We start from the raw sequence: 61,514 nt of genomic DNA, 5'->3' as shown, positions 1-61,514 counted from the left end.
GTTCTGGAGTGGGCGACTTCCTTCGTAAGGTCTCCAATGTGAATGTGAAGTGGATGTCTACCTCGTCACCCGGCACTCGCTGTGATGTCATGTCCTGTGGCACCACAAGCTGCTCCCTTTCAGGTCCTGCACATGCCCCTCTGAGCCATCTCACAGCCGTTATGGCTGATCCAAGCCAAGGTGATAGTGGTGGTTTTAAGGTGTTTTGGATGTGTGTGTATTGGCTTGTTCCTGGAAGAGTTGGTGACAAGAGATTTCTGTAAGGAAGAGCTGGGTTTGAGGCCTCATTTGCCTTGCTGAGGATGTTCCAAGGCAAGTCGGAGGCCAAAGGGACTGTATAGACTTGGGTGTGTTTGCAGGATCCCATCCAAGACCATGGTGGGGGAGGAAGGTGGGGACATGGCAGGAGACCCTCTCGTGCATTTCCGTCCCTCGATTGTCTCCCAACGCACTTGCTGCTCCCATTAGTGTAGACCTTTCTCTTCTGTCCTCGATGTCGAATGTTTTTTACTCCAGCAGCAAGGCGTGGACGTGTGCAATATATTTTTTCTGATTACCACTAGAGGGAATCACTTCCCTCCTGACTCTTTTGGAAGCATGAGGGTGGGACGCTGGTGGAACAACCTAAAATGGGGCAGGGGGAGGGAGAGAGGTGGGAAAAATCCCTTCCAGATTAGTTTGATCCACTATCGACAGGCAAAGCCAGGACTCAGGCTGACTCTACAGGGTTGGTTGGGGCACTGGGATATATTTGGGGAGGGGGGAATTCATCTCTTATTAGGTAGCAGTCGGTGTCTCAGTTCTGTTTCCACCTTAGCCTGAAGGGAGGGACAGAAGACTCTATAACCACTAGGGAGCAAAACTGAAATGTGAAACATATATACTATTTAAAAAAATTAAGGAAGCAATATCTATCTAGCAACTTGCACTGATTTCACAGAGTGAGGAGAGCTGCTGCAGCCAGCATATTATCCATAGAAGGCTTCCCAGGAAGTGAAAAGGGGGGGAAAGAAAAGAATTGCCAGTGAGGAAGGCCTCAGTTTACACTGGCTGAGATTCTGGGCCTCCTGGTTTTTACAAGGAACAAACATTGCTGCTGTTTTGCCAGTGTGTTGCATATCAAGCTTCACCGGGGTGGTGAGAAAGAGCAAAAGGAAATGTGTTGTGCCAAACTTTTAGTCTGCGTCTTTTTAAACAGTGTGGATGTATAAGGTGAGGAGGGAGAGTTGCCCTCCTCATCCGAATCGCTCAGACATTTGGGCCATTCATTCTAAGGCTGCAAGATCTGCACCTTCCTCTAGTTTAACCTCTTCCTCTTTGCGAGCTTATAACCACAGCTGTATGCACTTAAATGTCAAATGCCTATGCCAAGGTAATCTACATCCTGTGAAAGAAACCTGCATAAATTATGATGATCTGATTTTGCTTATTTTGCTTCATTTATTCCACCTTTGCTAAACTTGTGGCGAAAGGCAGTGAAGTCCTGCCCCCTTAAAAATTGAAATCTCAGCCAGTTATGCCATTGCCCTTCCTGCATCAAAAATATTTTTGAAACCAAAAGGACTGGATTTTGTTTTAAGAAAGAAAATTGCAATTCTTCAGGAGCAGAATTTTGCACATGGCACTGAGTTCTGCAGCACTTATTTGTGCTTCTGCAAAATTGCAGCTAGTAGCCACTCCTCCAAGAATTTCTGGATTGCTCTTTGTAAGGATTTCCTGAATCTACTTTCCCCCTCTTCTTCCTGTCTGCCATTCTGGAGATGGGAAGAGAAGCTGAAGAAAATGATCTGCTGGGTATCCCCCTGTGCAAGTCCCATTGAAAAGAAAGAGAACTCTTCCTGGCTCTGTTGGTCTCTAAGGTGCTACTGGAGTCAAACAAGATTTTTGGGGTATGAGCTTTCGTGAGTCAGCTCCCTTCGTTTGATACTGGCTCTGTTTCATTTCTGTGGGGCTTGCACGGGAGAATATCCCGACACATTGTGCTTCTTGGCATCATCTAGCGCAGCCTTTCTTTCATGAAACTCCCTCCCTCCCCCAAATCCACAACATTCTTTTCCTGTCTCTTTTTACAAAACTAAATTAAAAGTGTGTGTGTGGGGGGGCGTTTTCCTTGGCCCTGGAATGATCTCAATTTTCCCTACAGAATGTCTTCTGTATAGAAACATTTGGGAACATGAGGGACACACATCCTGTTTAAAAAGACGCACTCTCTTTGGGTTTGTTTGTTTGTTTTTTCGTTTTCGAAGTGCCAAACCATTATTTATAGAAAACATGCAGCTATTTAAGAAATTTTTTAAAAGGGAGAGTTGTTGGGGGAAAGGGGGGAGGGGTGGGCAGTGTTTTGATATTTAAAAACAAAAGTTTAAAAAAAACCAGTGAAGTGTAGAACTTGTTAGTGGACCTGAAATCAGGGTCCTTAGTTGCTTTTTAAAAAATGACATTTTTAAAAAAACAATGAGACCTCCAGGGGGTCTTTTTGCAGCATTTATGAATCTCAGTAGAATAGCTGTTGTAGGGGGAGGCATGAGATCTAAATCTTTTGCACCAGTAACTAGGGGGACCCCTGTTATATAGTGACTCCATCCAAGATAGGGATCTGTTCAACAAAATAATGTCCCATTTAGTTTTGTTGGGGTTTTCCCCCTTTCATCTAACAAAAAATGCTCTTTAAGAGCAAGGGGTGGGGGTCTTACAGCTGCTGTTCCTGGCCTTGCTTTGAGAGAAATATCTACCACTTGGTGCATATCCTGGTTTTGGAGAAATGTTGTGAGAGAATTGAGGACTGGCCAGGGCAGGAAGACCTTTCTGTGCTGTGGATTCACGGCCAGCACTTTCAGAGCACTGGCTCATGTCTGTAATCCTTCAACCAGCCGTGTGGTGGGGAAAATTTGCCTCCTTGGACATCCGACAGGGATGGCACTGCAAAAGTTAGTTGAAATCCACGTTGTAATGAAGTCCTCTTCCCATTGCCATCCGGTGGAGTTGCATGCCAAGCCAAAATCTGTCTCCTCAGACCTAGGCCTCATTCATTTCAGCGAGGCTTACTTCTCTGGTTTTGCTTGATGGCATCCAGTATCTTTTGTTGTTTTCCATGCTGGGGTGTCAGGGACACCTTTTCAGTTAGTTTGAAAAGCAGACTGTCTTGAGAATCCCTGCTCAAATTATGATCCCGCCATAGTTCTGGGTCATGGCTCTGATGGCCTGGATATAGCCACAGTGCCCAGGTAGAAGGTCGCAGTGACAATATACCACACTAGGCTGTGAGGCATGGTGGATTGTGGAGATCGCATGTACGCCTCTGAAGTTTTGCTAATTTTGTGACTGCCTCCTCTCTCTCTTCACCAGATTCCACTACCAGAATTTACCTGTCCCCCCAGTCCATTTGCAGTTAATTTTAAAAGCAGTCATTTGTTCCTGGGTGTTTGGGTTGCCCGAACCCTTCACCCCACCCTACCCCACCCTCAGTGCCTGAGGGGAATGGGTGATGAAACCTGCCATGGTGAGAGCTAGGACCTGCAAGCTTTCTATGTGCCAAATATGAGCTAGATTTTTATGAATTAAAATAATTTTAAGAAGCTCTTGAAAGGGAGGTAGCCAGGCTAGATTTGACTGGGTGTCCACCCCCTGGCCTGAAGAGAAACTCCAGCCTCTTCTGCCCTTTGGGGGCATTGCTCTCTGAATGACTCCTGGCACTGCCTCATGCCAAACTGGTATGTGTGCGTGTGCAGGGGCACGTGGCCTCCTTCCCAATTCAAAGGAACAAGGCTGTGCCCTAGAGAAAAAGTGGGGTGGAGCTTCCTCTCTAAAGATGTGTGTTCCAAGTCCTGACAAGCCAGTATGTATATGTATATCTCATAATTTCTATATCCACTCACCTTTCAACAGAATCATATGCAGCAGTGGGGGTCGGGGAGGGAGAGCTGTCTTGTTATCATTTACTCTCCACTTACTGTCCCCCCCAACATTTATCATATCACTGTTGGTTTCTTTTTTTCTTTCTTGTTTTAATTTCCAGGCAGTTCCGTTCAAAGAAGGGGTGTGGTGATGGCAAGTTTAAAAAAAGAAAAGAAAAAGGCAATCGATAAGGTTGAATGGGAATGTTGCAGGTGAAACTCCTTCTCTTCCACTTGTCTGTGCATCCCAGTTTTGAGTGCCAAGCTGTCATCCTTCCCTACCGCTCCCCTTCCTCAAAAACTGTTTTAATTTTGTGTCAGGGCACCTCATTTTCTGGAGCATCCTTCCATCCAGCATTTTGACAAGTTCGCACACCACAAAGTTCTATCTATAAATATATATATACGTATATATATATATTATTTAAAAAAAACTTACCTAAAGCAGCGTGGGACTCTTTATACAGTGGTTGGCTACCTCTGGACTGCTTTTCCAAATCCACCTTCATCCTTCTTCTCAGCATCAAGAACATTTCTAGCGTGTTGTTTTTCCGGGGGACACAACCTCTCACCTTTCAAATGTGGTTTTTAAAATAATAATAATAATAATAATAATTTTAAAATGAAGTCAACTTTTGCTTCATCCGAATTGGGGATTCCATCTCGAATTCTCTTGCTGCCAGGAACAGTCATCTCGTTTCAACCCGTCTTCTGAACTTATGGGCTTCACCCTTTTCCATCATTTCGAACTTTAAAACCTCCCTCCTTCTGTGTTCATCAAACCTTGTGTTTTTTGGATTTTTTCCTCATCTTCCATATTACAAAACAAACAAAAATTATATATATAAATATATAAATATTAGGAAATGAAAAAAATGCAACAGACTGTCAAATTCTTACAGTTTAGACTACTGAATGGGACGATTTGATGTCACTTTTTTCCCTTTAACTGTGAACAAAAAAGTTTTCTCCTCCATCGCTTCATTGTAAATACTCTGTTTCTGTTTTAACATGTTGATGGGGGGGTGACAAAGAGAAGGGGAGAGGGAGGCCCATTAATTTTGTGTTCTCAAACATCAGAGACAAATAGATGTATAAAAGTGTCAGAGGTTTGCTGGGATAGAGTAGAGAATAGATTGACTTTTTTGAATTACAACTGAAGGTTGGGTGGGGAGAAGGGAGGGGAGGTGCTTGTCTTCCTTGAACCAATTTATACTGTGAGCAGAATCAATGCTAAAATAAATTCCTGGATTGCACCACCCGAAGATTTGTCTGTGGGTGTGTGCATGAGAGAGAGAGGATGTTATAGAATAGAACGTTTCCCCCCTAGTAAAATCTCTCCCAGTAAAACAGTATAATCAGAGAGAAGGGATCAGTTTAGGGAACACACTCTTTTAATACGTGCAGAAGGAGATAGTTCAAATATGAGAGAGACTTCACAGTCCTTTGCAGAAGTAGAGGTCACCAGAATTGGATTACATTCCACAGAAGTGGATGGTATGGGGGTCATCTGGATTCCATCACCCCCTGCATCCAGTGTAGTAAAGATCAACTGGGTTATAGAGAAGGAGAAGTGGACTATAGCAATTCCCAGGAAATGTTGGCTTGCAGATAAAAGTGAGTAGGTGAACATTTGCAGGGCTGGGCAGTTGCTACTTGGGAAAGCTTTGGGGATTTGAAGATTTAGGGCATCTTCATGACATCAAATCCCACTGCTAACACCATGCCATGATTGTGAGTGAAGCATCCTCAAATGGATGAGAAAAGAAACTTATAAATTTTCAGCTCCTTATTCCTTAAGTTGATAGCAGGTTTGGCTGGGAGGGGGGATCTTACCTTTGGAGCAGGAGACCATAGCAGGAAGTTATACAGTGTGTGTATTGCAAGTATAAAGTCCCACATTCAATCCCCAGCATCTCCACCTGAAGGATCCACTACCTGGGACCCTATAGGAGCATGACTAGCCCAAGTAGACAGTGCCACTATGACTCAGTAGAATGCAGCTTCACACGATGGTTTTATATCTGTGCAAACCTCCGATACCTTTTATGCAATGGTCTCCAATCATACTGGATTTTTGTTCTCCATCCAAACCTCGCCTTTAACTGCAATCTGATTTATTCTCTTATTCTCGTGGGGTGGTGCCAAAGGGGGAGGTGATACTGAGGAGGGTTATGATTGAAAAAAAATGTTTTTATTGTTAAAAAAAAAGCAGCAACCAAGTAACCAACTCCATTGCCATGGCTACATAGCAAAAACAAAAAAAAATCTGAATGTCTTGGTAGGTTTGTGTGTTTAGTGTAAAGTTGTGTATTGATTTTGTGCTCAGTGGAGTCAGCGTTTTTTTTTTAGTGCTAATACTATTAACTCATTTCTGTCATGATAAATGTCCATTCACGACATCACTTTCGTCTTCCGTTGTCGTTTTTTCTTTACATTTCACGACAATCTTAACCCATTTTTACTAATGGCGCTGGATCGTGTCACAGGGAAAGCTACATCTTGGCCTCATCATTTCCTCTCCCTTCACTCCTTCCTTGTCCCATTACCGGGCACAGGGTGAATTTTTGTGGGTGAATCACAAATTGCAAACCTCTATTTACTGAGGATAGGCTGGCCATTTCCAAGCGGTGTGCCGTAAGAGGGCGTGTTGTGAGAAATCCTAGTTGGAGGTCAAAGTGCCCATCCTCCCTTCTGTCATGTCTCTGCACGATGCTCCAAACTTGGTGCTTTCCATCCAGTCTCCACTGGAGGTAGGCAATCCTGCTGTGTCTCTGCAATGGATCACTCGATCACCCCCAATGCTTAGATGCAGCAGAATGCTCTCTGAGTCTATCTGTTGCATCTCTTCATGAGTCATTGCTCTGGGCTGACCTCTTTCCAGTCAGACTAGTACCTCATGCAGGGTTGCTTTCTCCACCTGCAGAATGTTCTTTCTCTTCACACATCAAAAGTAAATTGGTATGGCTTTGAGTGAAATATGCCCCCAAGTTTAATTCAGGCAAAACAAATAAGTATTCTTTAGCAAACATGTTTGGGAAACACAGGGTTAAATATTCTGGAGGGGTGGGTTAATTGAAAGGCCTCCTCTTGTTGCAATGGGGTTTTGTTTCTTCCCCTATATTTCCCCCAGAATGGGAATTTAAAAGGAGGGGAGCAACAGCAACTCAAATTCTGAGCAGATCAGATTTGGAGGTGGATTTATGGTCAGTCTGTGAGTTAGAATATCTGGATTAGGGGTTGGATTTCTGGTTGAAATTTACACCTTTCCTGGATTTTAGTATCTTTTTAAATGTTGTAAACATCTTTTTGATGTTGTAAAGCCTGTGTTCTGTCACTAGGGGTCAGTATGATGCTGTAGACTTCAGTGCTAACTTCCAGCAGCGCTACAGCCCCATCTTGTGACTGAGGATTGCATTGCACCAAAACACAACAAAAGCATGAATTGAGGATAAACTTTTAGAGTTCCATGAGAACAGACTTCAAACAGCCACAGGGGCAACGGGTGCTCAGCCACATGACTGGAACTTCAGGAAAATGGTCTATTCTAAACTTTGTTGGGAAGCGTTCACCCCCTCACATGTCTTTGTAAAAGAAATGTCCCAAGGTCCATCGAGAATACATACAGAGCACAAATCTATTTGGGCCTTTCATCTTACACATTTGCTTCTTTTTCACACACAAAAAATATGAGAAAGTAAAATATTTCAATCTGAACCAGCTAGTTTGAATTCCCCGATGTTGAATGTAAGAAGTGACACAGGGTTCTTTCACATGTTCAAGGCCCATGGGGGATCACCTCCAACTGTATTCACTATGTTGGTGGTTGTCACACAACCATATCTATGGGGTTGTCACCAGAACAGAATTCTATAAAGCCCTCCCCTCCACAGCTCAAGTATTTTTTCCTGGAAGAAAAGGAGGGGCTATTGCCCTCAGAACAGAACAGATTAACTTGGCCAGCAATGGCTGCCTGGGTCCTCAGCTGAGAAGAATATGTCCTAACTCCTGTGTCTTGAGATCCCTGAACTGGAGGTGCTGGGGATTGAACCGGGGACCTTCCATACGCACAGCAGATGCATTGCCCCTCAGCCACGCTCCCACTAGCCAGCATAGATGACCAAGAATGTTTTGGTTGCAATGTTTGGTCACATCATGAGACCAATGAATCTGTTCCAAAGGTAAAGGTAGTCCAGTGTGCAAGCACCAGGACATTACTGACCTACAGGGTGACGTCATATGACATTTACTAGGCAGACGATGTTTACGGGGTGGTTTGCCATTGCCTTCCCCAGTCGTCTACACTTTACCCCCAGCGAGCTGGGTTCTCATTTCACCGGCCTCAAAAGGATGGAAGGCTGAGTCAACCTTGAGCCAGCTAACTGAAACTGACCTGTCGGGATCGAACTCAGGTCGTGAGCAGAGCTTTGACTGTAGCACGGCAGCTTACCACTCTGCTGTTCTACTGGATTTAAAAGTTGCTCTATCCCATCCCACCCTACCATTAACCAAGCAGCCAACCTTTAAAAATAATGTTAATTGTCCATTAATACAAACACCAAAATGGCAAGTGGCTACCTTTTAAGATGGCGGCACACACTCAGCCTCGAAACCAAGACTCCGTGTGTTTAGAGCTTCTGGTTTATCCGGATTCAATCAAGCGATTGATTAGAACTTTTGCGACTGACTCGCTCAATCCTTTGCACTCTTAGAAGAGGCAAACAGAGCAAGTCCTAGTCGGGACTGCTTCCGAGTACATATACTCTGCTTGGGGCTGTGAGATTGCTTAACTTAGAAGAAACCCCCCCCCCCCCTGTAAATGAGGATAACAATTGATATTGTGCTTTCCTTAGGCGTTTAGAGCATGCCATGTGTGTATTTTGGGGGGAATGCTTACATACCATCCTATCAATTGCATTGATTTGCATTCTGAAATCTGCCCCAAGTTTCAGTGAGAAAGGCAGGTTATATTTAACATAAAAAAATAAAATAAACAACCCCCAAATAGTAGGCCAGAAAGGTTATCACTGTCCATTTTTGCATGGTCAATTTTGATGCTCGCTCAAAGCTCTTTTTTAAAATGCGACTTTAAAAATGCCTATTCACGGTCCTGACGCAAAAGGAGAAATTCCACCCCCCACTCGCCTGCTCCTTTGTTCCTGTTTGCATAGCCATTAGCATGTGCATAGCTAACTCGCCTCTGTTGTTTTGCATAGTTCCTTAAGGGGGATTCTTAGGCAAACACCAAAGGTCGTGTTAAATGGGCTCTTTACTAATGCGAAGCCAGTGATGGTTCAGCGTGCAAAATTCAAAAAAATATGCGGGGCAACTCAGCCTGGAACACGCTGCTAATTACCATGCAAAAATGCCCACTGTATCATTTGTGGAATGGGGAACTACTTAGCTTGTGGTCATCCGGTGGTCTGTAAGATTGGATCCAGCAGTTTCTATGTCATCAGTCTGGGCTCTTCCCTGCTGCCAGCCACTGGGATACCCTGATAAACTTGTCTTATCAAACACTATCTCAGCGTGTGGCCATCAGCTCATGTTGTGGCGATGAGTTCCATAAGAAGATCATGCATTCTGTGAAGAAGTGTTTCCTTTTGCCCGTCCCCAATTCTCTTCACCTCTTTGGGTGGTCAGCGGGGGAGGGGGGAACTCTTGGGGGCATCACCTTGTAGAGTCAGACTACCAAAAGCTCTCATATTTTCCGTCCAGAGTGACAGGTCTTACAAGTATTTTCAACTTGGGTCCGTTCTGCTAGTTGATTTGTGTCCTGTTCCACAGGACAGCGTATGCAATTGCGGGCGTTCTGCTGCTGCATGGGAGGATCTGTGAACCGGGACACTTGCTAGCATTGGAAGCAAGGCCTCTTCCCCAAATGTCTCCTCCCATGGAGATTTAGCTTCACGATCTGTCCATAGATGGGTTTGAATGGAGCTGCTACTGAAAAGGGAACTGTATAAATGACCGAACAAAGGCAGAAGGGCCTTCTTAACTCTTCCCTCTGATGTGCTCTCCTGCTGGTACGTTTTCTGCAGTGGTGGGGAAGAGGTAAAGGTCACATGGGCAGTGGAGATCTTGTGGTGGGAAGCCCCTTCCTCATTCACTGGTCCTTCTTTGTGGCCTCAGCTCCAGGGGCCACATCAGATTGGATTTCTAACGACTGTCAAAAGAACTGCAGAACTGCATGTAGTGCGGGAGGTAATTGGAGCAGGATCTGCCTGTGTTTCAACCATCCCAAATCAGCATGGAAACATGGGGCGCAAAGAACTGGGATTGCCTCCTTCCCCTCAAAATTGAGAGCCAGAGTGGTGTGGTGGTTAAGAGTGGCGGACTCTAATCTGGAGAACCGGGTTCGATTCCCCGCTCCTCCATATGAAGCCTGCTGGGTGACCTTGGGCTAGTCACAGTTCTCTCCGAACTCTCTCAGCCCATGTGGATGCAGGCAATGGCAAACCACTTCTGAACGTCTCTTGCCTTAAAAACCCTATGGGTGTCGCCCTAAGTCACCTGTCACTTGATGGTGCTTTCCACCTTCACCCTCCACAATTGAGGGTTTTCTGGTAGGTGGTTACTCAGCTTAACCAGACTTGGAGAACAAAGCCATCGCCTGCCTTACGACCTGAGGTTTTGGGGGTATTTTGTACCCACTCTTCAGGTATCCCAAGCCCTCCCCTTGGGGAGTGTTCCCCCAGATTGGAAACCATTGGCTGAAGAGGGCAGAGGGAGGACAGAGGGAGCCATGTTTGGGTTGCTAGGAACACCCCCATCTCTGCCTGCAACCCAGTTCTATACCCCGAGAGCAACCACACAGACTTAGGTACTATATGTTACTGTTGGGTTTTAAACTGATGTTACCCACCCTGAGCCAGCTTGCAGGGGAGGGCAGGCTACAAATGCGAAAATAAATAAATAAAAAAATGTATATGCATGTTAAAGCTATCAGTCCCTTTGCTGCGGTTCACCATGGCAGAGATGAAGGGTGGCCCCCCTCCCCTTCCTGGAGGAGAAGAGGTCACCCCGGGTCTCCTGCACTTTTCCTGAGCAGAAAAGCCAGGAGACGAGATGGGTTATGACAAACCCCATCCAGGCAGCAGACGCCGGAGTGTGTCAGAAGCAACCAAAGCCCTGAATTATTCACCAGGCTGTCCCAGAGAGGGTGGCATGTGCCACAGGGCCAGGGGGAGAGAACTTGCTCTCGTCTGAATCGGTGGAGACAGAAGCCATGGTGAAACCAGCCAGGCTCTGGTCATCTCTCCCATCCACAGTAACCGTCCGTGTCTTCAGCCCTCCATCCCCTTTCCAGAGCTGCCTTGCCCACAGCACTCTTGTCAATAAGACTATCCAAGGCCCTTGCTCAAAACCTGCCATTGCCTTCCCATCTCCTCCGTCTCCAGCAAGCCTGGCGTTTCAGAAAGGGACTGTCTTTCTCGGGGCCTCAAAGCAGAAGATGGGAGGTGTTACTTTCTGAGTTGTACCCCATATCTGCCTATACCAGCTGACTTTCACCCCTGGTCTCCAGGACCCCTCAACCCTTGGCCTTTCCTTGCAGCACCTTCCTAAAAACCTGCATTTCCTTGGTATGTCCTCCTTCCCTCAACAGAGGTTCCCGAAAAAAACATCTGAAAATAAAATCCGTGCCATACCTTTTATTTTTTTGCTGCCAAGTCACAGCCAATTGTTGATGACCCCTCATGGGGTTTTCAAGGTAAGAGACGTTCAGAGATGGTTTGCTATTGCCTGCCTCTGTGTAGCGACCCAGGACTTCCTTGGTGGTCTCCCATCCAAGTAGTATCCTGGGCTGATCCTGATTAGCATCCGAGATCTCACAAGATCAGGCTAGTCTGGGCCATCCAGGTCAAGGCAAAAGATGAACTGAGGTGGGCTGCCATCGCCTGCCTCTGCTTTTGCAACCCTGGACTTCTTTTGTTGTCTCCCATTCAAGTACTAAACAGGGCTGACTCTGCTTAGTTTCTGAGATCTGACCAGATGGGCCTAGCCTTAGCTATCCAGGTCAGGGCTATCTTTTATTAAAACTGGCCATAACGACACAAAGCAACTTCAGTGTCCTCTAGAGCTCTTTGTCAGGCTGGATTTTTCTTTAAAAAGAAGGTGGTAGTGAGGAGACCCTAACCTGGATGGCCTAGGGTAGCCTGATCTCGTCAGATCTCAGAAGCTAAGCAGGGTCAGCCCTGGTCAGAATTTGGATGGGAGACCACCAAGGAATACCAGGGTTGCTGTGCAGAGGAAGGCACTGGCAAACCACCTCTGTTAGTCTCTTGCCATTAAAACCCCCAAAAAGGGGTCGCCATAAGTCAGCTGCGACTTGACGGCACTTTACACACACACACACACAGTGAGGAGAGAAAATCTAATCTGTTGGGGATTTTATCTGCCCTGAAGAACTAATAGGCACAGGTCAAGCTAGTATCAAGTTGCACGAGGGAAGGAGGAAGGCAGATGAACCCTGGGTTTAATCCATTGTCTCTGACAAAGTGAGATCCAGCATGGTATAGTGATTAGAGCATTGGAATAGGATCTGGGAGTCTCAGGTTCAAATCCTCACTTTGCCATGAAAGCTTGCTGGGTGACCTTGGGCCAGTCACGCATTCTCAACCTAACCTACCTCACAGGGTTGTTATGAGGAGAAAATAGAGGAGAGGAGAATGATGTAAGCCGCTTTGGGTCCCTGTGGAGGAGAAAGGTGGGGTACAAGACAAGTAAAATGAATAAAATTACACCAAGAAAAACACACAGGAGGGCAGAAAAAGGATCTAGAAAAGGATGAGGGCAGACAGGAAACATGATGGTCATTATATTATTTATTTTATTTTTGTTTATTTATTTTGTGATTTATAGCTCGCCCTCCCCGGCCGAAGCTGGCTCAGGGCGGGTAACATCATACAAGATACATTAATACATCAATAATAAATTTAACCGCAAAATCTAAATTTAAAACAATAAAATCCCAGTTTAAAACTTATTGACCATACCGTAGAGATTCAGCTGAGGTGATGCATTAGGGTCATGGCTGGTTCAGGGAATTTTGTCACTTCAAGAGAGGTGCCCCCATATCCCTCTTGGACCTGCAGCACCATCAGCCTAGCCCAAGCCATAGGGTTGCCAACCTCCAGGTAGTGGCTGGAGACCTTCCACTATTAAAACTGATCTCCAGCCAACAGACATCAGTTCCCCTGGAGAAAATGGCCGCTTTGGCAATTGGACTCTATGGCATTGAAGCCCCTCCCCTCCCCAAACCCTACCCTCCTCAGGCTCTGCCCCCCAAATTTCCAGGTATTTCCCAACCCAGAGCTGGCAACCCTACCAAGCCGAGCCTCTGCAGGTGGGGATGGGCTTGAATCCAGCTGGTGGCAGCACAGAGCCAGGAGAGGATGCCAGCCGCCACCCCACCATTGATGGCTGGGAGCAACTTGAATCTTGGTAGGGCATGAAGCTGCCTCAACAGCCTTGAAAGAGCGGACGTAGGCATGCCATGCAACTGTCTTCTCTTTAACAGTGTACATGGGTCTTCCATTCATTGGGTCTCACAACAACCCTGTGAGGTGGGTGAAGAGTAGGGTTGCCCACCTCCAGGTAGTGGCTGGAGACCTTCCGCTATTAGAAGTGATCTCCAGCTGATAGAGATCAGTTCACCTAGAGAAAATGGCTGCTTTGGCCACAGGACTCGATGGCATTGAAGTCCCTCCCCTCCCCAAACCCCGACCTCCTCAGGCTCCACCCCAAAAACCTCCCACTGGTGGCGAAAAGGAACCTGGCAACCCTAGTGAAGAGACTGCCCAAGGTCACCCAGCACAGCAGGGATTTGAACCTTAATGGAGTTACAATTCTGGAAGAACTCCAGGCCCACCTGGAGGTTGGCAACCCTACTTGCTCTCCCTCGGCATCCTCCGTTCCTTGCTTCCCTCCCCTTCCCCTCCCTTCACACTCCAGTGGTACCATTTATTTCAAGGAGACTCCAGGGCTTCAGCTGGAGCCCGTTGCCACGGCAACGGGATGCAGGCTGGCCGGGAGGTGGATGGGTTTCGATGGGGAAAGGGAGAGGAAACAGAGGGAGGCCTGGGGAGGGGGGGGGCACAGCTGCACCGATTCATTTCAAGGCCAAGACAGTCTCCAGTGAAAGGATAGGCAATCCCCCCCCCCCAAATCGTATCACTGTCAGTTTCAGGCGTGAGTCAGTGAAGGAGCATTTTGAAACGATGCTCTTGCTTTTTTCTTCTTCCCAAAACTGATGGCAGTTTTTCCTCTATGGGCAGAACGCACTCATGCTCCACACTTTTTAAAAATCCTGAGACTGTATTTCATCCTCCTATCCCAATCCCGCCTGAAATGTCCCATTGTAAAGGAGCCGCAGGTGGAAAGAATTGGGGCTGAGATGGCCTTTCTCTTCGGCACTCAAAATAACAGCTCCTCTTCTCAGGAGTTGATTTCCCAATTGTGGAGGGCCTTTGCACATCAGAGGTGAGCAGGTGTGTCCTTCAGCTAGGCAGCCGCCCCCCTAGGCTCTCCCCCAGATCCCAGCCAGTATCTCAGCCAGACAATCCATGAAAAAAGCTAAACGAAGGTGTTAGGCATGTTCAGGCGCATTTATGTATCGTACTGAGCAAACTTCAGGGGGCCTTTTGTATTAAAAAACTCAAAGTGGTTTATAGCAATGTAACAATAATTGCAGCCCCCCCCACTCCACATTCGTTTTAAAGACCGCAAAAACACAACCTGTGCTATAAACCTAGTCGAATAAAACTCATCCATTCAAACAATGAAATCAGAGAACAGCATAAAAAGCTCTTATTAAAACCATTCATTGTGTGCCAGAAGTTTCCCCAGGAAGTAGCTTTGGCAATAACCTGAGCAACACGGGCGGCGGGGAGGGGGAGTGTTTTATAAAATCCCATTCTTCCAATACTCTTCTCCATCTCCTCTGTCCCTTTTCCTTTTCCTAGAATTCAGCTAGCTTCTTTATAAAACACAAAGCTACCACGTCCTTCTCCTTGAAATAATGACCACTCCAATCATATACAATTTATCACTCTTGAATGATAGCTGCAATTTACTGCCTGAATTGCGTACTGTTCACTACCCCATGGGAGGTCCTTCAAAATATCTTATTCCCCCCCACGACCCCCCTTACCCTGACACATGCTAGCCTTTGAGAAAGCCCACATTAAACTAGAAACTGGGCTTTCTGCCCTTCTTATAAATAAACGCTGAACCTACCATTGACCAAAAAATGGAAATACTACAAAACACAGCAGTTCCTAATTGGTCTTTTTTCCCCTCAGGAGACAAAGTTGCATGAAGACTTTTAAAAAACCGCAACTGAATGCATGCACATTAAAAAGCCCAAATTGACGCTTCCCCGGGAGGCCTAGGAAGAAGCAAAAGAGAATTTTGCATCCATAAAAATTCTGCCCGAGGAGGTTTTCTCCGTGCTTTGGGCATCGGATGCCCCCTAGTGGTGCGTCTCAAAAAGTGATGCTGCTGCAGAAATTTGGCATCTGTGACTATGTTTTTGTAGCATTGGTGAATTGGGAGAGTCCCTGTACCTGCGTGACTGGCTGGCTGCTTAGCAACAGCAATATCCAGCAGTCAGCCAACTAATGCCCGTGATTAAGAACTGGGCATCGCTCCAGAACTTGTTTTTCAAGGCCAAGACTCAACCTTGGGATGAGGGTTGCCAACTTTTCTTCCTGGCGGGGCTTCTGTGCTGTTAGCATACATGCACTGGAATTATGCACTGTGGATACAGCGATAGACTTACTTGGACACCTGGGTTCAAACACTGAGTACCCTTGGACCCTCCACAGGGCTGTTGAACACATAAAGCACATGGAGCTGCCTTATACTGGTCCATCAAGGACAGTACTGCCTACTCTAACTGGCAGCAGCTCTCCAGGGTCTCAGGCAGAAAAAGGCCTTTCATATCACCTTTGTCCTGATCCTTTTAACTGGAGGTGCCCGGGATTGAATGTAGGACCTTATGCATGGAAAGCGGATGCTCTACCACTGAGCCACGGCCCCTCCCTGTTGTGTGGGTCTCCTACTGAGCCTGCCCCCCTAAGCATCACAGGAGAGGGGAGGAATGAGCACTACTATTCAAGATGTTTTGCTTCCCACCAACCCACCCCGGCCAAGCAGGATTCAGGGTACCCTTCTTTCTTTGTCCACCCCCTTGCATTTTCATTTTCCAGCTCAGATTTCCCCTCCCTTCTGGTACCACCCTAGATGGGGGTGGGGGAATCCTCTTGGTTCCCATGGTAACAGGCAGCTATCACACTGTAGGCCCAACCAGGTGTTGCCATGGCAATATCAGGGCATCTTTCAGGGACACAGACAAAGATGGCCTTTGCCCTAATGCAGTTTTCCCCCGCAAATCATTCTGCAGTTCCTTTTTTTGGGGTGGGGGTGGAAAGAGATTTGAATCTGTTTTATACAGAAGGATACCTAGACTCAAAGATTCAGGGCAGGCCAAAAATCTGTACATCCGTACATTATTCTACAGCCATCCCCAAACTAAAGGGAGGGTGCATCTGTACAAATGTGCGTTTTAAAAGGTTGCTGAAGGGATCCCTTACTTACGAGCTGCTAACCACCGTGCTTATTTGTTCAGGGGGTTCTCATGTCGTAGGAGGAAGGGGTGCATTTTAGTGGTAGATGCTGAGAGACACAGCATCCCCCACACCTCTTATGGCAATATGCTTTAAGTCACTCTAGGGCAGAATTTTTTTAAAAAAATCCTTCAAACCCCTTTCAAACACTGGCTTGAGCCTGGGTTGGGAAGGTTTAAAAACCTTTAAAGCCAATTATTGTAAAACAACCTTTGTGGACTCTCTGTCCCAGAATGCCCTGTGGGCAGGCTGACCACAGTAAACCTCTGGGTCTCAGGTGTGCTGGATAACGCACCTGAGACCAGGCAAAGGGAAAAAGCCCTTGTAAGCATTGTTTGCAGACAGGACTTAAGAGGGGCCGATGCTCTTCCCAATGGCACCCCTCCCTTGCAGTTCTCAGATACCAGCCAGCGGTTCTGTCCTGCTTTGACCTTGTGCCTGCCACAACTCATCTGCTGCCACCCAGTCCGGGCTGGCTTGATCACCCAAGCAAGTATGTGAGGTAGCACACTTTCTAGAGGGGTCCCAAGGAAGCAGTGTGCAGTTCAAGCAATGACCCCCCCCCCCCAACGTAGCGTTGGCAACCTTCAGCTGAGGCCTGGAAATCTTCTGGATTTACAGCTGATCTCCAGACCACTCAGCCTTTGGGCTGAGGGGGTAGGATAAAGTGAATCATCTAATAAAAAGCCATAATCCATGGGAAAGTAGCAAAAATATGGAATTCCCTCACAGGGGAGATTTGTCTGTTCCCCTAAAACTGAGTTCTGCCAGCTATGTAATCCACCTGTGAGAAAGTCGACTGTAAATAATGTAAATAAATACTTTGCATTTCTAAAGTTTGTTTTTATGGTTTTGATTGTTCACTGCCTTGGGGACCCTGTGCTGGAAGGAAAGGCATAAAAATGTTTCAAATAAATCCAGTAAATAAATACCTCCTGGTGAGTGAAACCAGACCTTCTCGGTATACTCCAAAGGCCCTTTTAAACAAACAGGGTTGTTTTCAAGAAAGACCAAGTAAGCTGCGGGCCCTCAAGGGAATGTGCCTCTTGCCTTGACCTGGATGGCCCAGGCTAGCCCTCATCTCGGAAGCTTAGTAGGGTTGGCCCTGGCTAGTAGTTGGATGGGAGACCACAAAGGAAGTCCAGGGATGCTACACAGAGGCAACGGCAAACCACCTCTGCTCGTCTCTGCCCTGACCTGGGTGATCCAGACTAGCCCGATCTTGTTACATCTTGGAAGCTAAGAAGGGCCAGCCCTGGTTAGTACTTGCATGGGAGACCACCAAGGAAGTCCAGGGTTGCTACGCGGTAGCAGGCAATGGCAAACCACCTTGGAACGTCTGTAGCCCTGAAAACCCGAAAAGGGGTCATCAATAGTGAGCTGCAACTAAATAAATAAAAGGTATCATATACCAAGGAAATGCAAGTTTTTAGGAAGATGCTGCAAGGATAGGCCACAAGCTCTTGCCTTGAAAACTCTATGGGGTCGCCATAAGTCGGCTGCCACTTGATGGCCCTTTCCCCTGCCACCGCAAGTGCCTCTAAGGAAAAAGCACTTTCTCTTGCAACTGTAACACACCAGACCCTCTGATGAAAGCACAGGGTGGGCATTTATGGGTGTGGTTGCCAACCTCCAGGTGGTGGCTGGAGATCCCCCTTTATTACAACTGATCTCCAGGTTAGAGAGATCAGTTCCCCTGGAGAAAACGGCCACTTTGGCCATTGGACTCTATGGCATTGAAGTCCCTCTCCTCTCCAAACCCTGACCTCCTCAGGCTCCACGCCCAAAATCTTCAGGTAATTCCCAATCCGGAGCTGGCCACCCTATTTATGGGGCATGGTGATCCTTGAGGGGTTTTGGTAAAAGACCCTGTCGGCCTTTCTGAGTTGAGCTCAGAAAGTAAAGGGCAGCCAGGGTGGGGGAAACAAAAGGGCCCCTGTTGCTCTTGGCCCCTTGCCTGTGCTAAAAGCCTGGCAACGGCATCCTGGGCCAGCTGCAGTTTCCGAACAAAGCAAAGCATGTTCCGGTCCAGTAGCAGGTGCCTCGGCTGCGGTCTTGCTTCTTTTGTCTGGCTGCTGTCTCTGGCTAGGTTCCCCCCTGCGTTTTACAGGTTTACAAGCCCTACAAAATCCTTGGATCTGGGAAACCCAGGTTCAAATCCCCACTCGCACCATGGAAGCTTGCTGGGTGACCTTGGGCTAGCCACACCCTCTCAGCCCTGATCCTGGCTAGTATGTGGATAGGAGACCTCCAAGGGACACCAGGGTTGTGACGTGGAGGCAGGCAATGGCAAACCGCCTCTGAACGTCTCTTGCCTTGAAAACCTTACGGGGTCACTGTAAGTCAGCTGTGACTTGATGGCAAAAAAAAAAAGCGAAACCCTACACAGTTGGTGAAGAGAGATGCTAGTGTGTGCAGCAGATAGATGGTGGTCCCTTGCTACCCACTGCGGAATCTGACTAGGCTTGCCAACCTCCAGGTGGAGCCTGGAAATCTCCTGGAATTACAACTGATCTCCAGACAACAGTGATCAGTTCCCTGGAAAAAATTGCTTCTTTGGAGGCTGGACTCTATGACATTATACCCCACTGAAGTCCCTCCCCTCTCCAAGCACCTTCTTCCCCAGGCTCCACCCACAAATCTCCAGGAATTTCCCGAACACCGTTGGCAACCCTAAACCCGACCAGGTTGACTACAGCCACCAAATAGCACGATGCCAGGGAGATGTCCCTGAAACACCCTTAGAGACCCTCATGCTCCCAACTCTTGCAGGAACCCAAGGCAATCCTCTCCTGCCCCCCACCCTTGAAAGCAAGTCTCCCTATGACATCATGAGCCACTTCATAAGGGAAGATGGAGAGGAGGGGGGGCCCTGTTGAGGTTACCCAGTGCTGAGGGCAGCTGAGTGGACTGGAGACCCCGGCTGCATTGGGCTCCAAGGCCAGGTATGAGTGTGACCAGAGGAGGTGGTGTAGATGTGTGGGGGTGGGCTGATTGCTTTTATCTGACCACGCTTCTGTGTGTAGCTGTCCAGCATGGCAGAACCGGAGAGGAGACTCCTCCAGCTGGAGCAGAGGAATCAGACCCTGGTGAGTAAGCACCCTTGAGTCCAGCTCGGCACAACTGCACTTGCAAATATTTGAAACTGGCAGCAATTATTTCCAGTTCTGCTGGGGTTGCCAACTTTGTCTTAGAAAATTTCTGGAGATTCAGGGGTGGTGCCAGTGGAGAGCAGAGTTTGGGGGAGGGGGCTCAGCGGGGATGAGATGTCACTCTAGAATGTCTGTTTCTCCTAGAGACTATAGTGTACCACAGACTCCACCCTCTGCAGCTGCCATTTTCTCCAGGAGAGCTGATCTGTGTAGTCATGGCATCAGTTGTAATTCTGGGGGGGGGGACACCAGGCTCCACCTGGAGGTTGGCAACCCGAAGTTCTGATCCTCCAATTTCATTGATTTATTTCCAATATTTGACTTCTGCCTCTCTCTGCAAGGGGCTCAAGACAGCTCTCAGAGGATGCAGTGCAAATGCAGTAGAAACATTGGTTCTTGTAGGTTATCCGGGCTGTGTAGTAGTAACAACTCGCAGTAGAAACAACTCGCCATTAAAACAACCATGCATGACACACACAGCCAAAGAAATCAGCAAAGTGCGACTCATGTGTGCTCCTCAATAACACCCACTCTACATCTTTTTGTAAAGATGGTGAAAGATGACAACCTTCTCCTGGGGCAGGCTGAGCCACCCAAACCAGAGCCTTGACCAAAAAGGCCCACCAGGTTCTGGCTGAGGCCAACAGGTAGGGATTGCCAACTCTAAGCTAGAGAAATGCCCGGAGATTTGAGAGCGGCGCCTATGTAGAGGAAAATTTGGAGAGGAAGACTTTGCCTTCTGAAGCTGCCATTTCCTCCAGGGAAACTGATCTCTGTTGTCTGAAGATCACTGTAATTCCAGGATAACTCCAGGCTACACCTGGAGGCTGGTAACCCCACCAACAGAACATTCAGGGGGGGAGGAATCCTAAGCAAAAACTGGGACAGTTGGCCCAGATTTTATTTCAGTGTTTGAAACTCTTGATCCTGTAGGGATCTGATGTTAAACGATGTCAGATACTGAAGATCAAACATGCATTTCAGCTCTGCCTTGTTCATTGTCTGTTTCCTGCAGATGGAGAAGATCAAATCTCTTCAGAAGGCAAATGCAAACTTACGGCATATGGTAAGCACGAGCCCTGGATCTGAGCGTCGGTGGGGGCTCTTTGGTGGGTGTGACATTAAGACCTCGGACTAGGGTTGCCAGCTCTGGGATGGGAAATACCTGGGGATTTGAGGGGTGGAGCCTGGGGCAGGGTTTGTGGAGGGGAGGGACTCATCAGGGTACAATGCCATACAGTTCACCCTCTAAAGCTGCCATTTTCTCCAGGCCCCACCTGGAGGCTGGCAACCCTACCTCAGACTGGTTTTGCTTCCCTGGTCACTTTGCAAAAAAAGCCCAAAGCTCTGAGAAGTCCTTGGACATATTTGAATCCCAGGTCTTACCTTCTACCTTCTTCCTGAACTCTCCAGCCCACCAGTTACAATCTGCCCACCCACCCCAAGTCCTGATTTCTGTGCAGAAGGGAGTGAGGCAGCTGCCAGTCAAAAACAGGGCTTTTTTTAGTGGTGGCACCTTGGCCTCGGAATGCCCTCCCCCTTGAGGCTCACCTGGCATCTACCTTGCAGTCTTTTAAGAGCAAGCCAAAGCATTTCTTTGGACTTTTTACTATGGTGGATGATCTTTTTTAGCTGCTTCTAACCTGAAGAATATTTTATGGATATCTTTTAAGCTGCTCAATGTTGATTTTATGCTGTTTTTTTACATCCTTTTTATTGTTTTAAAGGGCAAGGTTTTTTTTTAATTGATAGTTTATGTTGTTGTTTTTATGACTTTATGGTATTGTTTTTGCTTGAGCAGGTGTCTGGCCTGGCAGCATATACATTTGTGAAATGAATAAATAATAACCCCAATCTGCCAAAAATACTGCAAAAACCCTCTAATCTATCTGCTGCCTGCTGTATCAGAATTCCTCTCTAATCTTTCTCTAACCTGTTTTGTCCGGATACTTGCAGAACTCAAAGCTGAAGGAGGAGAATGAAGGTAGGTGAGAGTCTGATTTGGCTTTGAGCATTTCACTGATGGGTTAAAGTCATTTCCTGACCACTTCTCCATTAAGATATGCCAAACAGACAGCTCCACAATCACAAAGGAACACTCGAATTATTAAGGAAATGTAGCCTCTGACATTGGAGGCAACTTGCTTGCAACCCTACTAAAGACACCTTCCATCCAAACTAGTTGTATAGGAATTCTTACTCTTAATGAACACCAATCTCATCTTTGGAGAATAATCGTAATTTTTGTGTGATCCTTTTTCTCCTCTTTTTATAGTCTTCAAGTCAACAGAAGAAACCCTACTTAGGTAGGGTGCTAAGTTTCTTGTCAAAATGGGGGTTTGGCGATGGGGCAGTTTAGAGCGTTAGAATGTATTTACCCAAAATACATCTGCACAAATTTTTCTTCACCATCACTTGCAAAGCTCTGACTCAATTATAGGTTTAACTGTTTCAGAGGAAAGTTGTGTTGGTCTGCAGTAGAACAGCTAGATTTTAGTCCAATAGCGCTTTAGAGACAAACAAGGTTTTTGGGGATAAGCTTTGGAGAGCCAAAGTTTCCTTCATCAAAAGGGACAGCCTCACAGACAGATTGTTTTCCTCTTCTTCTTTTAATTTGGTTATAGGTTCTCTCACCCATCTCCAAAACTAGCTCCTCATCATTTATCTTCCTTTCTTGGCAGCTAAGGTTAAGGAGCCGAGGCAACCGATGTGCCCCCCTCTCCATTGTTCGGCGTTTTTTTAAATCTCACCCAAACCACCAGAAACTGAAAGGGAAACCTCAAATCTAATCCAGGAGGTTTTTCCAATCCAAGCTTTTAGACAGTCGCTAAATTTATCTCCACAGTCCAAATTAAACAAATATCCTTCGACTGAATTCCAGGGACAACAACAAGATCAAGAAGAAAATTCACCAGCTGAAGGAGCTTCAAGAATCTCTAGTGAGTCTGCTTGGCCTTAGGGTGGCCACCTCCCCCCCACACCTTCTGCTCCTCTGCTGTATGGGGAGGGAGTCGGGAGGGGCAGATTGGGAGACCAGCAGCAGGCAAACAGGAGAGGCCACCCCTGCATCGAACCTTGAGGAAGCAGCAACTTCGTCTGAGGGGAAGACTCCAGGTTGCTATGCTGCACCCAGGGTACAGTTGCCAACTCCCATTTGGGACATTCCTGGAAATCTGGGGGTAGAGCCTGGGGAAGGTGAGGTTAGCGGAGGGGAGGGACCTCATCAGGATACAATACGATGGAGCCCACCCTCTAAAGAAGCCATTTTCTCCAAGGGGAACTGATCTCTGTAGTCTACAGGTCGGTTGTAATTCCAGGGGAATCTTCACGCCCCACCTGGAGATTGGCACCCCTAGTACAGGGCCAGCCCAACCGAGATGCCCCCAGGGGTGCCAGGACTCCAAGGGCGCCTGCCTCAGCCATAGGCTTTGCTCCCTACATCTGCTGGAAAGCATGAACACCAAGCGGGCATCCGCATCATTAACCCACACACATCTCTCTCTCCTTCTTTCCAGCAAGACGATATTTATGTTCTAGAAGAACAGCTGTGTAAGTCTCAAGAGAGCCTGTGACTCAACGCTATCTTGTTCCAGGGGTTGGTCGGAACGGATCCCTCCCTTTATTGTTCAGCCATTGGACTGGAAATGGTTCTGCTTCAAGGGCGGTCGCTCTATAATGGCAAAAGGCCCTGGCTGGAAACTTCCTGCTGCCAGTTTACTAGATGGCCTCAGGCAAAGGCCCTGGCTCTCAGCTCTCACCCATCTGCATTATGTTGGGGGAGACGGGACGACAGTAATACTAGCCTACTTTACAGGGATGGCAATATCATGCGTGGGAAGTGCTTTGCACCCTTGCACCTCACTGTTAAGAATTTTTCATGTCACTGAATCTAATCATGTAGTGGTTGGCCCTAGGGTTGCCAAGTCTGATTAGGAAATTCTTGCACATTTGGGAGTATGCCTGAAGAGGGCAGGTTTGGCGAGAGGAGGGACCTCAGTGGGGTGTCATGCCATAGGGTCCAGCCGTTTCCTCCAGGGGAACTGATCATTGCTGTCTAGAGGTCAGTTGTAATTCTGGGAGATCTCCAGGCTACACCTGGAGGTTGGCAACCCCATTTGGCCCCATCTCCACACCAGTAGCAGCAAGACCTGGCCTTCCAGTGGGAGCCAGTGTGGTGTAGTGGTTAAGAGCGGTGGACTCTAATCTGGAGAACTGGGTCTATTTCCCCACTCTTCCTCCTTAAAGGTAGAAAAAATCGGGGTATAAAAACCAACTCTTCTTCTTCCATGGTTAAGCAAAGGGCTTCTACCAGCCCAGGTGTGCAGAAAAAAGGATTGTAGATTGTTGTGGATAGGGTTGCTAGTTCCAGGTTGGGAAATACCTGGAGATTTGGGGGGGGGTGCCTGAAGAGGGTGGGGTTTGGGGAGGGGAGGGACATTAATGAATTACAATGTCATAGAGCTCACCTTCCAAAGCGGCCGTTTTCTTTAGGTGAACGAATCTCTGTCCCCTAGAGATCCATTGCAAGCCATCACCTGGAGATTGGCAACTCTAGTTGTGGGCTGGGCATGTTCCTTGGGAGAATGGTGCATGGAGACGTGTTAAAAAAGAGAACAGGGCAGTTGGCCTACTGAAGCCCACAGAGCATCCTAGAGAGCTGATTCTTTTTGGGGAGGGGGGAATGGAAACTCCAAACGGTTCCTCCTTCCCCTGATTCCTCACAGGCTCCAGTGTGTTCTTATTATATTTCTTCATGTGATTTGGAGTTTTGTTGTTTTTTAATTTTGAAAACTACCCCGTGCATTTTGGGCTGGGGCGCCTTGAGAAATGTAAACCAGCCACTGGTGCCCACAGGAAACCCCACCCTTTGCTCCCAAACATTTCCAGTCCCTCCGTTTTGTTTTGAGAAACCATTTTGGCCGCAACCTTTGAGACCGTGTTTGGTTTCCGCAAGACCGGCTCCGAGCCGTAATGAGACCTGGCAGCTTCTCTGGAAATTCAACCCAGCCCTTAAGGAGAGGAAGGGAAGGCCTGTGCTCGGTCCCGTGCGCCTCCTTATGCGCAACTAGGTTAGCAGATGTGGAGTGCGGAGAGACATGTGTGTTTGCCTATCTGCATGTGTGTGCATTCTTCTCTTCCTAGAGTGAGAGGCAGTTGTCCGGAGATGGGGCAACACAGGAAGAATCTAATCTCTAAGCCTGGTTTCTAGGATGCCGGGCAGGCAATGGTTTGGGGGAGTAAGTCCCACTGAACTCAGCGAGACCTACTTCTGAGTAAACTTGCTTAGTCACAAGCCCATTCCCTCGTGCAGGTGTATCACTTTAGCACTGGGCAACAGATTCCAGCGAGTCCGCGCCATCTCTTCTGGGTGGCTGACTACTTAGTTTCCTAAATGAAATGGATAGCTTTGAGCCCTGCAGAATTTAAAACAAAACACCCCTTTCTTCCCAGTTGGCCTGGAGCCAGACATTTTCTTTCTGGTGCATTGCTTCAAATGCAGCCCACCCACCATGGAATCTGTTCACATATTTAGTGTAGCATTGTGGTGGTGGAAAGGGCTGTCAAGTTGCCGACTCCTGGTGACCCCAGCAAGGGGCTTTCAAGGCAAAGGAGAAGCAGAGGTGGTTTGCCATTGCCTTCCTCTGCAGAGTCTTCCTCGGCAATCTCCCTTAAACTTGCTGAGCATCTGAGATCCAATAAGATCAGGCTATGCTATACCACTCCGCATCTTGTAGTGTAACATAGGAATTGTGAAAATGAGGAAGTCCCTGCCTCAGATCTCTCTCACACCACCAGAGGGCTCTAGGCAAGCCCCTTCTTCTCTGCCTTAGCCCCAATATGGGGATGATAATATTGGCCATCCTTGCAGTGCTGTTGTGAGGAATACAAAATAATGTGTGTGAAGTGCTTTGAACCCTGAAAGTTCAAATGCTAATGATTGTTATTATTATTAAGTTGCAATAAGACACTGGCACTCTAGCCTGCTAAAGAGGAATGGGGGGGGCTTATCCCTGGGGGGAACAGGCAAGCAGCTAGAAAGTTGCCTGTGCCAGAGCTGGGTCTAGCAGGGGAGAGCAAGGTTGATTGTTGGCCAGTCTGGACTTGGAAGCTCTGATAGGCCTACCCATAGGTGTATCTTAGGGTTGCCAACCTCCAGGTACTACATAACATCATACATAGTGACAATCTATCATCAGACAGTCAAAATCCATAGTTCGTGGCATATCCTGGTACATTCCTTCCAAAGTATGCATAAAGCAATATCCAGCCGGTATCTTCAAAATGTGTAATCACAGTAGAAAGGGGATACGGCCATTTCAAAAGTCTTCAGTTCTTCCTCAGTCCCCTAAATAATCAATCCTATATTATTCCAGCTTCAAAAATTCATGACTGCATTCTATCATTCCGGATAGTCGCCAAGCCAAGTTCCACATAGGGATGTCTATATCCCTACGTGGAACTTGGCGACTATCCGGAATGATAGAATGCAGTCATGAATTTTTGAAGCTGGAATAATATAGGATTGATTATTTAGGGGACTGAGGAAGAACTGAAGACTTTTGAAATGGCCGTATCCCCTTTCTACTGTGATTACACATTTTGAAGAAACCGGCTGGATATTGCTTTATGCATACTTTGGAAGGAATGTACCAGGATATGCCATGAACTATGGATTTTGACTGTCTGATGATAGATTGTCACTATGTATGATGTCATGTGGGAGCTCATAAAATATTTTTGCACTTTGTTATACACAGTGTTGCTCCTGTACTAATTTCCTAACTTTGTAGTATCAGTACAGCGGTGTCTATTTTTTCTACAACCTCCAGGTACTAGCTGGTAATCTCCTGCTATTACAACTGATCTCCAGCCGACAGAGATCAGTTCACCTGGAGAAAAGGGCCGCTTTGGCCATTGGACTCTATGGCGTTGACGCCCCTCCCCTCCGCAAACCCTGCCCTCCTCAGGCCCCACCCCAAAAACCTCCCACTGGTGGCGAAGAGAGACCTGGCAGCCCTAGTGTATCTTGTTTGTGGAGGCAAAATAACTTGACATGTATTTTATCTGTGGCAAACACAGGGATGTACCCCTACTCCCCCCCCCATGCAAATTGTAGCCCCCATCCACTGGGTGAGCTGGACCCTATTGATAGGGCTGGCAGGCCCCCCGCCAAGTCACCAGTGGGGGATGGGGGGTAGGGTTGCCAGCTCCAGGTTGGGAAACTCCTGGAGATTTGGGGGTGGAGCCTGGGGAGGACAGGGACCTCCGAGGGGTACAATGCCACAGGGTCCACCCTCCAAAACATCTGCTTTCTCCAGGGGAACTGATCTCTGTAGTCTGGAGATGAGCTGTAATGCCGCGGGCATCCCCAGGTCCCACCTGGAGGCTGGCATCCCTACCTAGTGAGAAGGCAATACCTTCTAGGGGGAATAATAGATTATGGCTCATTCACCAAAGCCAGACATGAATCGAATCAGTGAATTTCAACCAGGCACGTGTGAATTGGGCTTTGTGGAAATAAATGATCCCTCTCTTTTTATTCTGGTTGCCCTTTCTAGGTGCCTGTACTTGCCAAAAAGACAAAAGGTAAGAGGTGCGTTGCTTCGTCTGGGCTTTTCCTGGGTTCAGTTTGCTTCTGCAAATCACCCCCAAACAGATGGCTTCTCCTCCTCCTCTCTACATGCACATTAATGGTGGGATAGAGGAGAGACCTTCAAAACAGAGCCGTGTAACTTCAACTGTTTTTAAAAGTAATAATATAAAGCAGCTATTGTGGACCGCTGGAGATAGGAAGGTATATTCTGGGAACAAACAACGTTCGTGTGGCATGCTGGAAATCCTCTTTCTCCTCTCTTGGAAATGCCTTGTCCACTTTGCTTTTGCTTTTAATCTTGGATATCATATTCCTGGCTTCGAAGAGTTTACAGTGACAAACAGGATGCTGTTTCTTAAAAGTTAGATGGAGGGGAAAGAGAGTCACACCTTGTGGCAGGCGTCCTCGACCTTTTTCAGCCTCTGTGGACATTTGAATTCTGACACAGTGTGGTGGATGCAGCCTCAGAATGGCTGCCCCAGTTGACCTTCCGCCACCCAGTAAGGACCCCTGTGCAGTGATGGCCGCTGCGGCAAAAGCAATGTTTTAAAAAATCTGCACAGACAATCAAATCTCCAATAGCCAATAGGGTTGCCAGATCCCCCTGGCCACTAGCCAGGGATAGGGGGGAGGGTTGCCAACCTCCAGGTACTAACAGGAGATCTCCTGCTATTACAACTGATCTCCAGCTGATAGAGATCAGTTCCCCTGGAGAAAATGGCCGCTTTGGCACTTGGACTCTATGGCATTGAAGTCCCTCCCCAAACCCCGCCCTCCTCAGGCTCTGCCCCCAAAACCTCCCACCTGTGGCAAAGATGGACCTGGCAACCCTATTTGGTGGTGGATCCTGGGGAGGTCAGGGACCACAGTGAGGTACCATGCCATAGTAGGGACACCAGCGTCCAGGTGGGACCTGGGGATCCCCTGGAATTACATCTCGTCTCCCGACTACAGAGATCAGTTCCCCTGGAGAAAATGGATACTTTGGAGGGTGGACTCTATGGCATTGTACCCCAATGAAATCCCTGTCCTCCCCAGGCTTCATCTCCAAATCTCCAGGAGTTTCCCCAAAGTGGATCTGGCAACCCTAACCCCCACCACCACTGTCCAGGGGGGATGTGGTAACCCTCTGCCATAGGGTCCACCCTTCAAAGCATCCATTTTCTCCAGGGGAAAATGGATCACTGCATTATGTGATGTACTTTGCTGACATCTTTTTGTAACCTGATTTATGCTTACCCTACGTGGGATGGTATCAAGTTTGTGTATGACAGCACACTTTTTGGAAGCAATATTTGAAGGACCGAAGAAGGAGTCCATATTATTGTGAATCTGAAACGGCCGTATCCTATGGAAGATTGTGGCTTCTTATGAAATTTTGTACACAGAAACTGGATTGCTACTGTTACTCTGTTGAGACTCCCGAAAATTATTGCGGCTCCTTGCTGTATATATTGTACATATTGATTGTTAGTTTGTTGTGTGGTTACCTTGTTGAGTACAATATTGTACATGTTTTCACTTCAGTAGCTTATATAAATTGCACCTTTTGTACATGACTGTTGCCCCTGTACTGTTTTCCTAACCTCCAGGTAGCAGCTGGAGATCTCCTGCCATTACAACTGATCTCCAGCCGATAGAGATCAGTTCCCCTGGAGAAAATGGTTGCTTTGGCAATTGGACTCTATGGCAGAGGGTTACCACGTCCCCCCTCCTCCCCAAACCCCGCCCTCCTCAGTCTCCGCCCCAAAAACCTCCCACTGGCGAAGAGGGACCTGGCAGCCCTAGTGCAAGGTCATCCCGATCAGGATCCGTACCTTACGCAAGCAGGTTGGAATAAAAGGCGCTCTCCTCACTGCCCCTTATTCCTCTCTCCTGGCCACCAGTCCCACAACTTTGGTTGCCGCGGAACTGCTGCCTCCAGTGATCCTTCTGTCTGTCCCCTTTTGGGGGTGACTTTCTTGCCTCCCCGGTCTCCCGCCCCCCATTAAGCGCCACTTCAAGTTGTCCTTTGCAAGGACTCGGAAAGGATTGTTTGCGAGCGAACGGCTGCACATTGGACAGGAAGCGAGAGGGGACGAGAAAGGCGGCCGGGGGACCCTTCGGGATGATGGTCCTCTTGCAGTCTCCACACAAGGACCAATAGAGGGGGGGGCGCTCCTGTCTGCATTAGCCCCGGCCGGGTGGGCCTCTTCCAGCCATGCTTTCTGTCCCCGTCTCCTTTTCAGAGAAGAAAACGACGAGTGAGGACGGCTGTTCCAGTTGAGAGAAGGCTGCCATCGCTTGGGGGGAGACTGCCCTTGAAGCCGCAGGTGGACCTTTGTGCAATAAACTCCCTTCTGGCTTCCGTTCGCTGCCCGGCACGGTGTGTTGCGAGGGAGCAAAACTAAATATTTGGGAACCCGGAGCTGCTATGTTGTCAGTCTGGCTTGTTGAAGGGCTGGGGTCGTTTAGTTAACTAGAAATGTTCCTGTTCTAAAAAAAAAAAGTTCTAGCCCTTTCAGCAAAAAGCTGTCTTGACTAGGGTTGCCAACCTCCAGGTGGTGGCTGGAGAGCTCCTGGAATTATTCTCCTGGAATTCTACTCTCTCCGGAGAGTGGAAAGATCAATTGCCTTGGAGAAAATGGCAGGGTCTGAGGGTGGACGCTATGACATTATACTCTACTGAGGCCCCTTCCCTCTTCAAACCCTCCCCTCCCCAGGCTCGACCCCACCCCCCAATTTTCAGGTAGTCCCCAACCCAGAGCTGGCAACCCCACGTCCTGACTGACATTTTTAGATCCCTGTCTTTCTAAAAACAAAACCAGGAAGGGGAATGTATCAGAGCTCCTGCGACGGCCCTGCTGTGTGGGGAGCCAAGCAGATACAACCAGGTTTGCAGCTGGCTTTGGTTTGTCCTGTAAACCTGCCTCCTGGCGGGAGGAGCTATGTTCAGCTCCGTTTCTTTGGTGAATCTGGTTTTTGCACTCCAGGCTGAACTGGGCAGATGAAGGCACAGGGTTTTGGAGGCTGCGACTTCCTCAGCAGGCAGAAAGGACCGGAGGTGGTTAAGACGGCCACAACCCAGGCATGGTCTTAGCTGTGCATGGCAAAGGGCTTGGCTCTGACCTACTGGGTGCTCCTCCTACTAGGAGCCCTGCCCCGTAAGAACCAAGCTGCCGGATTGACTGAAAAGGAGCAGCTGCATTGCAAAGAGCTTTGCCGCATCTAAGCAGCTAGCATGCACGAGCAGAAATTCTTTCCAGCGGGCCTTGCCAAAAGAAAGCCGCTTTAGGCCTTGCCGAGTGGAGATCTTGGCCCGTCTGAAGCAGTTTAGCATTTAAGCATCATAGAAGCAATGCTAAACCTTCGAACAGGGGTCCCCAACCTTTTTGAGCCCGAGGGCACCTTTGGAATTCTGACACAGTGCGGTGGGCGCAGCCACAAAACGGCGAAGCAGAGCCAGTCACCAAATGGCCACTGCAGTTTACCTGCAGCCACACAGTGACCATCCTTGTGCTGTGGTGGCAGCTGCTGCTGAAGCAACATTGCAAGTGCCAATCAAATCTCCAATGGCTAACTGGAGGTTTTGCAGGGCAAAAATCCCACCTGGCCCCACCCACTTTCTCAACACGCTCGGAGGGCCCCACAAAGAGGTGTCGGCGCACAACGGTTAAGGAGCCCTGCCTTAGACCTAATATTGATGATAAATACATGGTTGTGCTCTAAGTCTAAGAGGACGTCCATCCTCCTCCTCAGAGATTGGGCTTCTATAGACCCTTTTGGAAGAGGGATCTGGAACCTGCAAACGCACACAAGGAAAGTTTTTTAACAAAGGATCGCCCAAAGTCGAAAGCAAGGACAGAACAGCAGGGCAGTTGCTAGGAAATGAGCAAGGACACTGGAAGCACATGCAAGGGAAGCTGCCTCGCGCAACTTAGGTGTGTTGTGCAAACAAACCCCAAGCGCTTCTTGGGTGCTAACTGAGCAAGGAGATGGGCAGCATACCAAAGCCTTTGCTTGGAACCCCCTCCCAGACTTAGCAACTTCTCTGGCTTTGGAGACTGCCACTAGCAGAGCTTTACAGTAATCAGAACTAGATTTTTTTTAATGCAGAGGTTTTCCTGGATGCAAGATTCTGCAGCCAGAATCAGACACACCGCTCTGGTTGCAAAAAAGACAGCTGAGGGGGCGGCCGGTAGGGTGTGGCAGGCCTATCAGTTTAGAGAGTGACGTTTCAGGCCATCGATGGCTAATAAGAGCGTTGCGGCACATTCTCTCAAACCCCAGCAGGGTTTCACACAGGCGGATGGAGACGCAGGCTCTCTCCAGCTTCTGCTGCTGTGTTACATTGATGTAATGGTATTAGTCGTGTTCGAAGCTGTGCAAATTACTGAATGAAAAGGAAAGTAACAGTCAACGACTGGTTGCATGAAACCGATTGATTGCAACTGCCGAGTTTGCATCCAGCTCAGTATTGCCAGTTGACGGTTTTGACACTTGCAGTATTGATAGAGGAAAGCTCTTGAGCCAAACAGGCGAAAAGAAACCACAGAGAACTGTTTCACTGGAAGGTGTTGCCTCTGAGACAAAAGGAGAGGCCCAGAATCAACCTAACGGGGGAGGCAGGCTAAAGTCGGAAGGAGGATTGAAATTCATGAAGTGAATTGAGGGGGGAGTGAACAGAACCAGTGGCCACGGATGCCCAGAGCGGCCAACTCCAGGTTGTGAAATACCTGGAGATTCTGTGGGTAGAGACTGGGGAGGGAGTGACGGGAACTCTGCAGTGTGTTGACGCCATAGTGTCCACCCTCCAAAGCAACCAATTTCTCCAAGGGAACTGTTCTCTGTAATCTGGAGATCAGTTGCAATTCCAGGAGGTCTCCAGGCCCCACCTGGAGGTTGGCAACCCCAGGAATGCCTCTAATGTTGAGGACAAATCTAGGAGTTACGTGTCATTCCAAAGTTCATTTTGCAATTTTTTTTTGCAGGTCATTAATTTTATACAATCCAGCTGTTCAAAGATTCAGAGTGTCGCCACGTTGGTCTGCAGTGGATGGAGCTAGACTCAAGTCTTAGAGACCAAGAAGCTTTTCGGGGTCTGAGCTTTCGAGAGTCAGTCAGATACGAACGTGTCCGACAAAGGGAGCTTTGACTCTCGAATGCCCCCCCCCAAAACTCTTGTTGGTCTCTAAGGTGCTCCTGGATTCTAGTCTAGCTGTTCAAAGCCTGTTTGAAACTTTCTGGGGACAATTTTTGCATCAGAAAATTAGCCGAGGGAAAGGCTTTAGAGGTCTCTCTCCCTCTCTTGAGCACACCTTCAGCAGCTGCATTGTATGAAATTAATCAGTCAATAACGGAATGACAAGGAACGTTTCTTCCTGCGCTGAGGAATGGGGTGTGGGGTTTTTCTTGCTTAAAATCACTTTGTAATACAAATTCAAAATGTATATTGACCAGAATGCAGAGGGGCAGCAATGCATAACTGTTGTAATCAAGACTCCAGTGTTATCTCAAAAGAGAACCACTCTGATCAACCTCCATGTGCCAGCGCAGTCCACTTTCTCTCCCCCACCCCCCACTGGCAGAAATCTAGTCATGCAGCCTGGGGGGAAAAAGGAATTTAAACAAATAAGCAAAGCATGCACATCTATGACATTTTTCTCCTGACCTTCCTCCATGGCAATAGGCCAGGTTATCTTCCATCCTCACAACAACCTGTGAGGTAGGGCAGGCCGAGAGTGAGAGCGTGCGTGCATGCAACTGGCCCGACTCAACAGCTGCATGACCGAATGGGGATGTGAGCCCCGGTTCCCCCAGTCCTAGTATGTACAGGTCAGTGTTGCCGGAAGGATACCCTGACCCACAGAACTCATCAGGAGCCCCAAGAAGGAAGCCAAATCCTTGATTCACATAGCCCCTCTATGCCTTGTTTGTCTTGGTCATACCACAGTGTGAAAGCAGATGTAGAGCGGAAGGCTAGGATCTAGGAGACCTGGGTTCAAATTCCTGCTCAGCCATGAAGCCCTTTAGGCAACCTTGGGCTCGTCACCGTTTCTGGGAAAGGGAAATGCTTCATGTGGGGCCAGTTTGAACTGGAGGAGCCCGACGGCATCCAGACACACGTGCTTGAGCGCACAGAGGCTGCAGGTGACAAAGGGCAGATGGCGCCCCAGTGGTTTCCACACCCACCAGGTGTGGCTGCATCTCCTTTGCCAATTGTCTTTCTTGCGTGTTTCTCCTAAGAAGCCCCGGGCCCCACATGAAGCTCTCCCTGCCTCTCCTTTGTCCTCACAACAACCCTGCTGGGGGAGGTTACCCTAAAAGACAACAGCTGAACCGAGGTCACAGGGAAAGTTTCACGGCTGGGCTGGGATTGGAACCCGGGTCTTCATGGTCCTAATCTGACCATCCATGCTTGTGGCTGTGTCTTGGGTCCCTGCTTGGGTTGTGGACCTTGGGAACACGAACACCAGTGCTTAGAGCAACGTGTCTGTCGTCCACATATTTGCTGGGGGAAATTGGCGATGTGCCACCAACGTACCCGTGGCAATGGCGGTCACCTTGTAACACGGACAGCAGCCCCTGGCTGTCCCTCTTCCTGGGTAAAGCTTGGCTTGTTGACTCCAAAGAAGGACCCAGAAGGAAGAAGCAGAGGCACAAACTCTTGGGGAGCTGGCGGGCCCCCATTCTTCCTGAACGATGGGGTTGCCAGCTCTGAGCGGATTTTGGGGAGGGGAGGGATCTTACTGGGATATGATGGCATAACATCCACCCTCCAAAGCAGCCATCTGCTCCAGGGGAACCCATCTCTGCTGTCTGGAGACCAGTTGTAACTCTGGGAGAGCTCTAGGCCCCACCTGGAGGTTGGAAACCCCTGTGAGCTCAATGTGTGTGGCAGGGACTGGTCTGGATGGGCAGGGTGTGTGTGTGTGTGTGCATATTTGGGTTGCCTGCTTCCAGTCTGGATTCTGGTGGAGTCTGGCTTCCAAACCTGGGTAGGCCTTTGCTGACCTCCAGAGGGACCTTAGCTGATCAGTCACCTGACTTTGTTTATCTACGTTGTGTGGGGTGGGCTGGGGGGGGTGTCAAGAGCTTTTCGATTGATCTCTGCAGCCGAGTTTTGACAGACGGGGTGAAGCAAGTTCTTCTGGAGGGGAAAGTGGTGCCAAACTGTCTCCTCCAGGAGAGAAACCAATGGCGTGTTGTTATGAGAAGTCCAGAAGAGCCCAGCTGGATCTAGGGTTGCCAACCTACAGGGGGTGTCTATGTCAATTTAAATTATATTGTGTAAGCATCATATAACATCACAAGCCATGCATCAACAGCATATGCTTAAGTAACAAAGTACAAATGTCTCCACAACACAATTCAGAATCAATGTACAATATAGGGTACAAATCCCAAGAGGTACAATAGATTTAAGCCAGAAAGTATCAGCAAACAGTAGCGTGTCCCAAAAGAAAAAAGTGCTGTGCAGGGTTATGTGCAATGGAAACTTTGAAGCTGAGTCAACGCCGTATATGAGACACTACTGTTTGCTAATACTTTCTGGCTTAAATCTATTATACCTCTTGGGATTTGTACCCTATATTGTACATTGATTCTGAATTGTGTTGTGGAGACATTTGTACTTTGTTACTTAAGCATATGCTGTAATATGCTTGTTGATGCATGGCTTGTGATGTTATATGTTGCTTACACAATATAATTTAAATTGACTTAGACATTGCTAATTCTTATTATTTGTGGCTTGTGTGCTTGTTATACCAAAACCCTTTTTGCTTAGCTTAATAACAGCACACGCTCTTTAAATACCCTACAGGTGGTAGCTGGAGGTCTCCTGCTATTACAGCTGATCTCCTGCCAATTGAAACCAGTTTCACCTGGAGAAAATGGCTGCATTTGCAATTGGACTCTATGGCATTGAAGTCCCTCCTCGCTCCAAACCCCACCCTCCTCAGACTCCACCTCCAAGATCTCCAGGCATTTCCCAACCTGGAGCTGGCAACCCAAACTGGATCAGACCAATGGGCCAGCAGCCAGAGGCCCAGATAAATGCCTACAGAAAGCCCCCTGGCAGGCAGAGCAAACAACAGCCCTCCTCTGTAGTTCGTCCCCCCTCCCCGCCAGCATATTTGCCAGAGTGAAACCTCAGTTTGAGGGCTCCCCACCTCCCCAATGGTGTTCAGACACATGAAGCTGAATCACTGAATACTGAATCACACCCTTGGTCCATCAAAGCCAATCAATCAACATTTATTATGACGAAAAGATCAATCAACGACACAATTTACATACAAATATAAAATTAATATGTAGATATTAAAATTCATAACCTTACAGTGCTGTAATTAATTATACTTACAAGTTAAATAAAACGTTTGGAATATCTGGTTTCTTATGGACAAGGTCTCCTCCACACAGAATTTGGCCACTTTAGAGGTGGTCTAATCGGAGTGATCTGCAAGGAGGAGATAGGTGTAGAATTTTCCAGATCTTCCTGGGGACTTAGGTAGGGTGAGATATGTGGCATGGATGTCCTTATAAAATGGACAATATCATAACACATGTTCCACTGTTTCAACTGTGTTCAATTGGCAGGAATACAGATGTTAAGAATAGGGAATACGCAAGTATCTCCCTTCACAGTAGTGCTGAGGGCAGGCAGTTAAAACAGGCTAAGGTGAAAGCTCTGAGGTGTTTGGGGAATTCCAAAGTGTACAGGCTGTTCGCAGGCACAAAACTTTGGCTATGGTTCCTTACCGCTGGATAGAGATGTGCTCGAGCTCTATCAGCCTGAAGAGCTGCATCCCAGATGTTCTTTAAGTGTTGTTTTTAGCTCCCAAGAACCCAAGATGACATATTGCTAAGGGGGAGAAGCCGAGAAGTTGTATTTTATTCTCAGCCACATCTGCCCAACTTGAGTGGCAGCTATCCAAAAGAATTAAGGGGGTTAATCCAGAGGGGTTAAGGTTTAGCTTGAGCCAAAAACATATAGCTCGGTACCAGCTACAATCTTCAAGTGACACCTGATTCCATTCTAAGAATTGCATTTGGTGCACAACAAGGAAGTCCAAATATGCATCTAAGGAATGGAGACTGAACTGTTTCCAAGGGACAGAAGTCTTTGTATAAAAAGATTTGTGAACTGTACAGGTGTCACTTTACCTTGGAAGACTTCAATCACATTGGGAATATGTGAACCCCCCTTTAGAGTAGAAAAATCTCAGAATAGTTAATGCCAGTCTTTGGGTGCTCTCGGTAACCAAGGTCATCTGAGCCCTCCACAAACCTGCCCATTTAAACACTAAACTTAAGCATTTGAAGACCTTCACCTATTCTATGTTGGGTCTATCGATCTGCCACCTATGTTTAACACGTCTCCTGGTGAAGAGTAGAATCGTGGCCTTTTGGGAATTTATTGTTAGTTGTTCCTCTTTGCGGTATGCAGTTAGTGCCCTCCGGGCTCTTTGAAGCCCTACTTCAGAATAGGATAGAATGGCTGTATCATCTATATATAGTAAAACTGGGAATCAGTCTGTTTGCCCAGTTTGGCAGGTGGAAATCAGGATTTGACAGAGCTTGAACCACTGGATATAAAAGTTAAATACGGTAGCAGAGGAGCCAGAATTCAGCCTTGTTCCAGCCCCTCTTGACATGGACCCTGGAAGAAGAAGCGTTGTTTTTTATATCCCGGTTTTCTCGACCTTTTTAGGGAGACTCAAACCGGCTTACAATCACCTTCCCTTCCTCTCCCCACAACAGACACCTTGTGAAGTAGATGGGGCTGAGAGAGCTCTAAGAGAGCTGTGACTAGCCCAAGGTCCTCCAGCCGGCTTCATGTGGAGGAGTGGGGAAACAAATCCAGTTCACCAGATTAGCTTCCGCCACTCATGTGGAGGAGTGGGGAATCGAACCCGGTTCTCCAGATCAGAGTTCACCGCTCCAAACCACCGATCTTAACCACTACACCACGCTGGAAGATAGGTGGCCCCATTGGCTACATCTTACAGTCAATAAATTTTGTGCAACATGCAAATAAGAATTAGTAGTCTGCGATCTACTGAGGATGCATCTAATTTAGCCCATAATCTAACCCGGGTGATACTATCAAAAGCCATTTTGTTGTCTACAAAGGCCACTCAGAGTGCCCCATGGGGCCTGCTGCTATATTCCATCACTAGGTGATGTAAAATCAGGCATCGATCCAGGGTAGAGCGGCTGGGCCTAATGCCCGCTTGTTCTTCAACTTGTTCTCTCGATCTAACCTTTCCCCCAGACTTCCAGCACAAATGCCTGGCGTAAAGCATACTCACTACACCGAGCAAGCTAACTGGGTGGTAAGCAGAGGGATTAGATTTGCCCCCTTTTTTGTATATTGGGTCGAGAATGGCCAGGCCCCAATCAGTGGGGATCCGTGCTGTCTGGTCAATAGTTGCAAAAAGTGTCCCCAGCACTGGCGCCCTCCACTCGAGGTGTGTTTTTATCAACTCTGGAGGAATCATGTCATACCAGCATCAAAGTCAGTATCATCTACTCAGACTGGCAGCAGCTCTCCAGTGGAGGCCTTTCACATCACCTACTGCCTGATCCTTTCAGTTGGAGCTGCCGGAGATCAAACCTGGGACCTTTGCATGCCAAGCAGATGCTCTGCCACTGAGGGCGATCACTCCTAAAAGACACAGATGCAAATGGCTGTGGGCTTCTCTGGGCAGTTATCTCTCTGTAGGGGTTTCTCTGAGGGCGATCACTAACAGCCCATCCCTGAGAACTGCCGCAGCTGGGGAGGGCGTGGCCGTGGCCGTGATGCCTCCAGTGGGGTTTTGCAGCTGCTGAGGTGGGGGGAAAGGGTTTTTTATTTATTTTTAAACCAAAAATGGGTGGGGAAAGGCCCCATTGCAAACAGCAATGCTGCACCACCAAAACTGGTGTCACGGCAATGCTGTTGTGTTAGAGGGCGTTCCCAGCGCAAAAGGGGTTAGGAAGCTGCCTAACGGCAGCTCCGCCCCGCAGAACTCCCCGGGAACGCCTCCTGGGATGCAGGCACGAGGACTTACACCGGCAGAATGCTGGCGGGAGGCGGTGCTGGCATCTGAGAGCCATGCTGCTGCTGCTGTGGTCCAGGGGGGCAGACGCAAGTGGCACAGACGCCGGCATAGGGGTCACGCCGCCTCCAGAGGAGTTTTGCACCCCCTCAGGAATGCACTGCTACTCCTCTGCAGCCTCCATGCTCTTCTCCATGCAGGGCTGGCCTTTGTTATTCGTGGCTCCCCACACCAAATGGGGATGACCCTTTACATGTCATGGCTGAACCGGAGGCTTGCTTATCAGGGATTGTTGTGCCAACCTAACCACATTCAGACACGCAAGCTACACGCATACCCACAGAAGCCGCTTGTCCGTGGCCCCACCCCCCCTTTCCTTCAGCAAGTAGGCACACACACACGTGCCAAAGGCTGGAATCTTTCCTCTCACATAAGGGAACAGCCTTCCTCCCACCTATTCCTCCTTTAAGTTTCGTTTCTCCCTGCAAGGGAATAGAGTTCTATTCATTATTGTAGCAAAGCTCGCGTACGCGCTGTAGAAACTAATGACGTTGCATTGACAAGCTAACATCGAATATTATTGGAATGTCAAATGTCTATAAAACCTCTTGCATTGCCCCTCCCTCGGGGTGACAGGATCGCGGAGCTCTTTGTCTGGATCCTGGATCATCCGGTTATGACTTCTTGGCCAATAAAGCAAGCTGTAAGCTCACACCAGCCTCCTTTCCCTTATTGTCTGATTGGACTCTACGATAATTAGGGGACCACATCAGGATGAGGAACGGAAAGGCCCAAACTGCCCCCTTGCATAGAAGTGCCTTGCTTACACTAGGGTTGCCATGGTCCCCCCTGACCTCCGGCGGGGGGTAGGGTTGCCTGATCCAGGTTGGGAAACTCCTGGAGTTTTGGGGGTGGAGCTTGGGGAGGACAGGGACCACAGTAGGGTACAGTGCCACAGAGCCCCACCCTCCAAAGCATCCATCTTCTCCAGGATCTCTGTTGTCTGGAGATGAGCTGTAATTCCGGGGCATCCCCAGCTCACACACTGCTGTCTTTGGGCATGGGGCTAGGGCAGGACGCCCACCAAGGCCCACCCTCCTAGGCCACCAGCTGTAAGCAGATGACAACTGCTTGCCAAGTCTGGATGCCATGGTTTGATCTGAAGTTTCAGCAGCAGCAAGGAGTCACGAAAATCTTCCCCAGCTGATCCTTGCATACGGCCAGAGGCTAGCCAAACCCTCTGCGAGACCTCTTCTCCCCAAATCTGTCTAACCCCCCTTGGGAAGCCACCTGAGCCTACAGGCCCCACTTAGGGTTGCCACTGTTACAACTGATCTCCCGGCGACAGAGATCAGTTCCCCTGGAGAAAATGGCTGCTTCAGAGGGCCGTCTCGATGGCATTATACCCTGCTGAGGTCCCTCCCCTCCCTAAAGCCCCCCTTCCCCAGGCTTTACCCCCAATCTCCAGGAATTTCTCAACCCAGAGTTGGCAACCCTCACTCCACTACCGCGGTGGCAACAAATTCTGTGTTCATTATGTATGGGTGGAATCACATTCTGTTGGTCTTTCCTGAATTTGCTGCCCGTCAATCACACTGATTGACTCCAAGTTCTGAGCATCATGGGAGAGGCAGAGAAATCACTCTCTGCACCCACACATAACTTGATAGGCTCCACCATCCCCTCCACTGCACAAATCATACTTTTTTAAAAAAAACTAAAAGCCCCAAACAGTTCAGGCTCCCCTCAAAGTGCTCCAATCCTCCAGTCACACCAATTGCCGCCTTCTGGACATTCTTTTCAGCATAAGGCGATTTTGTGGGGGGACCGGGGAGGCCAGAACTGCTGGTGGCGTTCCAAAGAGATCTTGTCCTGCAAGCCAATGCCCAGATTTAGAGAGCCGGCCGGTGGCACGTCTTTGGCATGGCCCTCTTTGGGAACGCCGCCTTTAATTCCGTCAGGGCCTAGTGGCAAACTGCTACAAGAAAAGGCAATAGATCCTGGGCTTCCTTGGCACCAACCAGATTTTTTTTAGTGCCAAATGTTAATTGCTAGCATTGGAAACAAAGTCCCTTGCCATGCTATGAAATCTGATTGCAAAAACTCTGGTTTGTTATGATCATGGACAAAATTACAATGCTAAAATTGCACTATTATAAGAAGAAGAATACTCAGGGACTTTTTGTACAGCGCTATGTTTACAGATTTCTGGAACAAGGCCTTTTCTACGGAGTCATCAAAAAAGGAAGGTCTGAATTTGATGTAATGTATTGGTTGGAAGCAATGGGAGATATTTTAGAAGAAAAAGGGGGCAAAGGAGGAATGATAAAGAATGCAGGAGTATATCTGTTGGAACTATGTTTAAAAATTATTTTTACGTTGTACATCTGCATTTCACTGTGTTATGGCTCACAATTTTTTAGTATATTTATAATTAAAAGTATTTTTTAAATTACAAATTGCCAGTGCTCGATCCTCATCCTCAACAATCCCTCTGCCTTGCAGGGTCTTCCATATTGGTACACCGATATCCTGCATTTACCCATTTTATGCCAATCAAGCTACTGTTCTAAAGCACAAAGAGAATCCTAAACATATTGACTGAGAAGTCCTATCACACTAAGGCCAAATTTGCAGGTGCCTCTTGAAGCTGATTTCAGTCCCTGCTGATGGGTGTGGAAATGGGAAACGCTGTTCTCTCGCTGTCTAGACTGAATTTCTGATCCGATTAATGGCCAAGGAAGGAAGTGGGTTGACCAGTGCTTGTTGGCCTGCCTACAAGTCATGACCCCCAGCATAATTTCAGTTTAAGTGGGACCTACTTGCAGATCAATACTCTTAGGATGGAGCAGGTGATCAAAAGAGTCCTTCGCAGGCAATCAATTGAGAAAATAGAAAACTAGCTATGAAAAACCATCAACAGTTTGCTGCAGAAACAATAAAACGTTTATTGAACTGAACAAACCAACATTCAACTTGTCACTAGAAAATCATAATAATAAACTTTACACATATTTAAAAACAACAACACCCTTTGGAGAGGGAAATGTCAATTTTTTTGTCAAAAGTATTAACAAAAAATATTTTCAAAGGACATAAACTTGTTTTCCTCATTGAGACAAAATTAGAACACCCACGTCCTTCTCCCCCCACTTTGCTTCTGAACAGTGGAGTCCTCATGATCTGCCAGACAACCCAGCTAACTAACGAGATCTCTAAACTTACAGATTTAAATCTTGATTTATTTTCCAGAAACAGACATATTTTCTCCCTCAACCCAAAAAACGGCTGCCGTTGGGGGAAATCACACTGATTTTGAAGCACCTCCGCTGCTGCCATCTTTCACCTCCTCACCATTAACAGCAGAGTCTCTTCTTCATTTTTGAAAGAACACGCTCTCGTGTCCTGGACGGTTCTAAAAAAAGTTCTCCAAAATAAAGACTTTCCTGTTCCATGATAAAAAAAAGGTTGTTTCTCTCCACAGTTTGCACGTGGCTTTCATCCAATACTCCTTTGTGCCTTAATGCTCCTTTCCTTTTCAGTCCCATCCACTCTTTATCTCTTGACTTTGCGACCTGCTGAATTGCGTCCGCTCTTGCGATACAGGGACTGCTTCCCTTGGTTGAGTGGGCAATACTTCAAGGTGTGGGCCTTGTCGGCAGTCGCACCACAGAGCGGGCAGACGTAATTACGCAGGATGGGACAGACCACCTTCCCGTCTTCTCTTTTCAGAGGATGGGAAGAGTAGACGTTCTTGGATTCTCCATTGTGTTTGCAAAAGTTGCAGATCCCCCCGCTCTCCAACTGAGGGGTCTGGGGTGTCCCTCCGCTTGCCCCACACTCTGAACCACTGCTGCCACTGGTCCCGCTCCCGTTGAGCCACTGTGCTGTGGCTCCCAGGGGGTCCTCAAGGGAGAAGGGTGGCCCATAGGATTTTAGGGCGTCTGAGACAGGAGACAGAAATTGGCCCCTCTTCCGTTCCTCGATGACCTCTGCCACAACCTTGGAGAGGTTGAGGTAATCCTTCCACCTGTCGAAATACCGTTCACCAGCCATGGTGGTAGGGATGGGGTGGTGCAGCCAGAGGGGATCCGGCAACCATGAGGGAAACCAGCCATGTGATCTCAACAATTCAGGCACGGTACTTTTAATCAATGTGGCCACCCCTAAAAAAGTTCTGTTTAGACAATGTTAAACTTGGAGAGGAGGAGCCTGCGATTTAAAGGGCCAGGGGTTCCAAACCTTCCTTCTTAAACTTATAAAACCCTTCCCTTTGGTGCCCTGCACTCGCTTGTGGACATCTAGACATCAACTGTTCTCTGTAAGGAACCCTGGGCGGTCTCCAAGAAAAGTTGCTCCGCTGATACACCTGAAACCAGACACATTTTCGCTTCACCTTGCCTAAGTTGTCTTGGTGAAATCAGCAGTTCAGGAAAAACAGCTGCCACCCACGGCTTGGGATGCCAAGGCCAAGGAAGAGATTGGGCTATCCAGACAACTGTGCTGGCGGCTGACCTTGTTGGGCAGGTGGTTTGTTGAGAGTCAAAACACAGGGAAGGTGCCTCAGATCCTTGGCCCTTCTAACCTCATATTGTCCAACTGGCAGTCTCTCTTCCGGGTCTTAAGAGAGAGAAAGGACTTTCTGGAGACCTCTTCCCTGAGATTCTTTAACTGGAGATGCCCAGGATTGATCCTGGGACCTTCTGTGGGGAAAGCAGGCGTTCTAGTACTGAACTGTAGGCCATCTCTTGAAATACAACATAAGAAGCCACCATATACAGAGTTGGACCCCCTAGTCTACCTAGCTCTCCAGCTCTCTCTTTCCTCGCACTTCCTACACAAGATCCATTAACTGGAGATGCCCAGGATTGAACCTGGGACCTTCTGCTCGCAAACTAGGAGCTCTGCTGTTCAAGCACAGGCCTTCCCCTGGAAACTGAAGATGCCTCAGACCAAGTGAGACCTTGACAGCCACCCTCCGGGGTTCTTTCCCAGCACTTGCGAAGAGCAACAGCTGGTGCTGAGCTGCAATGGGCAGCCTCTCCTGCAGGTGAGTTTCCCCTGTGCTTCCGCATGAGTCCCTGTTACGACTGAAAGTGTTGTACCCAGCCAGGACTGGACATGGGTAATCCAGCTTCACCAGTACAGGGATCTTAAGACCATAGGGCCTGAGGCAAGCAATGAGACAGGGCTCAAAACCTGTCTCTGGAAAGGGCTCAAAACCGATGTGGCACCCACGGTTGTTGAGAGAGAGGGCAAAGTCATCCAAGTCAGTAACATTGCAGAGGTCACATTTCCCCCAAGGAAGAGTTTGCTAGAACTGAGAGACAAAGTCACCAGCAGATCTTATATAGCCCCATCTCTGCTCTGATTGGCTCTCCCAGTCACATGCTTCTGCCGGGTTGGCCCAAGCTGCAGTTCCCAGGGCAGGTGCTTGCAGGACTGCGCAGTATCTCCCCTCCAGTGGGGACGGATTCTGCTCACCCGTGGCTGCAGTGGCCCGGGTCATCGGCCACCGTGCGCCTGCACAGATGTGGTAAGTGAACAGCCTGTTGTGGATGACTCCTAGCATTTCCAGGTCCAGCTTAGGAAATTCCTGGAGATTTGGGGATGGTACCCGGGGAGGGCAGAGTTTGAGGAGGAGCTCAGTGGAGACTTGATGCTGTGGAGTTGATGCTATTGAGTTCATCCTCTGAAGCTGCCAGTTCCTCCTCTGCAGTCTGGAGACCACTTGCAATTTCAGGAAAACTTTGGGTGGCTGGCAATCCTAACGACTCCCTCAGTTTCGGTATGAATCCCTGTTCCCAGAGTACTTCCGTATTCCATGCACCTACCTACAGAGGTGAGATAGGTGGCATCCAGAGACAGGGCCTTTTTCAGTGGTGGCTCCTCACCTCTGGAACACCCTCCCCCTTGAGGATCACTTGAATTTCTTTTAGGTAGCAAGCCAAAAACATTTGTTTAATCCCAGGCTTCTAACTGAGGAGGTTCCACCTTTCGTTAGCCATTTCTACGGTTTCCTTCTATCCTGGGGCCTGCTTTACAGTGTAAATATTTATAATTTTATGGAAGTTTTAAAGATTTTATTGTAGTCGTTTTAAATTTGTAAGCCACTTCAAGTGAGCCTCCAGAGAGGCAGCAGGCCAGTTTTCTAAGTAAGTAAATATTTCGACCAACTCCAGGTAATGCTTCACACACCTGGAGGACAGAGAATCCAGTTTCCCAAAGCTTCTGAACCAATAAATATAAGGCTTGAAAATGCCACCAGACTGCTTGTTGCTTGGGGTACCCCAGATTCAAATGATCCCCTTCTAAAATTCAACACTAGATATAATCTTGGGCTTATTATTTTCTGTTATATGATTCTCACTGCCATCCTAAGCAGAGTCACACCCATCTAGAAGGGTGAAACTCTGCTTAGGATTGCACTGTGAACAACAGAAAGCATTTTAAACACCTCCCTGCATATAGAAAGGTAACACGACAAGGCAAAGACCCTTTTCCCTACCAGGCTTGTTTTCCAGAGGCGGTGAGTTATTGACCCTTGTGTTTTGTGTGTGTGAGTAGTCAGCAGTCCTCGGACAAGGTTTTTGTAGAGGTGGGCTAACAATATTAGAATTCCTCATTCCATGGCTGCACAGTCCAAATACAGATCAGCTCCTAAGAAGCTCTGAAACAGGGCCTGCCTCTCTGCGTCTCGTGCAAACCACCTGCCATGCTTCCAGAAAAGACCAGACAATATTACTCTCTTTCCCAATTTTTTTTTTAAATGAAGGTAAAGAGATGTTGCAGACCGAATGTGATTACATGACACTGGGTGCCCCAGAGGTTTTCCTGGATGAAGATTAAAAAAACAGAGTTTGCCCCTTTGGGGATACGAAAGCGCAGTTCATCACAACCCTGCTCAGTACATTCTGGAGCCCACTGGAGCCCCCGCAAGGCCAAGGAGAGTCCTAGTATCTACAGAGGTGGACAATAATTCTAGGTGGTGCCCCAAAAAACCAAGTCAACAGAGGCCAAATGGAAACCCCCTGAGGTCTGTGGAAGCCAGGCCACCTGTTCTTCATTTTAGTGTGTGTGTGTAAAATGCCGTCAAGTCGCAGCCGACTTATGGCGACCCCTTTTTGGGGTTTTCATGGCAAGAGATTAACAGAGGTGGTTTGCCAGTGCCTTCCTCTGCACAGCAACCCTGGTATTCCTTGGTGGTCTCCCTTCCAAATACTAACCAGGGCTGACCCTGCTTAGCTTCTGAGATCTGATAAGATCAGGCTAGCCTGGGCCATCCAGGTCAGGGCTCTTCATTTTAAGATGGCGCCAAAGAACCGACTTTTGGAATGCTTAAAACTGAGGCAGAGGCCTGGGTCACTTGATACTCACACACACATTGTGGCTGGTCCTAATAGCAAGCAATTGTGTGACGGTTGTTTTGGGATCTCCCCCCACCCCATCCATACCACTCTCTACAACTGCAGCTGAAATATTCCGGTTCTCAGTGTCAGCGGGGGCTCCAATTAGCTAGAAAAAGCTGCAGGGTGCTCTCTCCAGTAGGGGGTGCTGAGATCATGAATGAAAAGGGTGGGATGATACAATGAATGGAATGTGGGTGTGACACTTTGCCCTTGAGTGGGATGGAAGGCGGGGCCAAGTTTTTATTGAATGGAAGGGCGGTGGCATTTGCTGACAGTGAGAAGGAAAAGACAGCAGGTCAAGAACGGGAAGGCAAGAATATCCCTGTTGAAGATGTCACCAGGGTCCGCATTCGGTGCTGCCTCCTGACCTCTCAGGGCCTGAAACCAGTGGAAATAAAGTCACAAGAATGTGGTATTTCAGCATTCAGAGTGGAAAAGCTGTGAGTTCATGAGGAATTGTGGGGGTGCCAATTCAAATTCCACCCCACCCACAAAAACAATTCCTATCCCAGATTCCCTACATTTTCAAAGGGACTATTTCTCCTAATCTTTCTCATTTATTTAAGTCATTGGTATCTTGCCTTTCTCCCAAATGGGGACCCAAAGAGGCTCACATTGTTCTCTCCACCATGTTATCCTCACTACCTGTGAGGTAGGTTAGGCTGAGAGTGTGTGACTGGCCCAAGGTCACCCTGGGAGCTTCCATGGCATGAGTGAGGATTCGAACCCAGATCTCCCAGATACTTGTCCAATACTGTGAACCACTTCACCACACTGGCTGTCCTATCCTTCTGTGACTTTTGGCTGCTTTTAAAATTCTGTGCCCCTGGGAACCTGCTCAGCCTTGCCCCCCCCCCCGGTTAATTGATGAATATTTTTCTGTACACCTGGGGAGCCCCCAAGGACGTAAAAGCCCCACCTTGTCTGTGGGAGCCTAGCGTTGTTGCTTTGGTGCTTGACAGGGGTGGGGGCAGTTTGCTACTAGTCACTTGAATTCATTTGTTTGGCCCAGAGGTTGTCATAAAAACCACGAGTGAATATACAGCGTCCCAATATGCGCAATGCAGAACGTCACAACCCAATCGTTGGTCATTCAAACAGAATATCGCATTTTACATCTACACGGACATGCAAAAGGATTGCTGCTGGATAAGAGGCAGGCAGGCATTTATTGACATGACAGGGAAACAATTCTGGCAAGAAAGCATTTCCAGGACCTTTATGAATGGGATAATGCAACAAACAGCAACCACAGCGGCACCTGATTTGGATCAGGGCCACAGTACAGCAGGAGGCGGTGGAGTTCACTTCCCCCCATTCCTGATCTCAGTTTCCTCAGCCCTGATGCTGTTATTTGTAGGGCTGCCAACCTCCAGGTGGAGCCTGGAGATCACCTGGATTTACATCTCATCTCCAGGCTACAGAGATCAGTTCCCGTGGAGTCGATGGCATTAAACCGTGCTGAGGTCCCTCCTCAGGCTCCACCCCCAAATCTCCAGGAACTTCTTAACCTGGAGTTGGCAACCCTACTTGGGCGGGCATGTCCCAGCATGTCTTTCTGGCCCAGCCTCTGCTCTCTAAGCCCGCAAAACTTGGATTCCCGAGCCCCGCACTTGTCTAAGAATTGCTGCTTTATCAGGGCTGGAAGCTTGAATTGGTTGCAACCGGGGAGACTAGTTCACTAAACGGCAGGTTTTTTGCGGTGGGTGGGGGAAAACATTATTTCAATAATTCTGTTGTCAGCCCCATCCCCCAAAGCGACGTACACAAATAATCCAAATGCGTGTTACGCTGACAATAATTACAATTAAAATAATTAAACGAACCACGGTAGAAGTTTCCCACGTTCCGCCCGCGCAAGCCGCGAACTCCGCCTGTTATTCGTCGGAGAACTCGCAGGCGGGTCGGACCGCACAGGTGTGTTAGGAGCTATGCGCTCAATGACCGCTAGGGGGAAACAAACAACGCCGTTATTACGCCGATTCCCCCCCACCCCTTTCATACGTCACCGCAAAAGCCCCCACCCCTCCGCCTTGGAGATTGACAGCTAAAAATACCAGTAGCCGTTTGGAGAAGGCGGGCTTGGGCGTTGGCGTCTAAGCAACCGGAACCAATCGCGGCTCTCAGTCTCGCTTCCCTTTTCCCCAAAAAACGAATCGCTGAAAGAAAGGGGAGGAAAGGAGGTGGGGCCGCCGCTAGGGGCGGGCCCTTGGCCTTGACTGACGGCCTGCGCGGCCTTTGGTGCTGCGAGGCCGGCTGACTGACACGGTTGCGAACCAATAGCGGTGCCGGAACGGTTGAGCTTGGAGCCAATGGGAGAAAGGGACAGGTGGGAGCCGTCCACAGAGGCGGCAGTTGAAGGGAAGCGGCGGGCAGGTGAGTGGCGGTTGGGGGGCGCCCCCTCCCCAAATCCAGCCCTGCCTGGGAAGGGAGGGGGAGCGCCCTTGCTTGTCCAACCGAAGTCCATTAGGTGTCCCCCCACTCCAAACAGCCCCCCACCAGTCCTTTTCCCCTTTAGCCCCCCGGACAGCCCCCTTTCTAATGGTAGCCCCCATTGCCTTTTCAGGCCTTTCTAGGTTTTGCCAATAACCGCCCCCAATAATGCCAATGAGGAGCCCCCTCACCAATCCAGCCCCTCCCCCACCACCTCAGTTGGTTGACCCAAAGGAAGCTGCTACATGGATTTTTGCGTGCACAGATAGGGCTGCCCCACTCTTTCGGTCTCTTAACGTGTGGCGCAGTGGTTAGAGTGTCGGCCTAGGATGTGGGAGATCCAGGCTCGAATCCCACTCCCATCGCGAAAGCCTGCTGGGTGACTGGGCCAGTCATGTACGCATTAGCCTGGCCTACCTCATGGGGTTGTTGTGAGGATAAAGTGGAGCAGAGTAGAACTATATAAACCGCTTTGGGTCTCTGTGGAGGGGGGAGGAAGCGGCAGTTGAGCAAAATGAATAAATAGTGTGCCGTTTCTGATTCTAGCCTCCCCTCACACACACCTGGGGCCTGCTAGTCCCCACTGGATTTCCCATAACCCTTCTTTGCAGCTCTCTTCTTCACTGACACCCTCTCTCTCTCTCTCTCTCTCTCTCTCTCTCTCTCTCTCTCTCTCTCTCTCTCTCTCTCTCTCTCTCTCTCTCTCTCACACTCACTCACACACACACATGTAATAATGCCTTCCTCTAGAATATTTGGTTCTCCAGCTTCTTGAAGCGGGACCCACTGCTTAGCTTTACTTTTGGGGACCTGCTTGTCAAGTCACTCCACCTCTAATTTTTCACCCTCCCCAGTGTAAACTGCAAAAATCTCAATTCGCTTTTCAGGTTTCCCATGTTGCTAAATGCATAGCTTTGTAGAACCAGGAGGCTGTGTTGCAGGGCCGTTTGGCACCTGATGCGGCAGTAAATCCAGCTTTGCCATGGAGTCTCTTCTCCCCCCCTCCCCTTGTTCCTTCTCCCCCCCTCCCCTTGTTCCTTCTCCCCCCCTCCCCTTGTTCCTTCTCCCCCCCCTCCCCTTGTTCCTTCTCCCCCCCCTCCCCTTGTTCCTTCTCCCCCCCCTCCCCTTGTTCCTTCTCCCCCCCCTCCCCTTGTTCCTTCTCCCCCCCCTCCCCTTGTTCCTTCTCCCCCCCCTCCCCTTGTTCCTTCTCCCCCCCTCCCCTTGTTCCTTCTCCCCCCCCTCCCCTTGTTCCTTCTCCCCCCCCTCCCCTTGTTCCTTCTCCCCCCCCTCCCCTTGTTCCTTCTCCCCCCCCTCCCCTTGTTCCTTCTCCCCCCCCTCCCCTTGTTCCTTCTCCCCCCCCTCCCCTTGTTCCTTCTCCCCCCCTCCCCTTGTTCCTTCTCCCCCCCCTCCCCTTGTTCCTTCTCCCCCCCCTCCCCTTGTTCCTTCTCCCCCCCTCCCCTTGTTCCTTCTCCCCCCCCTCCCCTTGTTCCTTCTCCCCCCCCTCCCCTTGTTCCTTCTCCCCCCCTCCCCTTGTTCCTTCTCCCCCCCCTCCCCTTGTTCCTTCTCCCCCCCCTCCTGGCCTCACCTCTTACCTGCAAGAGAGTTACCACCCTCTTTGGATCCCAACCCACAGTATGAGAACCATTGCCTTACCTGTATACCTCTTGCCTACTCTCTCAGTATAATCCCCCCCATGCCTCAGATTGTAGCACCCCCCTCCAATATAGCCCATTTACACCCCACAGTAGCAACATCCTGGAAGCTTCCATATAACCCCCCTCACTGCAGTCTCCCTTGCCCAACTAGTTTTTCCCTTTAAGTCTTCCATATCTTCAATATTTCACAAATAGAACTGGGGAGACTCCTGTTTACTCCCCCATCCCTATTTCTCATTCCAGTGGGTGTGCCCAAGAACGTTGCCTGCTGCTGCAGTTAAAGCTCTCCCCCCCACCCATGCTTTTCAGCCAGTCTTCTAAAAGCCCGAAAAGCATTTGTTCTTTTAGCAAAATATAGGTGAGAAATACATCATTGGTCTTGCCTCTCTTTCCTAACCTGCTGAGTTTGCAGAATCACAGCCAACATCATACCTCCCCACAGAGCTGTGCAGTCAAGACCACAACGTGCCACAAGCAATAAGCTCTAGCAAGCAAGCCAATGCACAAACTATAGGAAGAAGTAACTGTAATGAAAGAAAGCCCACACAGGGTTCCTTCCTGTTCTGTCACAGAAGAAAGTTCCTTCGTTCCTCCAGCTATAACAGTCAGTTGGGCTCTGAACAGAGGCCTTGATCCAGAGGTGGCTTGGGTGAATTCCTGTGTTGTTGCTGTTTCTCGCCATTCTGCTAAGCTTCCTTTTCTCTCGTTGCCTGAGCAGAAAACTGCGAGTGGAAGGCCAGAGGGCGAGAAGGCTGCGAACCTCCTCTCCTGCAAGGTGGGCCAAGAGCGTGTCTTCTCCTGCAAGGTGTTGGCCATGGCCGAGCTGCACGGGCTGCAAGCCGACTACGTTTTCCGGGGCGTCGAGCACGTGGTGCGGATGACAGTGGAGGGGAACCTTCTGGAGGTGGAAGTGGAGGACCGCCTGACCACAGACCAGTGGCGAGGGGAGTTCGATGCTGCTTGTGAGTTGCGCAGGGCTTTTGACAGCTGGTGGGAAGGAGAGGGCACAGGGTTCCCCCCCCCCACAGCAGAGGCAGTGGCAAAGGGGTTCTTGTGTACGGTTCCTGTGGGGTAGCCTGCTTGGATCTTATGGTAGGTGGGAAACAGGAGCGCAGGGCAAGAGGCAGTTAACTGGATGCCTGCTCAGGCCGTTGGGGGCCAGGTTTGTATTCAGCAAGACTCTTATCTCTGAGTTTTTCCCTGCTCTTTGGTCATTTCCCCATCTGGGCCTTTTAGTATTTTACCATCTATTTTACAGTCTCTGTTTTAAAACGGTTTTTCTTAGCTGGCCTGTTCCTTTTTTCCTAATCTTAGTTATACTTTGATTTTTTCCCCTAATGTACTTTTTTTCTTTTATGCTGATTATTTTTGTCTTCAGATCTTTTTTTTAAATAATTTGGTTGCTAAGGGGTAGCTTTAAGGTTTTTTTCATAATTATATTTTGTTTCAATACTAATGGGAGCTGGCTTTAGGCAGTATTTTTTCTGGAGAGACGGGAAGAAAATCACTAAATGCATGACTCAATGCTGCTCTCTCCTCCTTTTGGCTGATGGGGCAGAGATCACCTTTTGTGGGCTGATCTCCTTGCAAGGGGTCTCCTCTCTGCCACAACAGAAGGGGGTTATCAACTGGCATTAGCTCAGAAACTTCTCACTCTTGAGCTGAGGATACCACGCATGGTCAACTCTTGGTTGTTTTTCCCTGTTCTAGTCATTGAAGACCTAACACACAAGACTGGAAATTTCAAGCAGTTTGGGATCTTCTGCAGTATGCTGGAGTCGGCCCTGATGCAGGTGAGGTTTGGTGTTGCTCAGATAAAGATGTGTGGGAAGATACTTCAAGGGCATGGGTGAATTCAAGGATCTCTGTCCACACAAAGGCAGCATTTTGAACTCAGGCTGCCTTTTGCTGTAGTGATTCTTTGCCATCTATTCCTTAATGGGAGTGGACAAGATCTTTGCATGCCGTCCGTGAGTCCAGGCACAGCCTACTCTTGGGGGTAAAGGTTTGCAGACTGATGCGCTGCTCCTAATGCCAGCCTCCAAGAAGAAAATCAGAGCAGCCTGCCTTCTTCCCAAATCAGGCTTGATTTCAGCATGACATTGTCCATTGCAAATGCCGTTTTTCCTGGGGATTTGTGCTGTTGCATCGTCTCGTGTGAACTGGGCCACCACCTGTGCAAGGCAGGTAAGCGGCACATGACAAAGCTTTGTCCAGTTCCAATGAGATGGTGAGCAAGCGAAAGCCTCCCATGGAAAGTGTGTTTGCCTCACCAGCGGCACGTTGAAAACAGGCCTCAGGTTGGGATGGCGCAGCCGCTGGCAGAAAGCTGCAGCCGCATCTCAGGTCCTCTTGGGATCAGTGAGTGTTCTCTGCAAAGTGGTGTTCAATCTGTTCTTGGCTGGAGACGAGCCACAACCTTCCTCTGTGCCACAACCTCAGTATTCTCCTCTTTTGAATGTCATCTGTCCCCTCTGAGGGAGGAGGGTCTTCCTGTCCACTGGGGTGTTGATGCATCCTTTGGATTAAGGAGCTTCTGCCACAATCCCTTTACTAACTACCTTGAATTTTCCCTATCTCCATTTCTGTGTAGCGTCTGTGAACTCCTCTTGGCACCAAATAAGACCCTTTGCTGTAGGCTCCATCTGTCCGGGGAATAAATATAAAAGAGTGAAGACCCCTTCGTCTTGCCAGGGTGGTTGGGTCTCTTTAACTTTCTTTCCACCACTACTTTGCCCTTTGCCAAAAGGAATGATTAGCCAGGGTCACTGAAATGGACCTCCATGTTCAGGGGCACTGTACCTTGGAAGACCAGAAGCTGGGTTCAAACAGCAGCAGGGCCTTCCTGTCAGCTTCCCTGAGGCTGACCAGTACTGGCAACCAGATGCCCGGTTAGAGGGACCCTGAGTCTCATCCCACATGAATGTTTCATCTTGGGTGGAGAAGGTTGTGTCTCTTGGTCTTCATGTGGGGCTGGGTGTCTTTTCCCCCACAGAGCAGTGAGTCGGTCACCCTGGACCTCCTCACCTACTCTGACCTGGAGTCGCTGCGGAGTAGGAAGATCGGGGCAGGCCCGAGGCTCACGTCTGCCACCAAAACCTCCCCGCTGAGTTCCAAGCGCTACCTGATATTGATTTACTCGGTTGAATTTGACAGGTGTGTGTGGGGGGGGATCCAGGACGAGAGGGTGGGCAAAGGCTGACGCAAGGTTGGACGCTACAGGATGGGGGAAGCAGGTACAGGAAAGGAGCGGAAGGAGGGTGGGATCTCTCCCTAGGGTTAGTCGGTATGTGGACAGAGCTTGGCCCACGCTGGGGGGGGAGGCAGCAGCTCCTCGGGAGTTGTGATCCAGCTTGACCTGGGGGAGGGGGATGATGTTGCCCAGGCAAAGGTTGTGGTTGGTTGGCACAGAGGAAACCCATCAGCTAAGCACTTATTCCCCTCAGTGGGCAGGAGACCACAGGGCAAAACACAGTTTTGGGGCCCTCATTGCCTGGTAATAAATAACATTGTGCATTTAAGCTGGTAAAATATCAACATGAAATGTATTGAAATGTTTAGTATGTAGCATTTAATGGTGGTACACTCATCAGTAACCGCAGATGCCAGCTCACTGGGTGGGAAAATCAGCTTCCTGTGTGATGCTTTAAGCCACAGCCCTGAAGGTCAAAGGGGAAAGGTCAGATAGTGTTTGACCACTAACCTTAGACCAGGTTATCCCCAACCTTTTTGAGCCTGCAGGCACATTTGGAATTCTGACATGGAATGGTGGGCGCAGTAATAAGGTGGCTGCTGCAGGAGGCGGACCCGGAGACAAAATGATTGCCACAGCTTAACTTCAGTAACACGGTGCAGAACCTTGTGCTGTGGTGGCAGCTGCTGCCAAAGCAACATTTTTAAAAATCTGCACAGCCAATCAGAAGCTTTGCTGGGCAAAAGCCCTACCTGGCTCTTCCCACTTCCTAAAAACACTTGGTGGGCACCAGAAAAGGTGTTGGCAGATGCTATGGCACCCATGGGCACCACAATGGGGACCCCTGCCGTAGACCAGTATGTTGGTGGTTCCCAGCCGTATGGGTTTCCAGGCCTGTCCCTCCCACCCCTCCTCCTCCTCGGTGTTCACAGTGGGCTGTGACTCGTGACTGTGTTTCGTGGCTTCCTGTCAGGATCCACTACCCTCTGCCATTGCCCTATGCGGGGAAGCCAGACCCCGTCGTCCTGCAGAAGGTGATCCGGGAGCTGAAGGAGGAGTTGGCCATGCTGAAGGCAAAGCCAGGCAAGGATTTCCGAGATGCCGAGATCCGCCGGCTCCGGGACGAGTGAGTGAGGGGGTGGGTGGAGAGGGAGTCATTCCTTAATTTGAGTGGCTGTGAGTTCACATCCAGCATCCCAGAAGAGGGATCCCCAGCTCTGCGGGAGACTACCTTCCAGGGGGTGCCTCTTCCAAGCATTTGGGAGAGGGGGTAGCCAGGCAGAGGGAGACTTGCATCTATCTGCCCATGCATTTTTATTTCACTCTTCCCCAAGGAGCTCAAAGCACCAGGCCTGATTTTCTCTCCTTCCATGCTTTGTCCTCATAACAGGCCTGTGAGGTAGATTCAACTCAAGGAGAGTGATAGGCACAAGGACCCCCCAGTGAGTTTTGTGGCTGAGTGGGATTTGAACTCAGCCCTAGTCTGATACTCCCACTGTTACTCCTGATACTCCCACTACCTATGTGGGAAAGGGGCGGCGGCTTGGGAACCCAGATTCCCAAAACGTGTGATTTAGTGGCTAGATGGCACACCTGTAGGCACCTCTCGTAGAGGTTGCATTCTAAGTCTGCCTTCCTTCCTTGCCTCTTCATAACTTTGCCCTGTTGGACTTCCCTCATCTGGTGCCTTCCTGTCAAATGTTCAAGGTGACTTGCAAAGAGATTGATCATGTCAAAATATCTAACATCTAGTCCTGAAGAACCCAAGAGGTCAAAACACCCATTAGTAAAATCAACAGGAATTACACCTAGAAGGAGTCAGTAACACCCAATGTATTTGGTTGGAAGTGTTTTTAAGAGCAGGAAAGTGGGAATTGGGCTGAAGATTTTGCGCAGCATATTTGCTTAGCTTGCTGCCTTGTACCAGCTCAGAGGATGGGGTCCCTGAAGCTCAGTGTGGTCTCCTTGTGACTGGCAGCAGCCCTCCAAGCCCCAGGGCAGAGAAGGGTCTTTCCTGACCCCAGAATTCTACGATCCCTCATGTGGAGATGCTCAGGATCAAACCAGGGGCCCTGTGTAGGCAAAGCAGCTTTTCTCTCTCCACGGCTTTTCCCTTGGAAGCAGCTTCCTTCCTGCCAGCCCTTGATCCCGCCTGCCTCTCCCCTGCCAGGCTGCAGCACGTCTTGGAGGAGAAGCAGGCGACAGAGACGGCCTTGGTGGCCCTGCAGGAGGAGCTGAAGCTGGTTAACAAGAGCAGTGCCTTCAAGGAGCTGAAGATCCTCAAGAAGGTGGTCCAGAGCCTGGAGGAGGAGCTGACCAAGGAACGGGCCAAGCACCAGCGGGCAACCAGCAAACGTCTGCAGGAGAGCCGGCAGCTGGCTGACGAGGTGGGCTGATGGGTAGCCTTGCGGGATCCGCCCCCTTGTCTTGTAACAGGCGGGGGGGCAGGAGGGGGGATGTTACTGAGGTGTGGGAAGTATGGGCACGTGGGCAGGGCTGTGCCTGCACTCCAAAAACCCAGACATCCAGGAATTTTGCGTGCACATTGGCAATGCCCCAAAGTATCGTCTGTCCCAAAGTATCGTCTGTGAAATACCCATTTTTCACTGGTAGAATCTGACTGCCTGTAGAAAACTTTCCATGAATCAACCATATCCCTCCCTCTTTCCAGCTGGCCGAGCTGAAAGCCACAGAGAGGGGCCTCCGGATCCGTGTAAGGAGCCTGACCAATGAGCTGGCCTTATACAAGAAGGGGTGAGTGGAGGCCTTGGGCCAATAGCATAATTTGTTGTTGGAAGAGGCCCCTTACTGTGCTCTCTCCTGGACCGAGCACACACAGACGACTCCCCCTTGAGCTCTGTGTTTTTCTTTCCCTCTTCCCTTCCCAGGCGCTTTACCCCCATCGCGCCGTCTCCCCCGAACCACTTTGCCCACCCCAGCCTGAGCCGAGCCGGCCCTGCGGCCAAGAGGAGAGAGGATCGCCGGTCTGCCTCAGGGGAAAGGTCGAACTCGCGGGAACGCAGTGGGGCCTGGGCACCCAGCCGGCAGCGGTCCACCTCCAGGGAGGGGCGCAGTGGGAGCCAGGGCCGAGTCACACGGCCATCACCCTCCCCTACAGGTGAGAAGGGTGGGTGACCCTCCCCATCCAACATCCCCTTCGTGGGCCAGAGCACCAGATCAGTCTGGCTGGTCCAAAGCCTGTGGTGGGGAGAGCCCTGCCTTGTGTTGGTCGACCAGCATGCCTTCTTAAGCGAGCTGTCAGCGGATACCCACAGATTCCAAACTCTGGGTTAGTAAATTTTACAATGAAGCAAATGTTTATAGACATTCTTATGTTGTATATTGCAGGGAACTAGAAAGCTATGCAGACAAAAATCCTCTCTGTCTGTTCTGAGGCCTAGCCAGACATTGCCCCAGGGTTCCCCCCTCCCCATTTTGAGCCTGCGGGCACCTTTGGAATTCTGACACAGCGTGGTGGGCCCAGCCACAAAATGGCTGCCACAGGAGATGGAGCCAGCAACAAAATGGCTGCTGCAGTTTACGTTCAGTCATACAGTGAAGATCTTTATGCTGTGACAGCAGCTGTTGCTAAAGCAGTGTTCTTAAAAATCTGCAGTGCAATCAAATGTCCAATGATTAATCAGAAGCCTTGCTAGGCAAAAGCCCCACCTGGCCCCACTCACTTTCTAAACACACTTGGTGGGCACCATGTTGGGGAGCCCTGCATTACTCTGTTTCCAAGGAAACTGGCATAAAACCTTTCTGAAGAGAGGCCTCTCTCTCCCCTCCTCTCCCCTAGGCTCCCGAGGGCCACGCTTTGACCCCACGGCCTTTGTGAAAGCCAAAGAACGCAAGCAGAAGGAAGCCGAGCAAAACAAGTGAGTGGTTTTCTCTGGAGGCAGCTCTCTTGTTTCCCTGTCCACCTTAATGCCTGAAGCCGAACAGGGATATGAATGTTGTTCTTGCTAACTGCCCTCTTGCCACTGCAGCAGGCGATGCCTCCGCCGAGGGACAGGAGGCGCCCCGCCTAGTGGGTGGCGTCACGCTCAGTCCAGAGGGCCATCGGCTTTTGGCACCACCCGGAGGTCCCGGGGCAGGAGTTCTTCAGGTAGGGCATTGCTGAGATCACAGGGGCCATTTTCTGCAACTCACCAAGGCTGCCCTGGTTGGATTCCTGTTGGATGCCATGGTCAGATGCAGAGTCTTTGGCTTGTGATGGGCACGGCGTATTTCCCTCTCGGTGTGCTGTGATCTCTTTCCAGTTCATTTGCTAATTACTGTAGGGGTTTTGTCCTCTGGTGTTCACCCAGTGAACACAATGCTTTCCCTTTTCCCACCAAGTCCCCTCGCCTCTGGTCTGGCATTTTTTTCAGAGCAGGAGCCTGTAAGCCAAGGGCCCTTCCTGTGCACAGCTAAATATGTTTTAGATGCTTTTTGTAGAATACATCCATTATGTGAAAGACATAGAACTTAAAGCAAGGGGTGATGAGTCTCTTTGCCAGCTGCAGTCAGTTTTGGAACTTTTAACAGCGGGGGGAGGGATTTTTTAACAACGAATCACCCTCCCTTTTTCCTTCAACAGAGGAACATCACACAAACAGGTCACGTTCACAGGGGAGGGAGGGGCCGGTTCCTTCTGAGCCCCCTCCTCAGGGCCGCCCCACCGCATGCCGCCCAGCTTCATGTTCTGGAGTCCAGTTCCCTGTGGAGGAAATCTGTGGCAGCCATTTCTGAGCTTCCATGCTTAGACAGTGAGGATACCTTTCTGGTTTTGCCTGTTCCTCCCACTGTGACCACTTCGAAGGGCTCACTGACACACACTTGTCCAAGCCTGTCCCGCGGCCTCATTTTCTGCTTGCTCTCTCCTGCAGTGGAAAGCTTCCGCAGTCAGCGATCTTCTGTGACCTCAGGGAGCGAAATGGACGATTACTCTGAACCTGCCGCTCCCAGGTAAGAAAAGGCACTCCCTTAGGTTTTCCGGGGACTCCCTTTGCAGTGGCCTAAATTCCCACCTTAATCTAGCTTGGCTAAGTTTTTAGTTCTTATGGGAGCAGAAGTAAGGGTGACAGGCGCATGGTCAAAAATGTCCAGTTGACTCTTGAGCGCCGGAGAAGATGCTCGCCTCTTGGGGGGTGGGGAGAGAGGTTTGACATCTTGGTCTTCACCCCCAATTGGATGGTAACAGGCCAAGAACCGTTCCCACATTAGCACGCTTGATCAGTTCCATTTGTCCTTGCTCCTCAGGGGTCGGAAGCGAGTGGGAAGGGGCCGGAAGCCCCTCAGCAGCTCCTCGTGGAACGGATCGTCTGGGGTAAGTGGCCAACCAGGGCGGGTCTTCCCCAGTGCCAGTGAGTGATTGGCACCAGGGCTGTTGTCAGGTGGAATTCCAGGGCTCTGCTCTCAGCCCTTTGGAACGGGGCCTTTGTTTTAGCCAAGATGCCCATCTGGGTATGTCTCTTGCCTCTGTTTTTTTAAAGGCCTGATGTTAAATGTGACGATGGCAAGGGAGAAGAACTTTGTCCCTGCAAAGCATCTCATCTGGGTAGAGAAGCAGCACATGCGTTATACCTCCTTTGCCAGTGTAAATGAGGTTCAGTGTTATGAGGGAAGTCCGGCGGGTGCGGGCGGGGGGAGGCTTGGGCCTTGCCAGCAACCTAGACAAGGAAACGCCATGCTTTCCAGCTGGGCTTTGAATGTCAGCTCACAAGGTCCCTTGTAACGCTGGTTTTGAAAAATCGTGGCTTTTTGCCTTCTGGTTTTCATCTGATGCCACTTACTCCTTTGGTTTTAGTTGATGGCTTTCTTGGGCGTTTGCGTCATTGCTAACAATGGTTTCAATGGCTGGGCATGAATTTTAACAGTGGCTTGTTTCTAACCTCATTTGAATATTTAATCAATGAAAGCAGTGGATAAATTCCACAAGTAAATACAAATAAACGGTGGACGATTCCTGTTCTCTGCGCAGGTTCCTCGAGCGGACAGTGGTTGCAGGAAGCCATTGGTGAGCACCCCTACTGGAGGCAAGCACGCAGACAAAGGTAACCCTTCAGGCCCTGGGCTGGTGCCTGTGGGGTGGGGGAGCCCCAGTGCAGTGGGAGTGTCAGACTAGGATCTGGGAGACCTGGGTTCAAGTCCCTGCTCTGCCTTGAAGCTCACAGGGTGAACTCAGGCCAGTCTCCCTCTCCCTCTCTCTCTCTCTCTCCCCCTCCCTTTCTCACATCCTCACCTACCTCGAAGGGCTGTTGTGAGGATAAAATGGGGAAGCACATTCTCCTTTCTGTGCTGGGCCCTGCAGCGCTTTTTTTTTTTTGATCTGGTGAAATCCCACCTCCAAGCAAAGAGGAGGTCCTGGCCCCAGGGGCTGCAGCTTTCCAAGCAAAGTGGGGTAGTGCTGGGTGCTATCTTTGGGGCAAGGCATTGTGGGAAGAGTTTCCTAGTTGGTCCTTGGTATTGGTGCCACCTCTCTCCGGGGTTGGGGGGGTCCTTGGGCCAGGTTTCCAAAAACAACTCCCACCTTTAGTGCAGGATGGGCAGTGGCACACTCATGCCCGGCCTCTTTGCCTGGCTGGTACAGGGCACTGTACCAGGGTTCCCAAGCTGGATATGCAGAACCCACCCACCCCCCAGCCTCCTGTAGGGTTGCCAACTCCAGATTGGAAATTTCCTGGTGATTTAGGGGTGGAGCCTGAGACAGGCAGGGTTTGGGAAGGGGAGGGACCTCAGTGCGGTACAATGCCATAGAATCCACCTTCCAAAGCAGCCGTTTTCTCCAGGGAAACTGATCGGTGTCATTGGGAGATCAGATGTAATTCTGGGAGATCTCCAGGCCTCTCCTAGCCTGGGTTGCACATGTCATAACACAGCTGTCTCACCCAACAGAAAATATCTATGATGAGCCATCGGCTGACCTCTCCGAGATCGATGCTCGCCTCCAAGCCTTGCAGGAGTACATGAATAAGCTCGAGACGAGAACGTAGTCCCCCACCGAGGAGCAAAGAGGAGAGGCGGTGGGGAGACCTGCTTATCCAGACCCTCCGTGGAGTTCAACAGCATGCCTGCAGCTGTCGAGAACTGGCCCCAAATTGCCAGGGGCTTCCTCTCCCCACCCCCCTCTCACCATTAGCACACTTAGTCGTGGGTCCAAAATACAGAGATTATTTGAGGGGTGGGAATCATGGATTTGTTACATTTCCTATGCGCACTCACAACATATCTTACCAAAGCAGAGAGTTTGTCTCCCTTCTGTGGTTCCGCTTCGGATGCCCCGAGTGCGAGGTCCACAGGGCATAAGATGCATGAGAGAGCAGCCCTTCTGACTTCACCCACATTATATGACACTTTGCCTTAAGAAAAGAGGGTGGGAGTATGTCTTGGGCATCGGAGTGCCCTGCTGAACCTCTTTCTTGTCCTAATTCTGCCTCCCCATCTGTTCTGATCTTAAAGAAGCTGGCCACAGCTTGAGAGTGAAGTGATCCTGTTACAACCTGGCAGCCCTCCTTTCAAGCCCAGGTCCGCTGGAAAAAGGCAGCTTCTTGTCCTTGGTCATTCCCCCTGCCTCTTCCAAGCTCCTCTCCGGCATGGACGGAACAGATGCTTTGGGGGACGCTGATCTTATTCTTCTTGGAGGGGAAGGTCACCCTTCTGGGTGCCTGGCCAGGAATCCTCAGCAGGCAGCAGCCTCCTTGGGGTTAGGCAAAGCCTTTGTGCTCCCCTTAGGTGAGAATTAGAGGTGCTGGAGGGAACTGAAGAAGCTATTTGTTCTTCGTTTGGTTTTTCTTCTCTGCTGAGGCAGGCACCCAAAGGTGAGCTGAGCCAGTGAAGGTTTAGTTTTAAACATTTTTTTAAACACCTGTCTCCTTTCATACTGGTTCCTTTCAACCTGATCTCTCAACGGATGTTCAAGGGCAACGCAGTTTGCTCAGGTGTGCTCAACCAGACCCTTTTCCTGGTTTAACCAAGCCCAGCCAATTTCGACCTCTGTTCTGAGTGGCGATTGATTTGGTGGGGTCTCTCCTCCAGCGGGGTTGGCTCAACATTTCCTGTGATCTCTTCCTAAACATCCCTGAAAGTTCTTTCTCCCCTTCTTGCCCCAGGAAAGGACAGTGGTGGTTGCCCTGCGGGGCTGTGTGTGGTGATCCATATTGTAAATAAACTCTTATTTTTCTTAACTTCAGGTCTCAGTTACATTTCTACAGTGCAGTTCTCCGGTTATATACATGGAGTGTAGGTGCAACTGGTCCTTCTAGGGGCCGGGTGACTCATGTGGCCCCCTGGCCCTTCGAACATTACCTGGTCAGGTGTCAGGCAGCAGGGAGAGCAGAAGCAGTAGAATGCTTGGTAGGGGAAACGTGCGGGGAGAAGGTTTTGGGGAGAAAATCTGGGAAAGGAGCAGGGTTGGTTGAAAGGGCAGTAAAGCAGAGCAATTTGGGGAGGGAGTATAATATTTTTAAAAGGACATGGGGTCTATACAATCAGGAGAAATGCTTCCCTTATTCTACATTTTATTTATTTAAAACATTTATTAACTGC

General features: G+C 49.2%; 2 protein-coding genes across 2 annotated transcripts; one reads left to right on the top strand and one right to left on the bottom strand.

Moving 5' to 3' along the window:
* Positions 1-41,850: 41,850 nt before the first annotated feature.
* NANOS2 (nanos C2HC-type zinc finger 2) lies at positions 41,851-42,351 on the bottom strand. The gene has a single exon (XM_056845792.1). The coding sequence runs from the start codon at positions 42,349-42,351 to the stop codon at positions 41,851-41,853; it is 501 nt and encodes a 166-aa protein (XP_056701770.1).
* An 8,255-nt stretch (positions 42,352-50,606) lies between these two features.
* Positions 50,607-59,962, top strand: CCDC61 (coiled-coil domain containing 61). Its single transcript, XM_056847582.1, has 13 exons — positions 50,607-50,754; positions 51,503-51,585; positions 52,788-52,948; positions 53,959-54,111; positions 55,156-55,372; positions 55,657-55,739; positions 55,874-56,103; positions 56,785-56,863; positions 56,975-57,093; positions 57,857-57,935; positions 58,230-58,296; positions 58,951-59,023; positions 59,865-59,962. Exons 1-13 carry the CDS (start codon positions 50,607-50,609, stop codon positions 59,960-59,962), a joined length of 1,590 nt encoding a protein of 529 aa, XP_056703560.1.
* Positions 59,963-61,514: the final 1,552 nt, after the last annotated feature.

Source organism: Euleptes europaea, chromosome 3 (genome assembly GCF_029931775.1).
Source record: "Euleptes europaea isolate rEulEur1 chromosome 3, rEulEur1.hap1, whole genome shotgun sequence".
Lineage (NCBI taxonomy): Eukaryota > Metazoa > Chordata > Lepidosauria > Squamata > Sphaerodactylidae > Euleptes > Euleptes europaea.
Note: the sequence above shows the minus strand (reverse complement) of the source record. Positions and strands in the feature narration are given on the sequence as shown.

Bases quoted from the DNA above. Each gene is read 5' to 3' on its own strand.
- NANOS2 (XM_056845792.1), bottom strand. From the start codon at position 42,351: ATGGCTGGTGAACGGTATTTCGACAGGTGGAAGGATTACCTCAACCTC.
- CCDC61 (XM_056847582.1), top strand. From the start codon at position 50,607: ATGGCCGAGCTGCACGGGCTGCAAGCCGACTACGTTTTCCGGGGCGTC. The intron at 57,094-57,856 runs GTAGGGCATTGC...TCTCTCCTGCAG, and splicing joins CCGGGGCAGGAGTTCTTCAG to TGGAAAGCTTCCGCAGTCAG. The intron at 58,297-58,950 runs GTAAGTGGCCAA...TTCTCTGCGCAG, and splicing joins CGTGGAACGGATCGTCTGGG to GTTCCTCGAGCGGACAGTGG.